Source organism: Saccopteryx leptura, chromosome 2, assembly GCF_036850995.1.
Source record: "Saccopteryx leptura isolate mSacLep1 chromosome 2, mSacLep1_pri_phased_curated, whole genome shotgun sequence".
NCBI classification, from domain to species: domain Eukaryota; kingdom Metazoa; phylum Chordata; class Mammalia; order Chiroptera; family Emballonuridae; genus Saccopteryx; species Saccopteryx leptura.
The window spans coordinates 277,759,589-277,831,201 of NC_089504.1; the positions used below are offsets into that span (position 1 = coordinate 277,759,589).

General features: G+C 46.2%; 1 protein-coding gene across 2 annotated transcripts; it reads left to right on the forward strand.

The window, feature by feature from the left end:
* Positions 1-17,110: 17,110 nt before the first annotated feature.
* Positions 17,111-46,518, forward strand: SLC26A9 (solute carrier family 26 member 9). Of its 2 annotated transcripts, XM_066361914.1 has the most exons (21): positions 17,111-17,179; positions 24,660-24,802; positions 27,958-28,097; positions 28,200-28,310; positions 28,955-29,130; positions 30,638-30,802; positions 31,362-31,514; positions 31,819-31,901; positions 32,628-32,775; positions 33,443-33,556; positions 33,754-33,831; positions 34,397-34,492; positions 36,102-36,208; positions 36,996-37,065; positions 37,190-37,282; positions 37,422-37,535; positions 38,156-38,437; positions 39,512-39,566; positions 40,756-40,901; positions 43,035-43,106; positions 44,275-46,518. In XM_066361914.1, exons 2-21 carry the CDS (start codon positions 24,678-24,680, stop codon positions 44,320-44,322), a joined length of 2,376 nt encoding a protein of 791 aa, XP_066218011.1. In that variant the 5' UTR covers positions 17,111-17,179; positions 24,660-24,677; the 3' UTR covers positions 44,323-46,518. The 2 variants fall into 2 exon arrangements, with proteins under 2 accessions (XP_066218011.1, XP_066218012.1); XM_066361915.1 differs by lacking the exons at positions 17,111-17,179; positions 34,397-34,492 and having other exon boundaries at positions 24,622-24,802.
* The last annotated feature ends 25,095 nt before the right edge of the window (positions 46,519-71,613 follow it).

Genomic DNA, 71,613 nt, shown 5'->3' on the forward strand with positions numbered 1-71,613 from the left:
GTTAATCTGGATGCACAAGAACAATGGACAGGTCTGGCTTTAAATTCTTCCACTGAAGAAGTAACTACCCACCATGACCTGCCCAGCTAGGAATTTATGATTGTATCACCCAGTGAGGCTTTCGGTAGAATCCCTTTTTCGTCTACAGTGTATATTACCAATATCCCTCCTCTCCTTGGGACTGAGGGGAGACTCTCCAAAAAAGAGAAGCCAGTTTTTATTTATTTATTTTGTCTTAGAAACAGACAGGAAGGGAGAGAGATGAGAAATATCAACTCATAGTTGCAGCACCTTAGTTGTTCATTGATTGCTTTCTCATATGTGCCTTGACTGGGGGCTACAGCAGAGCCAATGATCCCTTGCTCAAGCCAGCGACCTTGGGCTTCAAGCCAGTGACCTTAGTGTCATGTCTGTGATTCCACACTCAAACCAGTGACCCTGCACTCAAGCCGGTGTCCTCGTGGGTTTTGAACCTGGGTGCTCAGCATCCCAGGCCAATGCTCTGTTCACTGTGCCGCCACCTGGTCAGGTTGAGAAGCCAGTTGTTTAAAGGAAGAGCTTGATTTGGGGTTGAGACTAGAGTCCTCCCCTAAGGGCCAGTCCCCAGTTTGACCACTTCCTTTTTGGCTAGGACAGTATAAAGCTGCTCTCTCCCCAGTGCCCTCTACAGCCTCAGTAGATGAGGGGCAGCTTCAGGAGACAGGGGCGTGTCATATACAATGACACAGCTGATGACAAAGGATGATGATTTCAGCATCAGTTTGGAAATAGCACAGGAGACAAAGGGACACTTCAGAGACTGATTGGTTTAAAAGTGATGGTGTAAAAAATCATCCATTACCTATCAAAATCACATCATTTGTGCCAGAAAACAGAACACTTATTTCAGAAGTTAGAGAAAGAAGGCAGGATTTGGGGTAGGGCAGACTTCCCTTACCTAAACTATGTATTTGGATTATCTAAGGACCTTTTATAAAATACTTGTGACTAAGACCCACTTGAGACATAGTGAATCTGGTTATCTAGAGACAAGACCTAAGAATATGTACATTTATTTTTTAAATCCTCCAGGTAGTTCTAAAGTACAGTCAACCTGGAAAACTTAACTATGGTTAAGATGAGGATGGGGAGCTGGGGGAAAGGACCACTGGGTTAGAACAAGAAGCGGAAGAGAGTCCAGCTCTGAGAAGGTGTCAATGGAAGGAATGTCCAAACCTATAGAGAATTTTTGTAAGAGTTTATTTGAGCCAAACTGCCAACGTATGCTGGAGAGCAAGATTGTCAATGCTCTTGAGTGTAAGAGTCCTGCAGCTTGGTTCATGCACTTGAAATTAAGAAGGGAACATAAGGAAGATTACGTGGAGATGGGGGCAAGGAATAGATTACAGGTTAATTAAGATCATGTGCTCTTGAGCAGGTGATTGCACAGTGGATAGAGCATTGTACTGAGACACAGAGGACCCAGGTTCAAAATCTCGAGGTCACTGGTTTGAGTGTGGGCTCATTCGGCTTGAGCATGGGCTCGCCAGCTTGAGCCCAAAGGTAGCTGGCTTGAAGCCCAAGGTCGCTGGCTTGAGCCCAAAGGTCACTGGCTTGAGCAAGGCAGTGACACCCCCCTCCCCCAGTCAAGGCACATATGAGAAAGCAATCAATGAACAAAGCACCTCAGTGAAGAATTGATGCTTCTCATCTCTCTCTCTTCCTGTTTGTCTGTCCTTCTCTCTTGACCCTCTCGGTCAAAAAAAAAAAAAAATCATGTGCTGTTTTGAGGGTGGTTATAGCTTATTTCAAAGGTATATTACCCTAGATGCCCAGAAACAATGGACAGGGCTTGCTTAAGGCAAAAGTAAACCTTTTACTAAAGTTATACGCCAGGGACGTGACTACCCACCATGACCTGCCCAGTTAGAAATTAATGACCAGATCACCCTGTGAGGTTACTTTCCATAGAAGCCCTTTTATTCATCCAGAAAGGAAAAATCTGGAGGGGGGAGGCCAAGCAGAAGCGAGCTGGTCCCATTTGTGGTGGCCTCCTAACGCTGAGAAAGCCCATCGGGAAAGAAGCTGGACTTTCTGGTTCAGAAGCAAACTTCCCACAGCTCAGGAGCAGAGGCTCTGGGAGGAGTGGGGCTCACAGAGAGGAGGCTAGCCCACACAGCACCCGGACGTAGCACAGCCAACATCCTGATAAAGGGACCAACTTGGATTTTCCTCCAGGGCCAGCAGAATAGACTTGATTTTCTGGGTCCCTCAGACCCAACATACATTTCCCATTTCCTACCTGGATCTAAAATGCCTTTGCCAAAGGCTGTGACTCTCAACCCAGGGCATTCTTGGAGGGCAGGGGCAGTCAGACAGTCCCAAGCCCAGGGAAACACATAGCACATACCCTTTTATCCAGTGATTCGGCAGCATGTTAGGGGGGGGGAGGCTTTCATATCATAAATAAACCTGAGCATAGTGTGCAGTGGGAGGCCTCATTCACACACACTTTTGAGAAAATACACAATTTTCAATGACAAAACTGTCTTCATCTCCCCTCTCACTTTTCCTAACTTTTGTTGTGTTGGGTCTTCTGGCAATTGCCTTTGGGCTGTTCAGAAATGTTAAACCTTTATGCATTATGATTATTTTTTAGATGTCAGCTCCAGATAGTGACCATGGCCTCCCCATCCCCTACCCCCAAGGAAGGGCACAACTGGCACCACCATGCATCCCACCCTTCTCCCGTTCCTGTCAGCACAGCATTACTGAATATCATCACTGTTATAGAGCCTTCCGTGCTGGGGCTGGTTCTAAAAATCTGTATCTTTTTAAAGAAACGCCCTGCCCACTGAGCATTGTAGGGGTTCTGCTCTCGGGCCCTGTGGGGACAGGGCTCCCTATGTCCTTAGGGAGCCTGAGAGGAAGTCAGAGAGGCACTGCACCCGAGCCTATCGGCCTGGTCAGAGATAAAATCGGGAACAAGTCCGTCCCGTGGAGGCAGCACCTCCGTGGAAGGCGGTCCAGTTACAGTGTAACCGGACTATCAGTTATCTAGTGTAAATGGCTGGATATCAGATCCTCTAGTTTGGGCTGGGAGGTGGGGAAGGGTGTGAAGAAGGCGGAGCCCTAAGCCATGGAGGGGGAAGAGGATGTCAAGTGGGTGCTGGGGTCCCTGCAAGGGCAGTGAGCAGCAGCAAGAGAGAGCTGGGGCCAGGAGACCTGGCACCCTCTGGGCCCAGCCCCGTTACCTTCACTGGTCAAGGACAGACGGAATGGGCGTGCTGAGGTGTTGATCATGCCCTTGCAAACAGTTTCCCTGTGGTTAATGAAGATTATTAGATTTGGGGACATGTTTTTGGGTAGTTAAAAAAAATGTTTTAACTTTATAATAAACTCTTTCCCAAAGAATGTGAAATTATTATACCGAGGGACAGGAGCCTTCTCAAGAGTACATATTATATGACTTGTGCATAGAAATGAGCAGGCAAAGCTCATCTGTAATAAAAAAAAACAAATCAGGACACTTTTTGAGTGGTAACTTATTGGGAAGGGACATGAAGGAACTTTCTGGAGTCATCACTATGTTCTGTGTCTTGATGGGGGTTTGAATTTCACAGGTATAGACATTTATCAAGACTTATACATGGTATAGAGGAGATTCATGCAATTTGTTGTATGTAAAACTTATGTTAAAAGAAAGAAGTAACAAAAATATTGATCTCTTGTTAATGATAATATGATGCTGAAGTGTTGGCCTAGATGATACTGATGTCTACACCTTACTTTAAAATGCATCCAAAACTAGCCTGACCTGCGGCGGCACAGTGGATAGAGCGTCACCCTGGAATGCTGAGGCTGCTGGTTTGAAACCGTGGGCTTGCCCAGTCAAGGAACGTACAACAAGCAATCAATCAATCAACAGCTAAAGTGAAGTAACTATGAGTTGAAACTTCTCACTCCCTGTCCCTCCCTCTCCCCTATCTATAAAATCAATAAATAAAATCTGTTTAAAAAATGCATCCATGTGATAAAACACATATAACACATTAATGGTAGAATCTAGACAGTGGACACATGGTGCTCACAGTAGAAGTCTTGCAACTGTGCTGTATGTTTAACATTTTTTATAATAAAGTGTGGAAATGAAGACAATTAAATCATCAGAGAATCATCCACTCTACCTCCTTTCGGCCCTCTCAGCCCCTCGCACAGAGTGTTGCCATTTGACTAACAGTCTGGCTGAATGAGCAGAGGGGTGAGTAACCCTTCTCTCTTCCTCCTTAGCCTGGCTTCCCCTCTTGCTCTGTCCCTTGAGTCCACTTGCCCAAGTAGGCCTGCTGACCATTCCAGATGTCTCTGGCCCACTGGACACAGAGAAATACTGTATCTCACAGACTCCTCACCATTTCCCTGTTCTAAGGACCAAAGAATCCTTCTCCCTTGACGACTCACTACCCACCAGGTAAGTAGCCCCCTGGCTGCTGCATTCTAAACCCAGGATTCCCTCTTTTTTTCTCATTCTCAGACACAGAAATAAGATGTAGTTTCTACTACACCTCTTAATTTGTTTGATTATTGCTTTTCCTTCTGTCTGTGCTTCAGGCATTCACCAGTAGGGATTCCATGCCTTACTCCTACGGCTGCCTCCTGGCAAGTCCGATGCAAGGGTCTGCCCCACCCCCATCCTCATCCCCACAATTAGAGAGATAGCATTTCGTTCACATATATAGAGACTATCATACTTCCTTCAAAAGATTCCACACTGTCCAGTCTCTGATCTAATACCCTCACCCCAGGAAGTTGTGTCTAGCTTAAATACTGCATGCTGCTTTTCCATAAAAGTCAATAAGGCTGGGGTCTATGGCTCTTGAAACCCAATGTACTCATGTTGGGTGCACAGGGCTGTGTTTGTGCAATTGGGGGGACAGCAAAATCTAGAGTACTGGGGTCAAACCAGTGGTGGGATTCAGTCAGTCCACACCGGTTTGGCAGAACTGATACCTAATTTTTTGTTGACTTCAGTGAACCAAGTTGTTAAAATGGCCCTTGTAATCAGGGTTCTCTCTAAGGGCCAGGCAGCTGCCAAATGTGGAAATCACAAATTGACATTCCTTACTCTTTTTTAATGTTCATCTATGCAACAGCGTATTCTAAGCGCCCATAGTAATGTTCATCCCATCCATAGGTGAAGAAAATTGCAAGCGAGTATGTCAATCAGAAACAATACGGAAATATCTTAAATAATGGTTTTATTGGTTTTTGTCAGATATTATTGAATATTTTTTCATTAATATTTTAAAACTTTCTTATAACATAATTTAGTTTTATGTACCTCTTTATTGTTCTTATTTAAGTATTAAATGCATGAAATAATAAACTACCTTTTGATACATCATTTTTTATACTTAAAACGGTTGTTAGGTCAGAGAACCAGTTGTTAAATTGTTTGAATCCCACCACTGGGTCAAACCAACCTTCCTTCTCCACCTGGTGTGGTGGGGTCACTCGAGGTGAAAGTCCCCTGGGCTGAGGATTTCTCTCAGGGGCAGTTTAGTATGGTTCACCCCAGGAAGATCCATCTAGGTATCTCTTCCTTCCCAGATGCCAACTTCTTCAGACAAATCTAGGCCTGCAGACCAGTTTACCTCAAAGTCTTGCAGTAAGGGCAGGAATTGGATGGGACAAACTGTGTGGGAAGAACAACAAACCCTCCACTTGGCCCAGGAATGGGCAGGGATGTCTTTCCCCTTTACAGAAGAAGAATCTGAGGCCTGAGTTGGCTAAGTGCTTTGCCCAAAGTCAACAAAACACCCTCTTCTTTATGTCATCCTCAATGACTAGCACTTTCTGAGCATAAGTCAGAATACACCGTGTTTTCAGCCTGGCAGTATATAGAAATTACACAAGGCTAGAAGTCTGGAACTCTGAGGTCTGATGCAAAAGTGGGCATTTCCCTGGGTAGAGAACTCCTCCTCAGTTTCCACATATGAAGAATTGGAATGAAGGCTCCTGTACATGTCACAGGGCTGTGGCCAACAATTAGAAGAGATGACATATGTGAAAGCACTCTGCATACTGTAGGCGCTCTACAGATACAGGGAGTCTTTTTCTTCTTAACCTCAGTTAGTAGCACAGCTTCATCCATCACCTTCTTGCTGTTGTCACTCTGAGCCAAGCAGGAGGGCTGAGCCCTGATCCAGGAAGCTTGCTTTAACTGAGGGCATTGGTTCTGGAGATTCTGCTATTAGAGACACACAGGGCTGTCTGTCCCACCTGACCCTAAACTGACCTCCAGAGTCCGGGTGTGTCTGATGAGCTCTATAGACCTCTATTGACAAGAGGGGAAGAGTCTCCTTAGTCAAGTTTCTGAGACAGAGAAGGAGCCTCTATGGCCTCTTTGTAAGACAATCCCTGGGGATTGGTCCATCCCTCAGGAAGAGGGGGTGCAGGACCACAGTCAGAAGCCGAAGGGGTTGTGTTCTCACTGCACTCCAGTCCCATGTGTGCTAAAGACTCAACTCCAGGACAGTGGTAGCACACAGTGGCTTGCAGAACATCGGTGTTTTTCTCTCATACAACTGTCTCAAGGTGAGTTGTCCAGGCTGGTGGGACCCTGGCTCCATGATGTCATGCACGAGCTCAAATCTTTTGCTTTCTCATTTACCAGGCCATTGTTATCACCCGTGCAAGCTCGGTCACCAGCTTGACAGAAGGAGGCACATCCAACACCTTAAGGCTCAGACCTGGAAGTGGCTCAGCTCACTCTACATTCTGCGGGTAAGAGCTGAATCACACAGCCCCACCTCATTGTAAGGGGGGGAGATGGGAAATGAGGCCAGCTTGCCACCAAGTGCCCCACTATCATGCTGTCTTTGAGGCTAGACAGCTAGCAGTCTGCACCACAGTACTATCAAGGTTGAGGCAACACAATGTAACATCGATTGAAGAGAAGCCACCACCTATACTCTGGATGATGCATGGCCTGGCTACTGGTCATGATGTGCACTAAGACATTGGACCCTCAAAGCTTGGACCTCCAGGAGATAGCAGAGCAGAATTCTTAGCAGGGGCCCTCTCTCCATGGCAGTGGGCAATAAACGTTAAGAATGAGCTTGGAGCAAAAAAATCTACTCAGAGACGCACCTCCATCCCCGATATTCTCACACCTAATCACAAGAAACTGTAGCCAGGGATGGGATTCAGGCTCTGAGGTCAGAAGGAGGGGCACAAACCAGCAAAGTGTGGGTAAGTCACAATAATAGGAGCTCACCAGCTGGTGGGGTGTGGCTGCAACCAAAGCACCTCTTTGGGAACCTTTGCCCTCACAAATCATGGCTGCAACCTCAATAAATGATGGGCCTTCTGTCTGCCTTGGGCAGGACCCAGGATGGGCATGTTCAGTCAATAGTAAGCACTCATGTTAAAATGCTTAGTACAGTTTGGTCTGTGAAGAACAAACCAGATGCAAAACACCCAACTGTACTCTCCAGGAAGGTCACCTCCTGTAAACCATTAGAGCCAAATTCCTAACAGCGTGTGGTCAAGTGTCTACCAGTAGTTATCTCATGAGAAAACTACAGGCATTTAAATACAATCAGAGCAAACAGGTGGGCTTCATGGAGGAGGCATGGCATGAGCTGAATGATTTGGAGAACAGAGAAGGGAAGGGAGAACATTTTAAGCTGGATGGGGAGAGGGTGTAATAGAAAGGACAGTGCCGGTGGGGTAAGCCCTCTAGAAAGTACCAGACCCTGTGCTACTAAGTGCTTTTCATGTATTACTGTGTTTAATCTTCCCAACATCACTTGGAGACAGGAGGCATTTTGCAGAGGAGAAAGCTGAGAGATCAGAAGAGTTCGCTAACTTGTTCATAAACACACAGCTTTTTCCTGGAGCACCAGAACCACATCCAGATGCTCTGGTTACAGTGTCTGCTCTCAGTCAGCCTCCTCACCAGAGCCAGCAGTAGCATTGGAACTCCCCCGGAAGACTTGCCGCTGCCCTTGGCAAACAGCCCCATGGTAACATCAGTCGCATCCCAGGCTGATGAGCCCCTGGCTGCTTCTGAGCTCCCTGCTTGGTGGAGGAACCTGGGTCCTGCCCACAAGCCTGGCACCCTGCCCGCCCCCTAAGATGTTTTCAGTGGGAATCACAGCCAATGAATGTACTGGCAGGATGAGACAAACTGCTCAAGAGGCTCCCCGGGAACAATGCAGCTCTGTAAGCAGCCCCGGCCGGAGCACAGCCCAAGAGGGCCGACAGGAACCAGCCCCAGCCAACCCAGGCGTCCCGAGGACTCAGAACATGCTTGGGCTATGGAGCTGTTCTCTACACTCTGAGGGTTAGGACATGGAATTCTTGGACCCCAGCGCCACTTAGCCAGCCTCCATCATACCCCTCCCCCAGCCTGCTGTTCAGGGGGACCCAGAGAAGTGGCCAAAGCAGAGGTCCCTGGTTCCATCCTATACCCTCCCACAGGGACCACGTTCTTGGGAACTCCGTGCTTGTCTCACTCACATCCTTCCATCTCCCAGAGGGAGAAGAGGGGCCTGGCTGGCGAGGGCTGAAGGGCCTGAGGAGTCCTGAGTGTGCCCCAGGCGTGGTCCCAGTCTCCCACTCTGAGTGGCCGAGCCCATTCTTCGCTAGGGCTGAAAACTTATCCCTGACCAGGCTCCCGCCCCCAGCTTAGCCTTTTGTGAGTAGGCTGCTAGAAGGAGAGAAAGGGAAGAATCAGTGTTCTAAATGCACTGCCCTTGAAAGGTTAAAAAGAAAAGCAGAGATAGAAGGCTGACTTTGGGGAAGGACGCTGATAAATTCCTGGACTAGACCCCCAAATATAGCCCTTGGGGAAAAAACTCAGGAGAGACCCATTCCTCTCCACCCTCCCTTGAACTAAAGGCACTTCCAGCTGCAGAACTCTGCTCTTATAAGCTGCCATGCATCGCCTGACCTGTGGTGGCGCAGTGGATAAAGCGTCTACCTGGAAATGCTGAGGTCGCCAGTTCGAAACCCTGGGCTTGCCTGGTCAAGGCACATATGGGAGTTGATGCTTCCAGCTCCTCCCCCCCTTCTCTCTCTCTCTCTCTCTCTCTGTCTCTCCCTCTCCTCTCTAAAAAATGAATAAATAAATAAAAAATAAAAAGCTGCCATGCATCAACCAGAAGTATGGGGTGTGGCTGAAGGGCTGGAGGCAGTGGGTAGCAGAGAGATGATGGAGATAAGCAAATGGTTGTGCAGTACCAGCTCTGTCCTGAAGGAAAGGAAGTTGTCTTACAAAAGCATTTTCTCTTTGCCAGCTGTCCCGTCTACAGAAGGACAAATTAAGCCTCAAAGAGGTTACCGTACTTCCCCATGTATAAGATGCTCCCAAGTACAGTGTGTCCGTAAAGTCATGGTGCACTTTTGACTGGTCACAGGAAAGCAACAAAAGACGATAGAAATGTAAAATCTGCACCAAATAAAAGGAAAACCCTCCCAGTTTCTGTAGGATGATGTGGCAGCATGTGCGCATGCGCAGATGATGACGTAACACCGTGTATATAGCGGAGCAGCCCACGGCCATGCCAGTCGAGATGTAGACGGTACAGAAGAAAGTTCAGTGTGTTCTGTGGCTCACTAAATTCGAATCTGTGACCAAAGTGCAACGTGAATATCAGCACGTTTATAACGAAGCGCCACCACATAGGAATAACATTACTTGGTGGGATAAGCAGTTGAAGGAAACCGGCAGTTTGGTGGAGAAACCCCGTTCTGGTAGGCCATCAGTCAGTGACGAGTCTGTAGAGGCTATACGGGATAGCTACCTAAGGAGCCCTAAAAATCTGTGTGAGCCCGCATCGAACTGCACTGAATAGGTATGAAATTGGGAGAGTTTTCCTTTTATTTGGTGCAGATTTTACATTTCTATCATCTTTTGTTGCTTTCCTGTGACCGGTCAAAAGTGCACCATGACTTTACGTACACGCTGTATAAGACACACCTTAATTTCGGGGCCCAAAATTTGGAAGAAAATGTATTACATAAAGTTATTGCACTCAAGTTTTATTCATCATAAAATTCATACAACTCCTCATCACTGTCAAAACTCCCATCCATTATGTGGAAAACAGTATGGAGATTCCTCAAAAAATTGAAAATCGAACTGCCTTTGACCCAGCCATCCCACTTTTAGGAATATACCCCAAGGACACCATAGAACGGTTCCAGAAGGAGAAATGCACCCCCATGTTTATAGCAGCATTGTTCACAATAGCGAAGATCTGGAAACAGCCCAAGTGTCCGTCAGAGGACGAGTGGATTAAAAAGCTTTGGGACATATATACTATGGAATACTACTCAGCCATAAGAAATGATGACATCGGATCATTTACAATAACATGAATGGACCTTGATAACATTATACAGAGTGAAATAAGTAAATCAGAAAAAAACTAAGAACTATATGAACCAATGCATAGATGGGACATAAAAATGAGACTCAGAGACATGGACAAGAATGTGATGGTAACAGGGAGTGGGGTGGAGGGGTGGGGAAGGGGCAAGGAAGGAGAAGGAGGGAGTGGGGGAAGGGTAGGGGCACAAAGAAAACCAGATAGAAGGTGACGGAGGACGATTTGACTTTGAGTGAGGGGTATGCAGCATAATCAAAGGTCAAAATAATCTGGAGATGTTTTCTCGGAACATATGTACCCTGATTTATCAATGTCACTGCATTAAAATTAATAAAAATAAGATAAAAAAAAACTCCCATCCATTAGCTTGTCCTCATCTGTGTCTGATGACGAATCACTGTCTTCAACAATGAGCATAAAAACAAGCGTGAGCCCTGGCCGGTTGGCTCAGCGGTAGAGCAGAGCGTCGGCTTAGCGTGCGGAGGACCCGGGTTCAATTCCCGGCCAGGGCACACAGGAGAAGCGCCCATTTGCTTCTCCACCCCTCCGCCATGCTTTCCTCTCTGTCTCTCTCTTCCCCTCCCGCAGCCAAGGCTCCATTGGAGCAAAGATGGCCCGGGCGCTGGGGATGGCTCTGTGGCCTCTGCCTCAGGCGCTAGAGTGGCTCTGGTCACAACATGGCGACGCCCAGGATGGGCAGAGCATCACCCCCTGGTGGGCAGAGCGTCGCCCCTGGTGGGCGTGCCGGGTGGATCCCGGTCGGGCGCATGCGGGAGTCTGTCTGACTGTCTCTCCCTGTTTCCAGCTTCAGAAAAATGAAAAAATATATATATAAAAAAAATAAAAATAAATAAATAAATAAAAAAACAAGCATGAAAAAGCAGGAAATGCAAGTTAAAAAACTACAACCACTGATAAGACACACCCAGTTTTTAGACCCCAAGTTTTTCACAACAGGGTGTGTCTTATACATGGGGAATACAGTAATATTTTGCCTGAGGTCACATGACCAGCAAGTCCAGAGTCAGGATTTTGGAGAAAATTCTGTTTTTCCCACTATATCGTGATGTCTCTCAAGTACATGTACACAGTCCCTGACTTCAAGGAGCTATTTGGAAGACAAAACCTAGAAGATCCAGAACTCCTCGCCTCTGGCAGACAGTGGAGTACAGAGTGGCTGTCAGCACTCCGAGGAGAGAGGCCTGTGGGATGGAGTGACCCTGGACCGGGTGCTGGGTGATGGGCACCTTCCAGCTTTACTCCTTCCTTAGCAACTGTGGAATAGGAAAGGGCATCGTTTTCCTATGACTTTCTCAAGGTCACAAAACACCTGACTGAAATCCTGGCTACGCAAGCTGGACCCTGGAGGTAAGGTGAGGCCCTGGAACCCTGGATCATCAGTCCTATGTTTCTCCAATTATCTCAGTTGTCCCTGAATTGGGGATCTTGCAGCCAGGAGACTTGTGAGTCAACATTAATCACCTGGAACTCACCCCCTCCCCAGGTCCAGCCTCATTCTCAGTATTCCCGGGGCAGTGTGAACCGCCTGGAACACTCACTCACCCAGGCCACCAGTTTCTGGGTCTGAGCAGAACCTCTCTGAAAGCCTCCAGACCAGCCCACCTGAGAGCCACATTCTGCTGGGCTGCCAGCCCCTGACACTGCAGACCTGCTTCCCCACACCTTCCCCTGCGCAAAGCTGGCTGGCGCTCCATAGGCAGCATGTGCCACCTCACCAGAGTGTCATGTCTCTCGGAATGATCAGGTGACACCACCAAAGGGGAGTGGGAGAGGGCCCAAGCAACCTCCTGCCACCTTTGTGGAAGGAGAGCTTGGTTAGTGCCTCAGGGCCAGGCTGGAGGGATAGGCTGGGGGCCTGTGGTGAGCAGGAATTCGGGGCTCTGACATTGTCTCTCTGTCCCTCTTGCCTTCGAGGCCTCAGGGTCCCTATCTGTAAAAGGAAGTTAGTGACTCAGATGGACCCACAGGCCCCTCTTCTCCCCATGCTATGGTTCTGTGACACTCCCTTTCCTGGAACCTCACATGCTTGGGGGTCTTGGCCAGCTCAGATCTGACTCCAGGTGGGTCCTGTCCTCACTGTTCACACTTCAGAGTCCACCCTTATGTTCCTTTCAGCTACTGTCCCCTCACTCTGTCATCATCTGTAGTCTGGGAATCCTCCCTCAGCTCCTTTCACTGTCTGGACCTCCCAAAGACTGGCTCTCCTGGGTCTTGTTTTCCCGGCTCCTAGTACAGTGCTGGGCACATGGCAGGAGCTCAGGTTCCCTGAGTTGAAAGACCAGACACAGGTCGGCATCACCCTGCTCACCTCACCTCCTCTGTCTCCTGATCGATCTAAGATGCTTCCAACTGGGGCACTGAGCTCCTGCTTCCCTGAGGAGAGAGGTGAGAGTCTGCCTTTCCTAGAGTCTCTCCCAGCCCCACAGTCCCCAGACACACATGAAACTGGCAGCCAAGGGCCAGGTCAGAGCTGTCACGGCAGGGCTGGGCAGTGAAGACTTTTCTGCGTCCAGCCTTCAAGTGTTTGCTTAAGTCACTGGGCTGCTCTGACCAAAACATGATCCTGTCCACACCCTTGGCACAGGCCCCACACAGGACACACGTGCAAGAAGCCAGCAGATGCAGATAAGACCAGAGGCCCAAGGTGAGACAAAAGTGGAAGAATTAGTCTCCTTCTTGGGGGATTAGCCTCAGTTTGTTCATCAGAAAACTAGGTATTCTTTAGCTGGACCAGCTCAAAAGTGAAATGTGTCAGGAGGGTACTTTGTGGATATTTTGGCTTATCTGCACAGCTCAGTAAATCCCCAAAACCTGTCTGGTGTGAATGTGTGAGAGTGTGAGTGAAATGTGACATGTTGAAAAATAAGGTTGGAAGAGGATGATAAGCTCTGGGTCAGAGAGGAACACAGGACACAGAAATGGGCTTGAAAGGAGAGACTCTTGGATGGATTCAGAAGTCAGGGGGCTAGGGGACAAACTGGAAACTCTTTCATAGAGGAGTGCCTTTGGGGGCGGCCCTTACCTTCTCCTTCCTGCAGTGGCCACCTGGGGTTTAGAGCTCAGGGCCGCAGGCCCTGGCTGAGGAGGACCCTCTGTGACCCCTCCTGGGGGAAATCTTCCCTGACCTCCATCCAGCAGGGACCGAGGGCGGTGCCTCTCCTCTGCATTCCCATGGCACTCTGTGTTTCCATGTAACAGTGCTCTCTGCGAAGTCTGGTCTTTTCCACCATGGTGAGATCTTCTCAGAGCAGGGGTTGTGTCTTTCTTATCTCAGTATCCTCAGGAGAGGATCCTGGCACTGGTTTCCGTTTTTAAGTGGACGAATGAGTGAGTGAATGAATGAATGAATGGATAACAGCTTTCAACCCTAGGGGTGGGGGTGTGGCCAGTTGCTACAGAAGGAGACTCTATATGCTCCAGAGAGAGGTATAAGAAGGATGCTTACCTCCTTTCACTGTGAAAAACGGTGATTGAACAAAACTCAAGACAGGGCGTTGCTTTGGATGTTAATGTGTTCTTTGTTCCTCGCTTGTTGTTTCTAAGTCTCTTTTTCTCTGTGTTTCTATTAATGCCATCTGTCTCTCATTTCTTTTCTTTTTTTTTTTTAAGATTTTATTTATTGATTTTACAAGGGGAGGGTAGTGAGAAGTATCAACTCATAGTTGCTTCATTTTAGTTGTTCGTTGGTTGTTAGTCATATATGCCTTGACCTGGCAAGCCCAGGGTTTTGAACTAGCACCTTCTGCATTCCAGGTCAAGGCTTTATCCACTGTGGCACCATAGTCAGGCTTTTTTTTTTTTTTATTCATCTTATTTTGTTTACTGATTTTTAGAGAGAAGAGACAGAGGGAGGTAGGGGGAAGAGGGAGAAGGAACAATTCATAGTAGTGGCTTCTTGTATGTGCCTTGACCGGGCAAGCCCAGGGTTTTGAACTGGAGACCTTGGCATCCCAGGTCAAAGCCTTACCCACTGCACCACCACAGGTCAGGCTCTCATATCGTTGTTTTCCCTCCACCAGCCTTAACTCTGTTCCACTGTTTAATTCTATCCAAGATACCCCAGAAGGCCCTATTAGCCATCAGGGCCTCCCCTCCCCCTGCCTCTGCCTCTCCAGCCTCTGGTCTGGATTCCTCCTTGCCGGCTTCTCACTCACGAGGCTCCTATCCCTCCCCCATGGTGACTCTAGAGGTACCTCTAGGCTCATCTAATCTTCTTATCACTATTCTGCAATATCTACACACCCAGAATTAGCTAAGACAATAGGAGAAGGGTTAGGGAAGAGAGCCAACAAGTTCCAAACCCAGAATGTGTCCTGGAGTCCCAGCCACCTTCATCTGGAGAGATACACCAGAAGTGTCTAAAAGGCGGGGTCTTGTATCACCAGTAGCTTCGCAGGTTCAAAGATTAAAGTGATAACATGGACAAAGCATGGGATCTGAAGCCATAGCACCTAAGTTAGATTCCTGTCTCTTCCATCTAGTCTTTTGTGACCTTGGAGCAAGTTGTTTTGCTTCAGTCAACCTCAGTTTCCTCATCTGAAAAATGACAGCAACATGCCTAAACCACATGGTTGTTATGAGACTGAAACCAGATAACCTGTGTGAAAGCCAAGTGTTACTATGGAAACTCAGTTGGACTCAGGAAAGATTGACTCACATTGGCAAAACTCACACTAGACCAGCTGATAGGCCACAATGTTTAGGGGTCATTTAAAAGAGAGCAATGTACCTGCAGGCAGCCCGGGATGCTCCAGTCAGTGAGGCAATGCTTTCTCTGCTCTGAAGGAACCAAATTATAACAAAAAGTTTCCCTGACAGACATGGTATCCCAGCAAAGGGACTTGGTTGGCTGACCTCAATGGTCACTGTCACCTAGCTATAGGAAGAGCCTGATGACTCATCTGCTTTCTAAGAAGTGCCTGCCTAAAGTTTAGAATAGGTCAGGCTACCCATGCCACTGGACAGTGCTGGAGACATACGAACAAATTCTTGCCTTCCGGCTCTGTTTTGTTTAAAGACCCCATCATATAGTTATTTACCCATTCCACAAATCTACACTGAGCTCCCACAAATGCCAGGCACTGGGCTAGGCAGTAGATACAAAAGTGAGTGAAACAGACACTGCCCCACCCTCCCCATGGAGTTCACAGTCTTTAGAGAAAGACTGACAATTGAATGCATAATGACCATCCGTTATGAAAACAGAATATTGTTACCATGGTGAAGCAGGGGCAGTCGTGGGAACATGGCAGCTAAGCCAGTGCAGAGCCTGGGGAAGGGTTCCTGGAGGAAGTGTCCATGCACATATCCTTTCTTCAGCAGGTGACAGGGCATGCTTGGGTGGCTTGCATTCTAGCTTTCTTTAGTCGTGTTCGGGCACCTCACTACACCCTGACAACTTTGAGTGACCTTGGGTGTTACCCTAGTCCCCACAGCAATGCATCTGTAAGCTCTCCCTTGGGCTAGGCTTGCAGACAATTCATTCTTTTATTCACTCAACAAATATTTATTGAGTCCCTATTATGTGCTGAAGCTAGCTCATTTCACCTTCCCAGGGAGACTTTTGCCTTCCCAGGTGAGGCAGCACTTTATCGAAGCCCCCTGTACTCGTTCTAGCCCCCTGCAGAGCCTCTGTTTTCTTCTGGAGAAATGGGAGGGCGTTCAGGATTAAGGCAGCATTGCCCCAGATGTTGCAAAGGAAGGGGCTCCTGGCATCAGGTGGGGACTCTCCTTCCCAGGACATATATTAAGAAGTAGCAACTCTCTTATCCACTCTTTCTGAGGTTCTCCCGTAGGGCTCAGTGGGTCAGGGAGAAGCAGGCAAGCTCTAACGCGGACAGCAGGCATCAACCTGAGCAGAGCTGCGACCCAGGAAGACATGAATTCTTGGAAGTGACAGAGGCCTATGAGTTGGAGACTTGCTAGCCTTGAGGAACGCTTACCTATCTATCATCGTTGTGAGTCCACTGTCTTGAGCTCCTTCACCATATCCCCAACCCCCATGTTCCCTGTGCACCCTACCTGGGGAGTTAGGAAGGCAGGGAGTACTTTTCCCTTTGCACTGCTGGATAGACCAAGGCAAAGAGCTTACAAGCAACTTAAGGTTGGGGACAGAACAGGGACCAGGTCTCCACTGCAGCCCCAAAGCTCCCAAGGACTCTGAGGGCCTCCCAGACAGGGCTTGTCTCATGCCTCAGGGGTGTTCAGAGGTCTACTGTCTCCCCCACCATCCTCCCAGCTGTCCAACCTTCAAAGCAAACAGCCCTAGGACCCCCAACCCGCTGGTGGCCTCAATGGGTCCCATTGTCCAAGAGGCTATTTGGCCTGACCCCAGCCCCATCAGCAGCAGGGCAGCAAGCTTGGAGAGGGGTCTGCCTTATCCCCTCCTCAGCCTCAGCTGGCTGCCTTGGGGGAGCCCGTAGTGCAGGGGCCCTGCTGAATGTGACCTATTGTCTTCAGGGTGGATTTAGGAAGTGCCAAGCTCCCATCAAACAGCCCTGCTCCTCGGGTAAAACAAAAAAAGGGCTGTTCATTTGGGACCTTTTCTCCTTATCTCCTTTTCCTATCTCCTCAGGTTTTACATGGTGTAGAGTTTAAAACCACTTCCCCTCTGAGCCAATCAGAAGCCGGGGCTCACCTCGTGGCCCTGAGCTAAAGTTATTTATAAACGCCTCCCTGGATTATTTGAGCAGAACCCTTTCGAACACCTCTGGGACACCTTTCAGCCGCCTGCTCCCCAGACACACCTTCAGCCTTGCCCAGCCGGCTCCGCTCACCCACCGGTAAGCCCCACCCAGCCCACCTCACTAGGCACAGGCGTGCTGAGGAGGGATGCCAGGAACCTGCTGGCCGGGGGAGGGCTGCGCGCCACCCCACGCTTGAGTGGGAGGGATGCCCCGCCCTGGGTCTGAGAGCAGCCCCCAGCCTCGAACCTCTGAGGAGCCCTTTGGGCTCTCACCTCCATGTGAGGACCTGAGCCAGAAGTCAGGAGCCTAAAGGGAGCCTGTAGGACGGAGGCTCTGGTGGAGGAAGTCTGCCAGCCCCCGAGCACAGTGGAGCAAAGCACCAGCTCCTTTGCAAGAGCTCCTTTCCTTTGCAAAGGAAAGAACAAAAATATTGGACCCTCCTCGGGGCGCCAGGCTTTGAAGCTGCTGGCTGTACCTCTCCCTTTCTTTTCAGTCTTGGAAGCAAAAAGCTCTTAATGCCTGGCTCCCGGGCCTGCTCTGTGGGCTGTCTCCCCCTCCTTCTGCCCCCCAGATGTCCTCTTTCACTCATTCACTCCTCCACCAGCTCCGGGCACCTGCCTGGGCGGCTGGGCGGCGTGGAATCTGTTTGTCGCCATTAATCCTGAGAGGTTGGAAGAGGCGGAAAGAAAGGAAACCGAGGAGTGGGAGAGGGCTGTTGAGGACCCGGCTTTCGCAGGCAGGTGGGATCAGGACCCAGGGGACCTGACTCCCAGGTGACTCCTTTAACACAGGAGGGTTTAGGCCAGCCCAAGTGGTTCCCAGCCTCCTAAACGCAGCTCTAAGGGGTCTTAGGTCACCCTCAGGCATTGCCCCTGTTTCTCAAAATCAGCCCACAAGGTCCCAGCCTACATCAAACAAATCTTTCATCATTCTAGTGTAAACACCCCACTCACCCTTGGCCCCCCTGGGTCTGAGCACAGGGAGGAAAACTGGCTTTAACGATGTGCCCCTCTGAAAGGCATAGCCTCCCAGCTTGGGCATGAGCAGATCATGAAGCTTTCCCCCTGGATGGCTTCACTCACATAGACACCCCCTCCTTCAGAGCCCCAGGGTCCTCCTCACTCTCACCCCAGGGCCCTGGCATTCGGAACCTGGCAAGACCCCCCCCCCCCCCCTGAGCAGCATGGAGACCAGCACATACGCCTCCTCCACCGCCAGAATGGCCTCCCTGGGCACTTCCTAGAGCCCGGTCGACTGTACTGAATGCTCTCATCTGGACGGAACCCTGGACAAAGACACCCTCTTATCTCTTAATGTCGAGGGTCTCCTCAGGGATTGGCACAACTGAGTGCATGTGTGCTGCATTGACCCAAATAACCAGAGTCTGATCCAATGAGCTCCCTCAGGGAACAGGGCCAGCTCAGCAGTGACCAAGCTCTGGACTCCTTGGACTAGAGCAGCTGGCCCTGCACAGGCCTCCTTGTCCATTCACCTGCCTCCAAGTGAGCCTCGCCCTGACCTCACAGACCCCTGGGTGTCGAACCTGGAATGTCCATTTCAGGGCTCCCACGGCCTTGGTCAGGTCTCCCTGCTGGAAAGTGTTTCTCAAAGTCCAGCCTCAATCTGGTTGCTGGAGCTTATCTCTTCGGCCCTGCACCAGTCTCTGTCTCCAGCAAGGAAAGCAGATGGGGAGGGAAGCATGAGCTCAGAGATAAGGAGGGACGGGGGTAGCAGTAACTAACTCTAGGATGCCACTCCCTAGAACAGCCGGAGTGTGGGAGGCCAGCTCAGGGGCACCTCATTCCTCCCCTCACATTACTAATGGGGGAATTAGGCTGAGGTGAGGAGGGGATAGAAAATGTACCCAATAACATGGGGACAATAGGAATAAAAGGAGTATTGACAAATGCCTTGGTGACCCACAGGCTTGCACTCTCCCTTCTGCCAGGGACATGGTTCCCAGCTGAGAGCTCAGCCCTCCTATCCCATCCCCATCTCCCCCCACCCACCCACCCACCCCGCCACTCAGAGGCAGCTCTCACCCCGTGGCTCCCACCCTGGATGAGGCAGGAAGGAACCAGCAGCTAGAGCAACAGGGAAACCTCAAAGTGACCTTCCCTCTCCCCAGAACACAGCGACAGCCCCGGTAGAACCAGTGATAAGAACGCCAGGGTGGGTTGGCCAAGCCAGGACTGCTCCCGTGCCTGGTACATGTGCACATCAAAGATCAAAGAATCCCCCACCCCTTCCCCGCCCAAGCACAGCCAGGCTGGGCTAAGGAGAAGTCAGCCTGGCTCACAATGACGGAATCACCTCCAGACCTGCCCCAATCCCCACACACAGGTTCCTCGCCTCCTTATTCCCCAGATGCCCTGTCGTCTTCTAAAAAGATTTTCTGCTTTTCCTTTCACCAGTCCTGGGAGATTTTGGAGGGACAGGTCATGGGGAAAGGGAGAGAGAGGGATATAAGGGCAGATGTGAAAGGGAAGGTCAAGAAAGGCAGAGTGACCTGCCTAAGGTTGCAGAGCAAGGAAGAGAATCCGCAGCGTAATTGCAGTAACGAGAACAATAACCCAGCCGGAATCTGTCGCACGCTGACCATGGCCAGGCACTGTTCCAAGCCTTTCTATGCATTACCTTGGGCACTGTGCCCGGGCTCATCTCTGCTCACAGTATTCTGATGATGTAGCCAGACCTAGGCAGTGGGTGAAGATACCTGTGGGCTTTCTTTTATATAAGCTCTTTGTGGGGTAATTAGGGTCTGACGAGGGGTCCTGGAGAAGCCCAGAGGGGGGTCTGGTCTGGCCCATGCCCTCCCTACAAAATCCATTTCTCCTTTGCCCCCCCCCAAAGCTCCTCATCTCTGCAAGACCTGTGGATCCCCTTGTCCCCAGATGTGACCCCATTCCCTTGTCAAGCTTTGAGAATTGAATTGTCCATACACCCACCTCTCCAACCCTCTGCTCTTCCCTTCCTGCCTTCTGTTTCTCTGAAGTTCCACAGCACCCTTCCAGGTCTCTCCAGTAAATCAGGACTGGCCCCTCCTTCGCTCCACAGTGGGGAGGGGGTAGAGACACCCTTTTGTTCCTTAATATTGTCACATGGCACCTGCTATTTATCCCTGACCTGACGGGGGTTGGAAGTGCTGTTTGATGGGAGGCAAGGCTGGGTGAGACACACCTGGCAATGGAGCACTTAACTTTTTCCAGCGATGCTAACGTCGGTGCAGAGCTCTGTGCTTGTTTACCCAGGGATCAAGTCATCAGGTCTCCTATACCTCTCTCCCTTTCTTGCTCTCTCTTTCACCTTCCCACCTTTAGCCTGACATTTCAGGAGCCCTCTCTGGGGGTTCCTGGGAGCCCCTGGACTCTCTGAGAACTGTCTAGAAGAGGCAGTGCCTCCCGCCTGCCGGCTCACCCTCTCACCTGTCCCAACCCCCTTTCCTCCCTGGCCTGAAGTACTGGCTCAGGATGAAGTAACCTCCTGTCCTGAGCCCCACCCAACTCAACCCTTATTTTTGGAATTAGGAAGCACGACCAGGGCAGCTCCTGGGACTGCAGATTTGCCACTCTGGCTGTCATTTTCATGGGAACCCGGAGGCTAGGACTCGGAACCCCCAGCAGAGCCTTCTAGAAGAGAAAGACCCGGTAGTCCTGTCCTGTCAGCTGGGCTGGAAGGTCACCAGGGTGGCCCGAAGAGGGCACTCTCAATGCCACTCAGGGGACAGCCTCCAGGGCAGGATCAGGGTCCTCTCTGGGAGGGCTGGGCTTTTCCACAGGAGCACTTGAATTGGAGCTGAGGGCCTGGTTCAAATCCCCATACTGCCTCTCTCTCTCTCTCTCTCTCTCTCTCTCTAAGACTCAGGCTAGTCCTCAAGTTCCACTTTAGACAAAACTCTGTGAGTCCAGCTGGCAGCTGGGTTCTCCTTTTATTGTGATACAAACTCAGGATTGAGAAAGCACCCAGAGCCTTCTTCCCCTCAACACCCTCTTTCTGGGATGGAAAGGGCAGCGCCCGTGGGGGAAGGGACAGGTTTTGCGTTCTGGTGAAGCCAGGCAGCTTTTTTGCCTCTGTTAGCCGGTATGAGCGGCATCTGCCCAAGCATCTAGTCCCCATCTGTGGGAAGTGTGCCCACAGGGGCAGCAAACATCGAGTCTTCTACCTGAGCCCTCCAAAGGATCTCCAGCACCATTGCCCCCTCTCCGCCCTCCCTTCCCTGAAGTGACAGCCAGGAGCAGCCAAAGCCAACGCTGGTGTACAGGCTGGAGAGGTCCAAGTAAAGGAGACCTGAGGAGACAGAGATTCCAGGGCAGAGGGTCAAGAAAAGCTTCACAGCAGAAGGGGAAGAGCGCAGGAGGAAGGAGGAGAGGGATGAAGGGAGGAAGAGAAACCCAAGCAGGTCTTAGGATGGGCAGGTCTAGAAAAACAGAATGAGTCAGGGTACCTCAGGTAAGGAGGAAAATGCGGACAGAGCCCAGAAGTAAAACTGAGCCAAGCTTGTTTGGGGGTACAGGATGGTGCCATGGATCCCAGCCAATAACTTGACCAAGTCCACCAAAACAGGGCCTGATAGTAAAAGGACAAACATACTAAAAAGAAGGAGTTTAGGCTTTATTCTCCTGGAAATGAAGAAGCCAGGGTTCCTGAGCTGAGGATATAGGCTGGAGACAGGGAATCAGTTAGCAGGTGATTGCCATCACCCAGGTGTGAGAGAAGACCTGCGGGGGTGGGGGAGGGGAGAGACACTGGCAGGAAATAGCAATGGGCTTGATGAACACCGAACGTGTAGGCTGGGGGAAGGGCAGGGCAGGGACAGATGTGGGGGATAGGCCTGGCTGACAGAGAGAAAGGCACCACTGAAGAGATAGGGAAATGGGACCAGGGGAGTTGGATTAGTAGAGGTTCAGCAGGATCGGATGGCAACAACCCACTCCCCACAAATGCTACTAGAACTCAGAACCTTGAAAGCTGCTGGAGAAGCTCAGTGGGCTTCTGGGACCACTGCCTGCCACTTGGCATGAAATCAAGATCTCCCATCACCCCCTCTTCCAAGAGGCTCCCTTTGCTGGGTTGGCTCCCTTTTCTGGGTTAGCTCCCTTTGAAATTGTGGCGGTTCTTTTGCAACTGGTCTTCGGTGGCCTGGAATAATGCCCCCTAAACCATATGTCTTTCTCTGAAGCCAGGCGGGAGCTCTGGGCTCCTCCAGGGGGCCACGTTCCCCACTCACCGCCCCCATCAGGCCCTCTGGGCAAGCCATCCGGACAGCGAGACCCTTCCAGCCCCTGGAAAGAGTGGGGAGCAAGGCTACCCCGCCTTACTGGAGGGTGAAGTTCTGGAAGTCTTTGAATAGTCTCTCCTAAGAAGAAGAAAGCACCCTCCCATCTTTTTTTTTTTTTTTTTTGTATTTTTCTGAAGCTGGAAACGGGGAGAGACAGTCAGACAGACTCCCGCATGCGCCCGACCGGGATCCACCCGGCACGCCCACCAGGGGCGATGCTCTGCCCCTCCGGGGCGTCGCTCTGCCGCGACCAGAGCCACTCTAGCGCCTGGGGCAGAGGCCAAGGAGCCATCCCCAGCGCCCGGGCCATCTTTGCTCCAATGGAGCCTTGGCTGCGGAAGGGGAAGAGAGAGACAGAGAGGAGGGGGGGGGGGGGGGGTGGAGAAGCAAATGGGCACTTCTCCTATGTGCCCTGGCCGGGAATCGAACCCAGCTCCCCCGCACGCCAGGCCGACGCTCTACTGCTGAGCCAACCGGCCAGGGCCGCACCCTCCCATCTTAATCCTAGTCGCCATGGCTGTTACCGTTTGCTGGGTGCCTGGACGGCCAGCCACTTTACACACAACAATCTCCACGGCAACCGCCTGGGACTGTTATTATGCCCACTTACAGATAAAGAAACCGAGTCTCTGAACCCAGGTCATCTGGCTCTGAAACATGCTGTGTTCCTTATGCTACCCTGTCTCTCGCTTCTCCCACTGGAATGTCTCCATGCCATGACTCTTACTCAGTTCTGCCCATGTCTTCTCCAAAACACCATTCATTGATTCACTCAACAAGCATGTTGTGTACATCCTAAGCACAAGGCACAGGGCTGGGTGCAGGCACTGTGGGCAGGTTCAACCCCCACTTCCCTTCCACCTGGGCGCTGTCTGTGGGGCTTTGCTGGATTTCCAGCCTCTGCTATAGCTCCTGATGGGCCTGGGGGTCCCACAATCAAAGGAATGGAATGCATCAGCTCAACCTTTATCAATTTGGGCATAATTTTATTATAATAACAACTCACATTTGCAGCATTCTTTGCACTTTACACCACCTTCTCTTGTTCATTACCTCATTTGATCCTCACAACAACCCTGTGAGGTGGCTGTTACCCCATTTTACTGACAAGGGACCTGGGCTTCAGAGAGGTAACGCTGCCCCTTCGCCCTCGCCAGTAAAGCCAGACCAGGACTGGCTTCTAGAACCCTAGTTAACGCACTTTCCATCTCTCCCCCATGTTCTCTTCCACAAAAGGCATCAAACGCTTCCCTCTGAACACCTCCCCTGCACCCAGGATCCCCCCTAGGAAGGTAGGAGACATCCTAGCTCTGAGTGGTTTCTCTTTTCAACCCCATCTCAAATCTTTTGCCAAACTGGCCAAAGCTACCCCACACAGCCCACCTCCCAGAAGTTACCCTCCCTCTGAGCCTGCTCCATGGCTTTCCTCTGCCTTGTGCCTTCCCCAAGGTCCTCCAAGTGCTTCTCCCAGCTCTGGAGGGCAGGGGAAAGGAGGGGAGACCAGTGGTCAAAGGAGGGAAGAGGTCCCGTCTGGACCTCTAGGGCTCTGCGCTTAGCTCTGTCAGCTGGGCTCCTGGAACATCAGCAAGGTTGCGCAAAAATTGAAGAGAGGAACAGCAGTACACAGGGTGGGGGAAAGGTTAGGTACAGGAAGTGTGGGAGAGCCAGCCAGCACAGATAATCCTGATTTCCCCTAACATGCCATTGTCCCTCATCCCCGGGGAAACCTGTTGGTGAAGTCCTAGGCGTCTCCTTCAAGAAAGAGCCTGCTTAAAGTCACTTTAGCCATCCCCGTGCCTCCAGGCAGACTGTTTTCTCTATTTCTTCCAAGCTGACTGGCTGAATGGTACTAGCCTTTATGCCAGGGAAACTGAGGTATTGGAAGGGGAGGGGCTTGTAGAGACATCAGGGCCCTTGGGGGAGGCAAGGGGTAGAATCAATTTGCTGAATCTCTGCTGAGATTCCTGCCCTCGCAGTCCCACTGTTTTGTTTTGTTTTTTTTTCTGCCTGGTGTTCAGCGGGGGTGACAGTGATGTCACAGGTGCAGAGTGCCAGCCATGTGCTCGGCGCCAAGCAAAACAGCCAGGGCGAGTGTGTGCATCATCAGTGCCCGGGAAGGAAGGCCACCAAAAGAAGTGATTCTGGTGGAAGGACTTGAAAGCAAAAAGGGAGGCACCTTCTGGATGGGGGCGGGGAAGACCAGCATAAAACTGCTGCAGTGAGGACTAGAGAGAGAAGGCCCAAGCAGGCACCGGGGAAGGATGCCCCTCATCCTCCCCTTCTCTGCTTCTCCCAAAGCCTGTCAATGCCCCAGACATGAGCCAGCCCAGGCCCCGCTACGTTGTAGACAGAGACGCCTACTCTCTCACCCTCTTCGATGATGAGTTTGAGAAGAAGGAGCGGACGTACCCCCTGGGAGAGAAACTTGGCAGTGCCTTCAGGTAATGTGACCCAGAGCCCAGGCTCCTCTCCGCTGCTCCCCAGCAGAAGCCCTGCTGCCCCAGACACGGCTCTCGCACCAGCATCCCTAAGACAGAGCCTGGGAAAGCTTGGGAGGGGTCGTTTGGAACACTGAATCAAAGACCCTACAATTTCATCTGTCCTGAGACTCCCAGGGAAGATGGAAAGTAGGAGTAAGGACTATCCACAGCCGCAGCAGGACCATCCCCAACCCCCTGCATGAGGTCATGCCATATTCTCACTCCACTCAAGTTTCTCTTGGGTTCTTAAGGAGCTATAGATGGGCATACTACAGCACGGTTGGGGGAGGGGGGCATCAGAGCCCTTACTTCATGTCCTGTCCCCTCCTTCTTAAGAAAAACCTGAAGCAACCACCACCCCACGCTCTTTGTCCTCATTCTCTTGAACTGTTCCTTCCTTCTCCTGGTCCAGAGAATGCCCAAAGCGGGTCACTAAATTCCTGGGCTGTCCTAAAGGGAACCTACCAGGATGTGGTCCTGCCAGCCCCTGGGCTATTTCCGGTCTCAGGTCTTTGGCACTTTGGTGGTGGGTAGCCAAACCTCGTCTGGAAGGAAGGGCTCCAGAGGTGATCTAGACTCACTCCAGAAGCCTGAGGCTGTAAGCTTCACCTCCCCCTACCCAGACTCCTGGCAGACCTCAGGCAGGCTCGCTGTAGGCTGGCTCGTTCTTCCTCACTCCCTGGGGGAAACAGCTGATTCAGTTACCTGGATTGAGGTCACTGGCAATGGCTGAAGTGGAGATGCAGGTGGAACTGGTTCAGACCAGGGGAATCACCCATTTCAGTTTTCACCAAAAGCCCAGACCCAACCCTGCCTCTCCTGAGAGGCACCATCTCTACCCAATTCCAGCTACGGCCTTGGGTGGCCCGTGTCCAGGCACTGTACCCACAGCTGTGCCCCTCAGATCGTTGGGCTCTGCCAACCTTGGTGCCCAAAGAACTTAAGTTTGGGTTGTTTCTGCACTGGAGGGATAAGGGTACCTGCTGTTGTCCTAAAAAATTCAGATGATGAAAGCTATAAACAGATGAAGGGAACTAACCCATGAGGCTAGCATGAGAGCTTTGCACAGTGCCTAACACACAGAAGGTGCTGCAATAAATATTTGCTGAATGAATGAATGTCTAGAGAGCTTATCCCTCTGCCCACTTCTCTCTTGACTTCTGAAGCCTCCACAGAGGTGGCTGGCATCACTGTCCAGCTCTTCTCTCAGGCTCCAGGTTGTTTTTCTCAACATAGGGCAGGCTTGCAAGTGAGGCTGGGCAGGTACAAGCCTTCGAGTGGGTTGTTTTTCTTTCCCTAGCCAGCTGTGTATTCACAAGTCCAGTTTTCCCTGCCGCAAACAAACCTGAGATGGTTCCTGCAGGGCTGGTTCTCTCTCAGGACAAGGCTTTAGAGATGCTTTAAGCTATTTAACACCAGTCTAAGCCCGTCCCTGGGGTGGAGGGTGGGGGGAAGCACCCACCCTCCCCAGAGAAGACTACGGAGCCAAATGTATATGGTGATGATTTTCCACAGAGTGTTGGTGGGGACAGAAAATCTGCACAGACCATACAGGGTACAAAGCACTGCCTGTGTGGGTTTCAGTCTTGGGTGAAATCCAGGGGACCCAGTGGCAGGGAAACTATTGTTGAGCAACAGCAAAGAGCGAGAATCTGTGCTGGGCAGGGAAGGAGGCCTAATCAGAGTGGGCCAGTGAGTCATCAGGTGGGCCCTGGGTATTTGTGTTCCCTCAACTGCAGGAAGAAAAGCAAATGCCTCCCACCCTCTTCTAGTCATCAGTCCCCCAGCTGTCACCTTCAAGTTCCTAGGCCCTTGTTCTTGCCGCTCCCGAGTTTCTGTGAAAGGACCTGGAGGTGTTCAACAAACAGGGCAGGGATTGACTCTCCCCACCCTGCGCTGCCCAGTGAACGGCTCCCTGTTCTTCCCTGCCCGGATGAATTAACAGGGGAAAGAACTTGGTATTGGAGACAGCACACAAAAAGGATGGTGGGTCCTTAGAGGCGTACCCTGCGGGGACAACGGAGCCTTCCTTTTGGAGGAAGTTCTAAGAAAGATGCCAGCGGCCCCCACTCAGCCTGAGTTTCTTTCTATGTTTGTTTGTTTGTTTTTGTACTGGTTAGTTTTTACAGTGAGAACATAATCACTTTCTAAAAAGGGGAAGGTTTAGCAGCAGGCCTGTAGCCTATTCCTTTTTTTTACCAAAGATCCTTGGGGCAAAGGGGGGATCCCCACTCAGATTTCCTTGCAAACAGTCTAGTATCCAGAGGTTTTGGTAAGCAAATATATGACATTTACTAGTGGAAAATAATGGTGAGTCTATATCTATAAAATGCATTTAGCAATACAGGGTGGGGCTAAAGTAGGTTTACCCCTAATTGTGAGTACACGAAACACAAGAGTTTATTCTTGTATTATTATTTATTAATTAGGCTATTATTTTCCATGGGAACTACTTTTGCCGCACCTTGTATGTCATTGTTCTGCCTGGATCACTTATTACAAATACCCTCGGACAGGGTGAGTTTCAATACCAGCTCATCCTTTCACTAATTCATTACTCAACAAATATTTACTAAGCACCCTAACGTAATGCATAAGGTATACAGAAGTAAACAAGAGAGACATACTTCTCACTATAGTGAATTTGCTGGGAGAGAGAGACGAAAAGCAAGTCATTAAACACAGGGCGCACGCGGAGCTAAGGAGCCCAGGCAAGGGAGCCCAGACCCATGCTCAGTAAGACAGGAACCCAGAGAAGCCATTCCTGGAGAAAGACCAATAGAGATGGGGGGCCGGGGGGAGGCTGGACTTTACACCTCCGAAGGGGAAGCTGCCGTGAAATCCATGCCTTGAAGCCAAGTCCTGTAGACTTCCCAGGCAGGCAACAGCCAGCAGAAGACCTCCTGCTAATGCACAGGGCACGCTGATGGCTCTCATGAGCAAGCCCCTGCCTTTTCTCCTCAGTATCCCTTCACACTCCACAGTATAGGTACTCACCAAATTTTGAATGAATTTTGAAAGAATGGATGAGCAGCAACAGGCTATTGTAATCCCTCCCCAACTTGGGGCACCCAAGCCGGTACAGTGCTGATGGAAACCTGCCCTTTCCCCTCCAGATGTTCCTCAGCCAAGATCAAGACCGTGGTGTTTGGGCTGCTCCCCGTGCTCTCCTGGCTCCCCAAGTACAAAATCAAAGACTACCTCATCCCCGACCTGCTTGGCGGCCTCAGCGGTGGATCCATCCAGGTCCCACAAGGTGAGGGGACCCTTAGCTAGGCCTGTTCCTCTCCCACCCCCACCGTCTCTGGCCTCTACAACCCACCATGTTCCTGCACCTTCAATCTCTCGTCCTCTGCAGGAATGGCGTTTGCTCTTCTGGCCAACCTTCCTGCAGTCAACGGACTCTACTCCTCCTTCTTCCCCCTCCTGACGTACTTTTTCCTGGGGGGCATACACCAGATGGTGCCAGGTAAGACCTCTCCCCTCCCAGCTGGCAGGATGACCTGGGCCACAAGGACAGGCGGGGTGTGGAGAAGGGTCCGTGTGATTTTCCATCCACATGCTCTAGCCGGTGCCTGTTGGTTCTGGAGGGACCATCACTGTGCCAGTACCAGGTCCTCTGTGACCTACGAGAAGCCACTTAGCTTCTGTGAGCTCAGTTAGCCTTATGAGTTTTGCCTTCCTTTCTAGAATGTGGGGAAGATTTGGTGGAACAAGATAAACCATGTGCCATAAAATGTTAAACAGTTGTGAGAAGTTACTGTCTAACCCCCAGGCTGGTCCCAGAAGGCCACCGCAGGGGACATTTGGACTTCTCTGGTACTAAGTGAGATAGAGAAAAAAGACCTAGTCATGAGGCCTGTTTCTGGGCCGGGTCCTGCTTGTATTTATAAACTCAGCGCCTCCCTTGTCCAATGACACGACATGAATAGTTGAGAGGAACGCGCCATGAAAAGTGTAGACCACGGCTGGGTGTGTGGCGACATGCGGAGAGCAGCCTGGGAGACCTGGGCTCCGTCCCCTGGGGGTCGGGGAGCAGTCCTGGGCCCCTTGATCGTGTTCCTGGGTTGGGTCCAAACCTCTGACTTTTGCTGGCTGGGTGGGGCACCACAGGTACCTTTGCTGTTGTCAGTATCCTGGTGGGTAACATCTGTCTGCAGCTGGCCCCAGAGTCAAAGTTCCGGGTCTTCAACAATGTCACCAACGAGAGCTACGTGGACACAGCGGCCATGGAGGCCGAGAGGCTGCACGTGTCAGCAACACTGGCCTGCCTGACTGCCATCATCCAGGTGAGGGGGACGGCCAAATCCCTGCCGGGGCCCCAGCCCAGGAGGGCATCAGACTGCCCTGTCCCTGAGTCCTAGACCCAGCTTTGATGTTAAAGCTGATTCAGGACTCTACCTCCTCCATCTGCCCCATTCTTGGGGCCACCAAAGACCTTGGAAAGCCAGTTGTCTCCTCACCTCCCCCCAGCAGGTCCATGACCTGACAAAACTGTCCCGAGTCCACGACTGTCTCACAGACTCGCGGCCCCTCCTGCTCCCCTTGCAGAGCCCGCTTTCTGCCCACACAGTCCTCTCGGTCCCTAACACCTCTTATCCCCTAACCTCCTCTGCTCTGACACACAGCATCCCCCACACAGCATAAATTTCTTTTCCACCACATGCAAAAGACTCCGCTAGGTCTTGTGAGGGGGAGCACCACCTGTCAGAACGCCAGAGCCGGAAGCAACCTCAGACGGCACCTTTCATTCATTCCTTCATTTAGTTAATGTTTCTTAGTTGGTACACTGTGCCAGGAACTGGGCTAGGCCCTGGGGATCAAAGATAAGTAAGAAGGAGGCCCAGTTCTCCAGAAGCTCCCAGCTCTGCGGCTGAAGGAGCCATGTCAACAGATAAATGTGGAGGCAGTGAGATAAGCAGCATAATAGAGCTATGTACAAATAGTGTGGGAACACCAAAAGGAGTCAGGAGAGGCCTCTCCTCAGAGAGGAGGTGACATTCGACTCAAGTCTTAAAGGATGACTAGCAGTTGACCAGTAAGCAATTGAATAAGGTGTGGAAGGACGGCCCAGGCAGAGAAAACGTGCCCCAAAGCACTGAAGCCTCAGAGAGGGTGAACTGATCAGAATGGCAAGGCAAGGACTGTGGTGGGTCTGGGGGACAGGGGGCCTTTGAGGGTGGACCAGAGAGAGGCTAGAAAAGTAAGCATGGACCAGACAATGAGGTCTGTCCCCTAGGCAGTGGCTTTGGGTCCAATTGGCAGTTTAAGGATCATTCGGGCTACAGAAATGATGGGTGGGAGGTGGATTACTATTGGGAGACTACAGAGACTCAGGCAAGAGTACTGAGGGCCTAGACCAGTGGTGGCTGTGGAAGGGCTAAGGAGATGGGGGTGGACTTGAGGAACATTTTGCCAGGAGAGGGTGGTGGGAAGTGGCACAGTGTTTGTGAACAGGGTCTAGTGATAGATGGGACATGGGAGGTGACAGAGGGATGACTCCAAGGTATTGTTTAGCCAACTGGGTGGATGGCAGTCATCTACTGACAGAGAAAACACCAAGGGAGGGCCAGTTTCATTCATGGATGAGGAAACTAAACAAAGAGGCAGAGTGACAAAGAGGTCGGTGTCCTAAAGGGACCCAAGTTCTGCTGGCACAGTAAAAAGCAAGACAAGGTCATGAAGGACTGATTTCCCTAGAGCTGCTACTGCCCGGGGCTGCACAGGACTTCCAGCACTGGGTTTGGATCAGGCAGATACGGAAGATGCTGACCCTCTTGGTCATTCCCCCCTCAGATGGGCCTGGGCTTCATGCAGTTCGGCTTTGTGGCCATCTACCTCTCCGAGTCCTTCATCCGGGGCTTCATGACAGCTGCTGGCCTGCAGATCCTGATTTCAGTGCTCAAGTACATCTTTGGACTGACCGTCCCCTCCTACACAGGCCCAGGGTCCATCATCTTTGTGAGTCTAGGACCATGCCCTGCAAATGGGGAGCGGCTCAGGCTGACACCACAGCCAAGGTTGCTGTTTTACGCAGTTAAGAGCTTCTCATGATGAGATGCCGTCAAGCAAGGACTGGCTGACCGGTGTCAGGAGGGATGTTGAGGAGGTTCTCACGATGGGAGGGAGAGTCAAACACATGGCCTTGAAGGCTCGATGAGGTTCTCTGTGGTTAACACCTGCAGAAAAGGAGAGGTACACTTGTAATCGGTTCCCCATTCCACTGCCTGGGAAATCCTTCCTCATGTCTAGTCTCTATCCCTCCTCCATTAGCTTGGACTCTTTCTAGAGAAACAGGAAGGGAATCAGCATTCCTATCCCAGCATGAGCTCCAGACATGCCTTTTGGAAGAGGGTGGTGGAAAATGGCACAATGTTCATGACCAGGGTCTAGATCCTGCTTTGGTCTGCTGCTATGAGCACTGATGATATCCCTTCACGGGCTCAGACGCCCAAGGGTGGGGGTGGTATGGGAAGAAAGAAAGGGTGGGAGCCCATAGGCATGATGCTTTCTCCACCAGACATTCATTGACATTTGCAAAAACCTCCCCCACACCAACATCGCCTCGCTCATCTTCGCCCTCACTAGTGGCGCATTCCTCGTATTGGTGAAGGAGCTCAACGCTCACTACATGCACAGAATCCGCTTCCCCATCCCTACAGAGATGATTGTGGTAAGGACCTTGCCTGGGGCTGGGTACTGAGGGTCAGGTTAGAGGGGCCAAGAAAGATGAATCCAGCTCCAGCCAGGTCCAGGGAAGCCCTACCCACCGGCACCGCCCTCCACTGTCAGTCAGGGGGAATCCCTTCCATCCCCCCTGCATATGGCTCCCACTCTTCCTGCTCCTTGAGGTCTTCCCCCTCAAAAAGGCAGGCAAGTGGGATTTGGGTTCCCCAGAGGAAAGGGAGACTTGAGAGAGATATCTTCCCAGACCCCAACTTCAAACCAATCCCCATTCTCTGCTTTGGGGGTTGCAGGTGGTGGTGGCAACAGCTATCTCCGGGGGCTATAAGATGCCCAAAAAGTACCACATGCAGATAGTGGGAGAGATCCAGCATGGGTGAGTCCTGGGGGGAAAGCCTGGCACCACCACCCCCCACACTCCCTATCAAGGTCTAGGCTTAGAAGCTAAGTTGAGACAGACTCTGTGAAAGTGCATTATAAACTCTGTGACACTGACCAGCTGTGAATCACTACCACACTTATGGGAAGAGCCACACAAGGGCCAATGCTAGCTGTTTCATGAACAGTGAGTCTCCATTGCCGCACTCCCCCCAGAAGTCTCATTCCAATGGATGCTGTTAAAACAATGCCTCTCTGATCAGTCCTTATCTGGCCCTTTGCCCTGTTCTAATGCATTGGCTCTTTTTATCCACGTGGACAGGAAGCTATTAGGATGAACCAAATTCATTAAGCATCTTCTCTGGGCCCTCGGAGGAGTAGGGCAATGCTGTGCTGCAGAGTTGGAGTATGTGGGGGGAGGGGTGCTCACAACACTGAGGGCTGGTGAGTGTAAAGAGTCCAGAATCTGGACGTGAAGCTACGAGGCCCTGCCAAATACTGGCTCTGTGACCTTGGACCAGCTTGGTCTTCTGAGCCTCAGATTCCTACTTTGTCAATGGGAGTGATGACCCTACAGCATTGTCCTGAGGACTCAGATTGAAAGGGTAGCTCACATGAGACCCTAGCACCAGGGGGGCCCGCTGGGCACTGTGGTTCCTGCAGGACTCGGCGCCCTCCCTCTCCTCACACCCTGGGCCCTGCCTCCTCTCTGGCTCTTCGGCAGGTTCCCTACTCCTGTGCTGCCTGTGGTTTCACAGTGGAAGGACATGGTGGGCACAGCCTTCTCCTTGGCCATCGTAGGCTATGTCATCAACCTGGCTATGGGTCGGACATTGGCTAGCAAGCATGGCTATGATGTGGATTCTAACCAGGTACATCTGCTACCCCTGGAAGGACTGAGCAGGACAAGCCAGGGCCCACAGAGGCCTGGCAAAACATATCTAGGGGCTCTGGACTGAGGTGAAGAAGGCTGCTTGCCAGTGGGCAGAGGGTCTCTGACCCCAAAAGCTGACCTCTGCTTGATTGGGAATATATGGCTTTCGTTTGTGTGTGTGTGAGAGAGAGAGAAAAGAGAGAAAGGAAGAGAGGAGGAGAGAAATAAGAATCATCAACTCATAGTTGTATCACTTTAGTTGTTGACTGATTGCTTCTCATATGTGCCTTGACCATGGGGCTCAAGCAAGCCAGTGATCCCTTGCTTAACCTTGGGCTTCAAGCCAGTGACCTTTGGGCTCAAGCTGGCGACCATGGGACCATACTGATGATCACATGCTCAAGCCGGCAACCCCTCAGTCAAGCTTGTGAGCCCGCGCTCAAGCTGACAATCTCAGGGTTTCAAATCTGGGACCTCAGTGTCCCAGGTTGACACTCTATCCACTTTATCACCACCAGTCAAGCCTGATTGGGAGTATATGGCTTTTTAGCAGTCGGCCATGTCCTAGGTCCAGAGTCCAGCTTACATGGCCGACTGGGTTTGGTCTATACCCTGCAACCCTAGCCCTACACCCCCAACACCCAACCCTGCCTCTGACCCCACAGGAGATGATCGCCCTGGGCTGCAGCAACTTCTTTGGCTCTTTCTTTAAAATCCATGTCATTTGCTGTGCTCTCTCTGTCACCCTGGCTGTGGATGGAGCTGGAGGAAAATCCCAGGTAAGCACTATGCCAGAGGAGGGAGGGGTGTGGGAGGGGAACAGAAGATTTGTCCCAGAGAATCCCAGGAACCCACAAGCCAGGCCCGCAGCTCCTCCAACCTTCCTGTCTCTTCCCTAGTCCCCACTCCACCAGAGGCATCGACTGGAAGCGAATCCAGAGTAATACTCCCTCTTTCCAACTCTTTCTCTGGACAGGTGGCAAGCTTGTGTGTGTCTCTGGTGGTGATGATCACCATGCTGGTCCTGGGATCCTATCTGAACCCTCTCCCTAAGGTAAGAGCCCAGCAGGAGAATAGCAGCCAGCAAAAGACTCCAGTAAAAACAACCCCTTAGAGCTGGGCAGCACTTTACAGATTACAAAGTGCTGTCACGGTTGTACTTTGTCCTAATCATAACCTGTAGAGAAGACAACATGGATTTGCTCTCCCCATTTTACAGGTGAGGTATACTGAGGCTGAGAGAGTGTCTAAGTGATGTGCTCATGGTGGTACAGCTCACAAGTTCAGGGCTGGTCCCAGACTCCAGCCTCCAAACCTCAGGGTTGATTGCTCAGTCCGTTGACAAGTGCCTATGAGCGCAGGCATAGGAAGACTCTAGGCATGGGCCATTTGGGTATAAGAGAAGAGGGGAAGTGAGAGGATGGGGCCAGGATGGGCCCCATGACTCTAGCACATGTGCTCTCTACAAGCCTAAGCCTGAGTGCAGAGATATGGGGGTTGTGCTGGAGAAGCTATGGAACTCTAGTTCTGTCCTGCCAGGCTCCAGGGTCAGGTGTGTTTGTAAGAAGGGCAGGAAGAAGGGGACATCACAGTGACAGGAACAATGTTTGCTTCCCTAGTCTGTGCTAGGAGCCCTGATAGCTGTCAACCTCAAGAACTCCCTCAAACAACTTGCCGACCCCTACTACCTGTGGAGGAAAAACAAGCTGGACTGTGTAGGTATTGGGCGGCCTCTGGGTACCTGTCTGAGCTCTGCCCTCTTCCTCAACCTTACAGACCTGTCATTTGTCCTGTGAATGATCTCTCTAGCCAACAGCTCCTGAATTTGCATAACTAAGAGCTAAGAGCTCAGGTTTTAGAGTGAGATACCCTATGTAAGCTCTACAGTCAATACAGGTCCTTGAAGTTCTTTGAGTCTCAGCTTCCTCATCCATGAAATGGGTATTTTATCCTTTCTACCCCCTTAGGGGCAACCTCTTAGGGTTGCTTAAGAAGAAGAAATGAGATGACACAAGAAAGGAGTACTTTGCTGAATTGTATCTTGTACTCAATAAACTTAGCTATTATAGTTCCAAAAAAAGCAAAAAGAAATAGTTTTTAAAAATCAAAAAGAAAACTTTAGAACATAAAGCCAGTAGATCAGTGCCTTAAGTAAGTTATCAGACTTCTCTGGAGTTCTATTTTCTCATCACAGCTGCGTCACACACTGATTCTGAAGATTAAATGCGATCGTAATGGGAAAGCACTGTATTACCATAGAATACTCTGGAAACATGACTTAAGTTATCGTTAGCCACATTCCCACTACATCTTCCCCTGGACAATAGTAAGGAGGCTACTACATGTTGACAACATGTAAGCCCCATCAGAACCTACGAGAAAGGACTTACTAAGCTCCTTTGAGATGATGAAACCAAGGCTCAGAGAGGTTAAGTAACTTGTCAAAGGCCACAGAGGTAGTAAGTGGTAGAGTTGGGACTGAAACTTTAAGTCTTAGACCCAAACCTCTGGGCTGTACTATCTCCTAGGGGAGCCAGAGAAGTGAGTGGTCCGACCTGGAGTCGTCCAGTAGCTGAGTGAGTGAATGATGAAGAAAGGAGAAATAAAGTCCCAATTCCCAGCCCACGGGTGTGCTTTTACCCCATCCCAACAACCCCTGAACATGGCAATTAGTCCCGAATATTCACAGAGTGCTTTGGGTACCCATCTAATGCTTACAAAACTCTATAAGAATTGGGCAGATTTCTTTCCTTTAAAGAAATCTGGGGAACTCCAAAGGACCGTAGGGGGCCTTGCCCCCATCCACCAGACTCCAGGAAGCATCATCTAAGCCCGTGTTGGGCACACACAGCTTACTGGTAGATGGAGAAAGGAAACTCATGTTTATTGATCATCCATTGGTTGCCCATCACTAGGCTAGGACCTCTCTGTTTCTTAATTCATTAATCCTTTCATGAAGCAGGTATTATTATTACCCCTTTGTGGATTAGGCAACTAGGACTCACATAGCTTAAAAGAAAGAGAATGAAACTTGGAATTTAGGACTGACCTAACACTATTGCTCTTATCATTATGCCCTCCAAGACCTCTGTATGCTGGGCTTGTCTATTAAAAACTAGATAAAATCAAGGAGCCATACTCAATATAGGGAAAATAGATGAATGTAATCAAAGCATAAAAACATAAAACCGTGCAAAAATGGCATGAAAATGGAAGGTTGGATCTGTGTTGTGCTAACAGAGAATGGCCTTGGCTAATCCAGGAAGACTTCCTGAAAGAGGCAGTTTTCTTCCCAGGTCTGTTTTGACATCTCTCTCTTCACAGTGTGTCTGGGTGGTGAGCTTCCTTTCCTCCTTCTTCTTGAGCCTGCCTTATGGTGTGGCAGTGGGTGTCACCTTCTCCATCCTGGTTGTGGTCTTCCAGACCCAGTTGTAAGTAACAACCCATCTCCCAAGACACAATGAGGTAGGGGGTCACCTGGGCCAGCCTGCCAAGGACTCCCTTGCTGATGCCTACCTAACCCATCCCACCATACCCTGCCATCTTCTGGGTCTGGCACTGAAGGTGCTGCTAGGCCTGAGGAGAGACCAACCCAGCCAGGACTGTGGGCACAGTTTAAGTTGTCGGATTTCCCATATCCTGAAAATCCCAGATGAAGCCATCATGGTCTTGGAGGGCTGGGGGCGGGGGGAAGGGAGAGGTAAAGAAAGTCAGGGAACAGCAGGTGGGTAAGACTCAGTGTCCTTTCAAAGGCACTGCCAGACACCAAACCAAATGGGACCCCACCCCAGGGGAATATGAGGCCAGAGCACAGACACTGTGTCCTTCCTATAAAAAGATTAAATAGAACAGTTTAAGGGATCCAGGCCAGGGTAGGAAGGATGCTATATGTTAGGGAAGCCCTACCTTCTCTTCTTGAGAACTAAAGAGCAGAAAGCAGTGACTTAAGGGCCAATTAAGCTTGTCACCATATGTACCTCCACCCCATCTCCCTGCTGAGTCCCAATCTGGGAGCCATGTCAAGGGCCTCCCACCCTTCTGGTTATAGCTCAGCCACCATGCATGTGTCTTCAGTGAAGAAAGACAAACGCAACAAGGCCAGGGGTGAGGAAGGGACCCTCTCCCGCCCTGCCCCTGCCCCTCCCCCAGCGCCCACCCCAGCATCTTCATGCCCATTCGGTATCAGCATTCATTCACATTTTTTTCTCCTTCATCTAGTCGGAATGGCTATGCTTTGGTCCAAGTCATGGACACGGACATTTATGTGAATCCCAAGACCTACAATAGGGTGGGTAACCCAAACTGATGACCCTCCTTTTTTGCTCTTCCCCCCACCCCAAATAAAAGAGTGTTTAAAAAAAAAAAGTCAATAAAGACATTTCTGCTGCCTGAACTCAGTCTCCCTGTCACAGGCCCAGGAAATCCAGGGGATTAAGATCATCACTTACTGTTCTCCTCTCTACTTTGCCAACTCGGAGATCTTCAGGCAAAAGGTCATTGCCAAGGTAAGTGTCAGTCCTCTGGTGACCAGAAAGGCTGAACCAGAAAGAGGGGCCAGAAGATGGAAGAAAGGGGGCTGGGAGCCAAGGCGGGCCTCTTCCAAAAAGGGTGGAGTCAAGCCTGCTGTTGACTCTTTCCCTGCAGACAGGTGTGGACCCCCAGAAAGTATTGCTGGCCAAGCAAAGATACCTCAAGAAGCAGGAGAAGGAGAAGATGATGCCCACGCAACAGAGAAAGTCCCTGTTTATGAAAACCAAGGTGAACTGAGGCTAAGCACGGCCCATGCCCCCTCCCCAGCCCTCTCTCATCTTGCACCTCGATGCGCCTCTCCCAGCACCCTTTGAGGCAAAGACAAAAGTCTCTGCGGACATTGCTCAGTGGCCACTGACCATTCTTACTGTTGGGTGAGGGATGCCAGTTCCCATGTCCCCCCATTCTCTGTTAAGATTGAATATGACCCATTAACTTATGAACAACTCCAGACAGGGAAGAGCAGTGAATATCCTGGGGTACGCAGCCAGCCCAGAGCAGCATGGTGGCATTAGAGGGTAAGAGTTAGAGGGTAAAACGGGCAGGCATGGACAAATGCAAAAATGAGCTCGATTATTTCCAAAGAACTCCCTCCCAGAATAGAGTAGGCTGTGGCTTCAGGGCCCCTCTTGGAAGGGCCCTCCAACTTTGTCTGGGTGCTGAGAGACCACGCTGCAGGCCCTCCCTGAGGAAGGGGCTTTGGGAGATGTCTCTCCAAGGAGGACTTCAGGGCTGGCATTCACCATGATCAAGCTCAGTGGTTCTCCTTCACCTGCAGGCTCCTTGGCCCTGCTTGAGCCACAGCAAAGTCTGGTTCAGTTCGCTGATGCCCCACCCCCACCCTTCAGACTGTCTCCCTGCAGGAACTCCAGCAGGACTTTGAGAACCCCTCCCCAACGGACCCCAACAACAACCAGACGCCAGCCAATGGCACCGGCGTGTCCTACATCACCTTCAGCCCTGACAGCCCCCCAGCTTCCCACTGTGAGCCGCCGGCCCTTGCTGAGACCCCCCGTGAGCCCACTGATGTGCTGGCCAGCGTCCCACCCTTCGTCACCTTCCACACCCTCATCCTTGACATGAGTGGGGTCAGCTTTGTGGATCTGATGGGCATCAAAGCCTTGGCCAAGGTGAGGCCCTCGGGCAGAGGGAGCGCCGGTCACCCCCCATGCATACCCTCGCCCCCGCTCTCCCACAATCCCTTTTTTTGGAGCATTCATAGTGACAAGCTGAGAGAGTACGCACAGCAAGGAGACTCAAGGTCCCTAAGGATCCCTTTCTCCCAGACACAAGCAGGACAAGATGTTCTGTGCAGAGCAGGTCAAGATAGCCAAGACAATGAGCAGCGAGAGGGAGACGGAAGTCCAGGCCCTGCGGTCTCACCCTCCCCTAACACCCTTTCCTGGCAGAGCACCTTCCAAGTTCCCCCTCAGGCCACCCGGAACCCACCCCCAGGGTCTTTTGAGTAGAGCCCAGCTTGGCCCTGGTTCATAGTCTGCTGCTCCTTCCCACATCCACCCAGACACTCCAGCATCAGCCGGTTCCGGCCAGCCAAGAAGGGAAGAAATGGTATCAGTGACCCACATCCTTGGGCCAAACAGGCAGCCCATGAGACACCTTGGATAAATTTATTCATCAGACAACTTTTCAGTGACTACCTCCAAGGGCTGAGTCAACCAACCTCAGAGCTGGCTTAGATCGAGGAGAACGGAGGGGAACAAAGAGTATAAAGGCTGACATCACCATTGGCCGGGTGCACAGAAAGTTCCATTCCCAGCTAGGAGTTCAGCCTGCTTCCCCGGCCTGAACCTGAAGTCCAGGTGGGCCTAGGCTGGAGCTCTAGACTCTCTGGGACTTGGGCCTCCCTTGCAGCTTCTGACTGAAGCCACAATGTGGGGAAAGAGGTGGAATCTGGGAATCCAAGCTTCTGAAAGAAAAGATCTGGCCCCATCAGGAGAGGCCTCGGTGACTTTAAGAGCCCGCCTTCTTGGCAAAGCCCCACTTCCTCCCTGCCTTTCAGAGCAGCCGCCAGCCAGCACTCCAGTGAGAAGTGGTGTGCTCTGCTGCTATTTTCGTGTTCGGCTGCCAGGGCTCTCGGGGCTGCTTATTTGTCCGGCTTCCCCTCCAAAGTGAGTTTTGTGAATCACTTTTGAGACCCACTCAGAACATTCCTTTCCTTTTGTCTCCCTGCCCGACACTTCTAGTTGAGCTCCACCTATGGGAAGATTGGTGTGAAGGTCTTCTTGGTGAACATTCACGGTAAGAGAAGCAGGACACTCAGGAGACTGAGAGGCTGGCAAGGGGGTCAGGTGGGAACAGGTTGGAGGGATGCTGAACAATGAAGGGGATGGAAACGAGAGCACCCGTGCATCTCCCCCAAACAGCTGCCTGCTCCTAAGAGCTCCAAATACAGGTCAGAAGAGACTGGCCAGATTGTGTAAACATCCCAGGGGTCTCAACAGCACAGTGGGAGATCATGGAGTTAATAAAGGACAAGTAGGATTCTAAATTTGCCCGACCACTAATTTGCCGTAATCTTTGGCCAGGTGACTTTATCTGTCTAGGGATCAATCGTCACCAATGTAAAATAAGGTTGACTAGATGAATTTGGAGGTCTTCTGTAAATATGAAATCCACGAATAATAAAACACAAACATACCATTGCTGCTCCCCAGGGAAGGCAGATAGGCAGTTTTATATGCATGCAGTCCCCATGAGAGCACGTAAGTACAGCTGGAGGGCAGGTCCACAGAGCAGCGCACTTTCATCAGCAGCACACACTTAGCATTCAGGGACATGGGCACACAGCAAGCACACAGAAACACACAAGAGAATGTGAAGAGACACATACTCATATGCCCTGTTTGCCATGGAGGGTCAGCGCCTTTCCCTGGGGCCTGTCCGACTTTAGAACTGGCCTGAGCATGTCCCAGGCTTGACAGAGGCCTTGCTCTGGGAGAGGGAATCCGTGATGGTAATGATGTGCTGAGACATGCTCCAGAGTTAGAATCTGGAGGGTCCCCACCTCACTGACACTCCTTGGGAAATCAGCTCTCGGATTTGGTAGGAGTAAGAGGTCTGCCACACTGGAAGTTGCAGGTAAGTCCTGGGTAAGCAGGAAGAAGGATGGACTCTCAGAGGATAGAACTGGCCGCAGCCTCCTTCCTCATGAACGTTTTAGCCTTTTCCTCTTGAATGGCTACAAAGCATCAACTCCCAGAATCAAACTGCTTCCTTTTGCACTGGGTTGAAAGTTCAGCATCCTCAAGCTCGTGTTGCCCTCTGCTGCCCAGAGCTGATATTGCAAGGCCAATGCCACGGCCCTCAGAGGCCTTATGAGAGCAACCCGCCTGCCTTTCTAACATATCCTCTCACCAACTTCCCCCACCCCCATCTTCAGTCCGCAGTGGCCGTTTGCTTTCTGAAGATGGCCTTCTCCTCCTTCCAGCTCAGGTGTACAATGACATTAGCCATGGAGGCGTCTTTGAAGATGGATGTCTAGAGCGCAGCCACCTCTTTCCCAGCATACACGACGCAGTCCTCTTTGCTCGGGCAAATGCCAGAGAAGTGGCCCCAGGACATGACTTCCAAGGGGTAAGGTCCAGACACCTGGGGAATCTTAGGCCCCAAGGCACTGAAATACTAGGACCATGGGGCGTTAGAAAGAACACAGGAGAAGTTTGGTGTTCCAAAATCAATTCTGAACCACAGTTTCCTTACCTGTAGAATGGACCCCCTAAACTAACATTCCCTACCTCAAAAGGTTTTTCTTTTGTTTTTGTTTTAGGAATAACTGATAGTTATATCTTTTATCTCACTTGAAAGCATGTTGTATACTGTAAAATCTTTTATTAATATTCAGGCCCAGATAAGAACAAAAATAATAAAAAAGAAAAAAATGGAACAAAATGAATGTCTAGGTCACACAAATACTCAGAGTATTCAGCGATGCCCATTGCTGGCATGGCTCACTCCTCCTCCTTCCCTCTAGAAGAGGCTTGTGGGGGGAGGGGAGTAAGCCTGCCTGGTTTTTTTTCCTTCTTTTCCAAGTGAAAGGAGGGGAGACAGACAGACTCCTGCATGTGCCCCAACCTGATCCACCTGGCAGCCCTGGTCTGGGGCCAATGCTCTGCCCATCTGGGGCCATGCTCGCAACTGAATTAATTTAACGCCTGAGGCAAGGCCACAGAGCCATCCTCAGCACCTGGGGCCAACCTGCTCAAACAAATGCAGCCATGGCTACAGGAGAAGAAAGAGAGAGAAGGGAGAGGGGGAAGGGTGGACAAGCAGATGGCCACTTCTCCTGTGTGCCCTGACCAGAAATTGAACCTGGGACATCCTCATACTGGGCTGACGCTCTGCCACTGAGCCAACCAGTCACGACCTAAGCCTGCGTGTTTTAATTGAACAGACCTTGGAGATTTTAAGCTAGTGATCCAAGTTTTGTCTGTCTCTTGACATTTACCGTATTTCCCCATGTATAAGATGCTCCCATATGTAAGACACACCTTAATTTGGGGGCCCAAATTTGAAGAAAAAAATGTCTTACATAAAGTTATTGAACTCAAGTTAATTCATCATAAAATTCATACAACTTCTCATCACTGTCAAAACTGCCATCCATTAGCTTGTCCTCACCTGTGTCTGATGATGAATCACTGTCTTCAACACTGAGCGTAAAAACAAGCACAAAAATGTGGGAAATACAAGTAAAAAAAATCTACAACCACTGTATAAGACGCACCCAGTTTTAGGCCCTAAATTTTTTGAAAAAAAAAGTGCATCTTATACATGGGGAAATACAGTAATTCACTAGCTCAGTAAGTGACATGCAAATGAGCTACAAACAACACTGTTAGGACTCCCTGTAAAACTAGGGAAGCAGAAAAAGCTCACCTCACTGGGAGCCTTGCCCAGGCCTTCCCTGCAACCCCCCACCTCCCAGAATCTCCTCCAAGCTCAGCTCCTGCCCTTGGCCCCTCAAGACTCTGTGTCTTGGCCCTCGATTCAACCCTCCCCTGCTGTCTGTGGGTCATAGGAAAGCCTTTTCTGGCTCTAGAGCAACCATTTGCTCTTTGCTTTAAGAGGCTGATGAAGGTGAAGACATCTGCTCTCAGTACTGAAAGACTGCCCATGAATACACAGGACCTCGGCTCCTGCCATCGACACGTGGGGGGAAGCCACGCAGGAGGACGGTTAATAAACCTGTCCACATGTCAAGAAGAGGGAGGTTCTGGAAGAATCCTCCTTTGTTATTGTACAAATCATGTCCAGTTATTACAGGTTATATATTTAAAAGTAATTTATATTATATGCAATATATTTTCATGATATAGAATATATTCATATATCAATTACACCATGACCTTTTCAACAGCATGGCAAGTAGAAAGCCAGCAAAGTGAGTGTGATTATTCTACTTTTACAGATGAGGAAACAGGGAAATAGATAACCCGAGCTTAGGCAGCTGGCCGTTTGTCGTTGTAAGTTAGGCAAAGCCTCCTTGTCTGTACAATGCCCACAGAGGGCAGACCCTGATGCTCCCCTGAATGCTGTAGGGAAGACCAGAGCGGGGCTGCACTTTGTGAAGCAGATAAGAAAGGGGAGGGCAGGGGTAGGAGAGAAGCTATGCACCAGAAAACATGGTGCCCACCCAAAGCCTGCCGCTTGCACCAGCCTTGATCATTCAGTCGCTGAGTCCATTCTGTACTGGTTTTTCCTCTCTAGGCTCCAATGGATCCTGAGGTCTCCTTTTGTGATTCGGAGGAGGAGAGCCCCAGCTACTGGGACTTAGAGCAGGTAAGCTAAGGGGCAGGGGGCAGGGGGCAGGGATGAGAAGGAGAAGGAAGGAGACCCTCTTAGATCCAAGATGTTCAATGAGCTCTCTCACCTCCAGGCTAGAACAGTCACCTTGAAGTCGACAACGTTTTTTCCTCACTTTCTTTTAATAGCAGATCTTAATTCTTCTCACTCTCTGAAAGTCATGGGCTGGGAGGAGGGCACTGGACCTAGTCCTAGAGAATGAACATCTATTCTTAACTCTCTAACACACCAGTCACATGATCCTGGGCGAGCCACATAACCACACCAGGCCCCAATTTTTATCATTGCAGAATAAGGAAAATGTGGGTGATACCTGTCTCACCCACCTCACAAAATTAGCAGGGGATTCATTTGTTTTTTCCTTAATTCAACAAATATTTATGGAGTGCCAACTGTTTGCTTACACAGTTCCAGGATGGGCATATAGCCACGAACAAAACAAAGACCCGTGCCCTTAAAAAATTTAGAGTCTGGTAGAGTCAGATGAATTCTAAGATGCAAATTCTAGTGGGACAGATATTACGGCATGTGGACAAGCTTTATAAACTATGAACTATGCAGTATCCTCGCAAGGATTTGTGGTCCCAACAGGAAGAGTAGCGCTAAATTAAAGGAAATCAGATAGAAATAACATTTAACTTTATGCTTCTTCCTATTTTTTGTGGGCTTGAGTCCCACAGTCCTATGATCACACCTCTGGGAGCACTGATGGCATGCAGGAAACATTAAGAAATACAGCCAGAGCCTCAAAGACTTGGCAGGCTGATTGCTAAGCCACCCTGGAATGTCCAGCATGTTCCAAGACTCCTGGGCAGGACCAAAATAGTTTAGCAGAGCCAGAAAGGACTAGGGAGCTTGCCTGATCTCAAACCTCATTCTACCCAGGGAAGAAAGTGAAGCTACAAAAGGGGAGGGGAATGTGGAAGGTCACAGCACATTGGAGGACACTCCAAATTAGATGCCTGTCACCTTTGGAGCCAGTTCTCCCTCAGGCTGACCCTGCCTCTCCCCTGTTCTCTCTCACATCCACACACTCACACTCACTCACACTGCTGCTTTCTGGCCAGCTCACCCCTTGGTTGCAGCCACTCTGAACCCAACAGGTCTAACACAGCTCCTTCAACTCCCCCTTCCTGCCCTGCAGGAGCTGTTCGGGAGCATGTTCCACGTGGAGACTCTGACTGCCCTGTGAGGACCCGACAGTTCCCATGCTGCCTCCAGAGCGCATTGCACCTGGGGCTTCGTGAAGGATGCATCCGGGCGGATGGCGGGTAGAGGGAGCATCTCCACCGGGACTCGGCTCCTCTCTATTTTCCTCTGCCTCTCTGGTTCCCCCACCTCCCTCCTGGCATCTCTACAGCGAGCCGATCTCAGAAGCAGGTAGAGCAGTCTCTTCACCCTTCTGCTCACCCTCACGGCCCAGCCAGAAAGCGTCCTGTTTGCTCCCTGTGGCTGACGGAGACCCTGACTTCTGGGCGTAAAGCACGAGCCAAGAACAGAGGGGAAGTGCGGCTGCTGACCTAGAGTGTAAGCTTCGGGAGTGTCCTCGGGCCGGAATGCCTTGGTATCAAATGGTGTCAAGCTGTCACAAGGCACCGGGACAGACTTGCTTAAGACTCTGCCACTTGCCCCCTCCAGCTGCCCTCTGTTCCTGGTAGCTCTGCACCTCCGGGACCATGTGCTCCCACAACCCAGGAATCTCGGTCTTGGTGACGTGCCACTTCTTCCTCATCTCCAGGCTGCTGGGACCTCCAGGCTATTCAACACATAAGACTCAAGCCTGGGGAGCAGCCAGGGCCCTCGAGGCTGGCAGAGCTGCCTCCGCAGGGGCAGCCCACCAAGGTAGCCGCCCCATCTTTCTGAAACGGGACCACTGCCCCCGCCCTCAGGGGCTGCTCCCTTGCACTCGGGATGGTAGGGATTCAAATGGGAGAGGAGGGTCGCTGGCAGAATTCTCTGGCAACCTAGCAACAGGTACCAGTTATTCCGCACAAAAGCCTTTGAGATTCCCTCTTTGTACCAAAGAAGGGGGTGGGAGTGTTAGTGCCAACTTAAGACAAACTGGTGAGACCTGAGTGAGCCCTGACGGTTCCCCCACCCTCAGAGTCCGTCAGAAAAATGCATCCCCTGCTTGGGAGAGCTGCCTGTCTTTCTTCACTTGGCAAAGAGCCCATGAAGTTAACTCTTCCTTATCAGCTTGGGGCCTAAATACTTCAGCTAGGCAAGGGAGAATGCTCCCCAATGACCAGCTTCATCGCCCAACTAAGCATAGAAGATGGAGAAGGGCTGAGCCAGAATGAGTTTCCTTCCACAGGGATTCCGTAACAAACTCAGGACCTCAGGCCACCTCCCTCTAGGAAAGATGACAAGATGGGTTCAGTTCTCCATGGAGGTATGGAGGTAAATAGAAGAACCGCACTGTGACTTAAAAAAAAAACAAAAAACAACTAGATCCCATATGCAAGTGCTTGGGGAAACTTCCATGGATGTGCACAGAAAACCTCTGGGCCTCCCCCTTGGCTTCTCCCAAGCTCCTTCAACCTAATGACCCCTGCCCAACAGGTTGGGCTGGCCCAGCCTGGAAAAACATCCTAATTCCTAACTTCAGTCTGACCTGCATTGTGTGTCTGTGTGTTGAGTAAGCTGGTCAGCTAACAAGTCTTCTTAGAGTTAAAGAGCTGACAGGGTTTGGCCAAGCATTGCTTCTCCATGAATCATTACACTATGCCATCTGGCTGCCAGTGGAACTCAAAGCCTGGGAGGCGGAAGACAATGTTATCCGGGATTCACCATGTCCAGCACCCAAAGTGCCAAATTCCAGCAAGACAAGGCCTTAGCCAATGACAAATCACCCTCCCCTACTCCACCTCCTTCACAGTCTAGCTCAGGCCTCGGAGGTGGAAAAAGATCACAGAGTCTCAGGATATCCCCACTCAAGACCTTTGAACCAAGTGTTCCTAACTCTTGAGGATTTAATGAAGTCGCCATTAACCATGAGGCCAGCCCCAGGCTGAAAGAGGATTGCTGACTCACAATGGCCTGGACTTGGGGTTCAAGGAGAAATCCTACGATGGTATCAGCATTCCCAGGGCCCACAGTGGAGGTAGACTGGAATTGGAAACACATGGAAGTGGAGAAAGACATTAAAAAAAAACTTCACTTTTAGAGTACTTTGGAAAGAACACAGATTCACACAGACCATGCTCCGGAAATGATTGAAGCAGGATAGGACTGAAAGGTAGTGAAAGAATCCAGAATTTCAATACTTTTAAATGTTCTTAGTGACACTGACCTGTGATGATATCGTTCCCGGGAAAGGCCGGGACTCGAGATATTTGTGTAATTTATTTAATTTAAACGCATTCTCCTTTTGTTCATTTTGGTAATAAAGTGCTTTTGAAATATGAGCCATTGCATGTGTTTGGGTGGCTTTCTAGAGAGGCAAAATAAATCATCTCCAGGAAAATCTGGCCTTGCTTTGCACTGTCCTGGGGGTAAGGAAGCAACAAGAGCTGAGACTTAACCATGAAGAATGAATGAACTCCGCAATCCAGCTAAAGAGCAGAGACTGGGGTAAGGAGATAGGGGTAAGGGATTGCATGCTCAGGACAAGTTCCCAGAGCCCACTCTGTGATTCCTGTGGCTATCAGAGCAGTGGAAGACCCATCCTCTCCCTGTCTGTCCTTCATGTGATCATTCTTCAACATTCATGAGATGTCTGTTCAGGGCCAATCCTATCAATACTCAGCAAAGCTTTGAAAATCCTTAGTTGAAGGAGTACACAATCTAATCCCAGCTCCTCCCTCCCCCCAGTTTGTGAGGCAATGCAAGAAGCATAAAGCCTTAAGAATCAAGTGTCCAACAAACCAGGTTGACTCACAACATTGTTTACTAATAGTAGGAAGTGGAAGGAAATCAGAGGAATCAGAAAGACCAAAGGCATGAAGGAGATGGAAATATGATGAGGTGGAAAGAGAAGGACTAGAGATACGATAAAGAAAGAGGGAAGGGAGAGGAATGGTCAGCAGGATAGAGCTACATAGAACAAAGAGATCGGGTGAGCAAGAAAAAGGAGAAACAGGTAGGTAACCGCCATGCTTGCTTCCTCCCACAACCACATCAAAATTACAGCTAAACTACAGAAAAACCATCATTCAGAACACCCTGAAATTAGGTGATGGGAAGTCCTACAGGGAATTTAAGAAGCCACATTGAGACTGGTGGGAGGGGCAAAAACAGGGAACAGGCTGGCCCCACACTCACATGTAATAGATAAAAATTGGGAGGGACATCTTGGCTGCAGAGGAATCCCCAGAGGAGCAAGGGTTCCTAGTATTACACCAGGCCTCCATCCCAGGGTTCTGTGCCAGGAAGAGAAGTCTCCAAAACTTTGGCTGTAAAAACCATCAGGGATTGAGGCTGAGGGAGACCAAGGCTGCTGAAGTCCCAGACAGTTCATCTAAAAGGGCCCACACACAGACGTATTTGGACTCACTTCGTCTGAGCTCCAACACTGGGGCAGAAGCTTGGAAGACACCAGAGACACACAGGGAGGAACTGAACTGTCTGGCATCAGGTGAAAGCTGGGACAGGGCCGGCTTTTTTCCAGCCAGAAGCACTGGCAAAGGTACTTTTCTAAGCCCTCCCCGCACAGAGCTGGCAGGTGGGTGCCATATCTGAGGCTCTACCAACCTAACACCTTTGGTCCCATCCTGGTGATTCCTCGAGACCCCACCCAACTTTCAGGCCCACCCAAGCCATTTACAGTGGCTTTTCCATACAAACAGCCTGTTTTGCTCATGCTTCAGGTTTTCCTAAAACCTCTCAAACAAGTAGCATCTGGCCTCAGCATGTCCCATACCTCTCACTAAGTGGCCCCAGCCCCAGCACTAGCAGCAGCTGGCCTTGGTTCACAGCCTCACCTCACCCGGGCACCTCTAAGCCCAACACAAGTAGCAGCCATCTGTAGATCCTTTTGTAGCTCATGCCAGGTGGCCTCAAGCAGAACACAGGTGGCAGGTGACCTTGATCTGCACCTCCCATGAGGCCCCAAAGCCTGCACACTCTGTGACAGCTTCAGACCATGTCAAAGCATCACCACCCAACCACCTCCATGAGCAACACCCTCAAGGGGCAGACTCATCAGGCACCAGAGCCCACTGAAGTAAGTCCTACTCTGTGGGTTGGGCCCCTACACAGCTGATCCTCCGTGGTGGTTGGAGGTCTGTGGTCAGTGGTCGCAGCCAGTCCTTACAGCTGTTTGGTGTGGGGGCAAATCTCTCCCACAGATGTGTCAATAGCAATCAGGGCTCAGCTACAACAGGAGAAAGTACACAGCCCACACAAGGGATGCACCTCAAGTGCCCAGTTAAAGTAATCTGAGAGGCTGTGCCACTGGACCTTACAGAACACCTACTGCATTAGGCCACTCTGCCAAGCCTGGGAGAAGGAGCAGCTCTAGACAGTAATACATAGAAACAAACACAGGAAGGTTGCCCAAATGAGGAGACAAAGAAACATGTCCCAAATGAAAGAATGAAACAAAACTCCAGAAAAAGAACTAGACAAAATGGAGACAAGCAATCTACTAGATGCAGAGTTCAAAATACTAGTTATAAGGCTGCTCAATGAACCTCAACAGCATAAAAAAGGGCTGCGAAGAACACACTAACTGAAATGAAGAATAATTTACAGAAATCAAGAATACACTAACTGAAATGAAGAATAATTTACAGTGAATCAACAGGAGGTTAGATGAAGCCGGGCATCAAATCAGCAATTTGTAATATAAGGAAGTAAAAAACACCCCATCAGAACAGCAAAAAAGAAAAAAGAATCCAAAAATGTAAGGCTAGGGTAAGGAGCCTCTGGGACAACTCAAGTGTATCAACATTCGCATCATGGGGGTGCCAGAAGGAGAGCGAGAGCAAGAAATCGAAAACCTGTTTGAAAAAATGACAGAAAACTTCTCTAACTTGGTGAAGGAAGTAGACATACAAGTCCAGGATGTGCAAAGGGTCCCCAACAAAATGAACCTAAGGAAGCCCACAACAAGACACAGCATAATTAAAATGCAAAAGATTAAAGACAAAGACAGAATCTTAAAAGCAGCATGAGAAAAGCAGTTAGTTATCTACAAGGGTGCTCCCATAAGACTGTCAGCTGATTTCTCAACAGAAACTTTGCAGGCCAGAAGGGAGTGGCAAGAAATACTCAAATTGATGAAAAGCAAGGAACTACAACCAAAATTACCCAGCAAAGCTATCATTTAGAATTGAAGGACAGATAAAGAGCTAAGGAGTTCATCTCCACCAAACCAGCATTACATGAAATGGTAAAAGGTCTTCTGTAAGAAGCAAAAAAAAAAACAAGATAAAAAAATAAACAAGAAAATGGCAAAAAATGCATATCTATTGACAATTGAATCTCAAAAGCAAAATAAATAAGCAAACAGAACAGAAATAGATTCAGAGAACATTTTGACAATTACCAGGTGGGAGGGTGGTTGAGGGGAAGGTTGAAATGGTAAAGGGATTAAGAAAGACAAATTGGTTGTTACAAAATAGTCACGAGGATCAGCATGGGGAGTATATTCAATATACTCATAAGTCTATATGGTGTCAAACGAGTGCAAAGTTTATTGGGATAATCACTTAGTAAGTTCAATAATGTCTAATCACTGGAGTGTAAACCTAAAACTAATCATGTATGTCAAATGTAATTGAAAGGCCCTGGCCGGTTGGCTCAGTGGTAGAGCGTCGGCCTGGCGTGCGGGGGACCCAGGTTCGATTCCCGGCCCGGGCACATAGGAGAGGCGCCCATTTGCTTCTCCACCCCCCCCCTCCTTCCTCTCTGTCTCTCTCTTCCCCTCCCGCAGCCAGGGCTCCATTGGAGCAAGGATGGCCCGGGCGCTGGGGATGGCTCCTTGGCCGCTGCCCCAGGCACTGGAGTGGCTCTGGTCGCGCAGAGTGACGCCCCAGAGGGGCAGAGCATCGCCCCCTGGTGGACAGAGCGTCGCCCCTGGTGGGCGTGCCAGGTGGATCCCGGTCGGGCGCATGCAGGAGTCTGTCGGACTGTCTCTCCCCGTTTCCAGCTTCAGAAAAAAAAAAAAAATGTAATTGAAAAATAAAAATGATTTAAAAATGAAAAAAGCTAATAAAATTAAGAAGCTCTCTTAGAAAGATTACAATACAAAGAAAATTCTAAAGCAATTGACAAATTGGGAAAACTGTATGACAAAGTGTTATCATCCTATATTTATAAAGACTTTTTACAAATCTTGAAAAAAAAAAGTGGAGAGAATTAAGTGAAAGAAGATATGTTACATAGGCAGAGAACAGTGTGTTGTAAAGTAATATTTATGTAAAATAACTTAATCTTACTTTATCCTACTATTCAGCTGCCCTGCAAGATCTGAGTATATTAGTAAGTAGCATTCTTCCCATTTCAATATTATATATATGTGACCCTTGGCTGAATCCTTCTGAAAATGGAATAAGACAAAATGTTGTGTAGAGGTGTTTGGGAAATGATCTCAGGGAGCAGGAGTAAAAAGCAAGAGGACTGAAATGGAGGGAGGGAAAGCAAACACAAGAGTGAGTTACTGAGGTGGCCACTGAACAGGGCAACTGAGGCTGCACCTCAGTGGACCTCCCCAGGAGACCTGTGAAATATACCGTATTTCCCCATATATAAGACACACCTTTTTTCGATAAATTTGGGGTCTAAAAACTTGGTACATCTTATACAGTAGTTGTAGATTTTTTTACTTTCATTTCCCGCTTTTTCACGCTTGTTTTTGCATTCATGGAAGACAGTGATTCATCATCAGACACAGATGAGGACAAGTTAATGGAGAGGAGTTTTGACAGTGATGAGGAGTTGTATGAATTTTATGATGAATAAAATTTGAGTTCATTAATTTTATGTAATACATTTTTTTTTTCAAATTTTGGGCCCCAAAATTTAGGTGCGTCTTATACATGGGAGCGTCTTATACACAGGGAAATACGGTACCTCCAAACTGTCCTGTAGAAACATTTAACCGTTATTCCTATATTCTGTTGATCAAAGTGACCCCTTGGGTATTAACTCTCCCACAATTACAGGTTTCATGGATATGAGTGCAGAGCAGATCCCAAGGTGTCCCATGCTGTGGCCTTAGGGAGCCAGCAGGGCAGGAAGGAAGAAGGATGTACAGCTCCAGAGGGGCCTGGCAGTTAAGACCACTTAGAACTGCTACTCAACAGGCTCTTAGTAAGAGAGTTTTGAGTGGCACATAAGCAGCATCTAAATCAGATACATTTTTTTAACTTCTCATCTTTAAAACCTGTTGGTTTACCTTTTGTAAAACTATATATTATTTTAGCCAGTTTTTGGAATGTTGTCGAAACATCTATAAGATGACCATCTCACCATTCTAAATCAGAATGGGCTCTCTAAACATAGTCTCTAATACCACGCCTTACTTTAAAGAACTGGGGTCCTCAGTAAAATGGCTGATTCCAAGGCCAGGGCAGAGTAGGTACAAAAGGAGTCTAGAACAACTTTTAATGCCAGAAAGCAAGGACTTGCTAAAAAGAAACAATGGAGGCATGCCCCATGGTTGCAGGAACCAGACTAAAGCAGCTTCTAGCCAAAAGTGGGAGAATCTGAGCACCATAATAATTAAATACAACGTCTAATCCTCCTTTTGATAATCTAAGCAGTGTTTCGTCATATAGATCTTGCACATTTTTCTAGTTTATTCCTATTTATATTCTACCTTTTTATTGCCATTATAAATGAAATCTTTTATTGTATTTTATAACTGGTTGTTGTTTGCATATATAAAGCTATTGATTTCCATATGTTAATGTATACCCAAATACTAAATAATAGTTTTATAGTAGTTTTCCAGTTTATTATTTCAAGTTGGCCAGATATACATTTATATCTGCAAATAATTAAAATTTTACCTCCTTTTCAAATTTCATACCTCAAATCTCTTATCTAATCACCCTGATTAATACTAGCAAAACAATGCTAAATAATAATGATAATAGACATCCTTTTCTTATTCCTGACTTTATTTTTTCTCATTAAATACAGTTCTGAGTTTAACATCGGAAAAATATATTTTATTATTTTAAGACTTTTATCAAGACTAGATATAGAGAAATCAATGTCTGGAATGACCAGCTTCCCAATGAAACTGATGATTTTTTTTTTTTAATTTAAGACTTTAGAAATGGTCCTAAGGGCAAAGAGCAAATGAAGAAACGTCTATTCAAGAAAATCTGTGAAAAATTAGTTTTAAAATATTTACGATATCTGAACCCAAACCACTCCCTCTCTCCCCCTTCCCAACTCAGCAAGCCAAAGGCTTTGCTCCAGGCTGCTGCATCCCAGAACACAGGGCTCCATTTCCAGCCCCTGCTCTCAGTTCCAAACCAGAGGGCATTCTTCCAAGAAGAATAGGACTTCAACATTTTTTATCCTGCCAGATAACTACCTTGTGTTGAGGCTAAGTCTCTAGAGAGTGAGGACTCCCTTCTTCTCCATTACGAACTTGTGTAATGGAGGTTCTATCTTGGGTGAAGCAGTGTGCTGAGAATCCTGAGGTCCAACCACCCTTACTTCAGTGTGTGAGGCAGTGGTTTCCCATTAAAACAAGCAAGCCAAAAGGACCTTAGGTTGCTGACCTCAACTCCATGACACCAAGTGCTGAGCCCCTGGAACAGCAGCATCACTCAGAGAAAAGCTTGCCATTGTTCCTTCTCCCATGTACAAAGCTCTAGCTCAGAGATTTTAGCTGAGAGAAGAAGCAGGCCATAAAATAAGTAAAAGATAGTTCCTAAATTTTCCTAAAGGAACTGATTTCATTTGTAATAAAGCATGAAGAAACTGAAAACTAAGGGTGCTTGCAAAAACAGTGGAGGTTGTGGTAAAAGTCAATTAAAAGGAGATTTGAAGAACTGTGGACTTAACAATGATAAAACCCAGCCTGACCAGGAAGTGGCACTGTGGATAGAGCATTGGACTGGGATGCGGAGGACACAGGGTCAAAACCCCAAGGTTGCCAGTTTGAGTGCAGGCTCATCCAGCTTGAGCACAGGGGTGCTGGCTTGAGTGGGGGAACATAGACATGACCCCATGGTCATTGGCTTGAAACCCAAGGTTGCTGGCTTAAGCAAGGGGTCACTAGGTCTGCTGTAGCCCCCAGGTCAAGGCACGTATAAGAAAGCAATCAATGAACAACTAAGGAGCCACAACAAAGAATGGATGCTTCTCATCTCTCTCCCTTCTGTCTGTCCCTACCTGACCCTCTCTCCGACTCTCTCTGTCTGTGTCAGAATAACAAACAAATAAAAATTTTATTAAAATGTGCATAACATATTGCTGGGTTTATAACATATAAATGTAACTTATCTGTAATATATTTGTCAATAACAGCACAAAGGAGATGGGGGAGAACAAAGCTGTATTTAGCCAGGGAAATTATTACACATAGTAAAATAATAATTACAACAAGTATTTGATAAAACCTAACATCCTTTTGTAATAAAATTACTCAAAAAACTAAAAACAGAAACTTTCTCAACCTCCTAAAATACATCAACAAAAAATCTATAGCTAACATCAAAGAACAATCTGAAAATAAAACTAACAGAATAATTCCATTTACAATAGCATCAAAAGAAATAAAACACTTAAGAATGATTCTATCAAAAGAATATAAACTTTATACACTAAAATCTACAAAATGTTTTTTTTGTTTTTTTTTTGAGAGAGTTTTTTTAATTTTTATTTATTTATTCATTTAGAGAGGAGAGGGAGAGAGAGAGAGAGAGAGAGACAGAGAGAGAGAGAGGAGAGACAGAGAGAGAGAAGGGGGGAGGAGCTGGAAGCATCAACTCCCATATGTGCCTTGACCAGGCAAGCCCAGGGTTTCGAACCGGTGACCTCAGCATTTCCAGATCGACGCTTTATCCACTGCGCCACCACAGGTCAGGCCTCTACAAAATGTTTTTAAAAGAAATTGAAGATCGAAATAAACATCTTTATGGGAAAACATCCCATATTCACTTTTAACATAGTTAAAATGACAGTACTTCCCAAATTGATCTACAGATTCAACATAATTTCTTATAGAATCCAATTTTGTAAAAATTGACAAGCTGATTGAAAATTCACTGGAATTTTAAGAGATGCAGAATATTCAAAACAATCTTGAAAAAGAGGAACAAAGTAGAAGGACCCACGCTTGCTGATTTTAAAACTTACTAGAAAGCAACCTAACCAAGACAGTATGGTATTGATGCAAGGACAGACATATAACTAAATGGAATAGAATAAAAAGTTCAGAATTAAACCCATACATCTATAATTAACTGATTTTTAACAAGGGTGCCAAGACTATATGAGGAAAAAATAGTTTTTTTAAACAAATAGTGTTGTGACAACTAGGTAACCATGAGCAAGAGAATGGAGCTGTACCTTTACCTCATGCCATATACCAAGTTAATTCAAAATGAATCAAAGACCTAAATGTGAAACTCCTAGAAGAAAATATAGAGGTAAATCTTCAGGACCTTGAATTTGACAAAGAATTCTTAGATATGACACTAAAAGCATGAGCAACACATAAAAAATTAAACTTAACTCATCACAGTTAAAAACTTTTGTGCTTCAAAGAACACCATCAAGAAAGCAAAAAGAGAATTTCCATAATAGCATAAAATATTTGCAAATTATATAATCTGATAAGGAACTTGTATCCAGAATATTTAAAAGCACAACTCAATAACAACAACAACAAAAAAAGCCTGACCAGGTGGTGGTGCAGTGGATAGAGCGGCAAACTGGGATGCAGAGGACCCAGGTTCAAGACCCCGAGGTCGCCAGCTTGAGCACAGGCTCATCTGGTTTGAACAAAGCTCACCAGCTTGGACCCAAGGTCGCTGGCTTGAGCAAGGGGTTACTCAGTCTGCTGAAGGCCCACGGTCAAGGCACATATGAGAAAGCAATCAATGAACAACTAAGGTGTCGCAATGAAAAATTGATGATTGATGCTTCTCATCTCTCTCTGTTTCTGTCTGTCTGTCCTTATCTCTCTCTCTCTCTGACTCTCTCTCTGTCTCTGTAAAAAAAACAAAACAAAAAAAAACCTAGAGCATGCACCAAAATACAGATTTCAGATTTGGAATCAGTAATGCAGAAATATATAGAAACAGCTCTAAAAAAAAGAAAAAAAATAACAAAAAAGACAAATAACCCAATTTAAAAATGGAAAAAAATCTGAAAAGAAGGAAGAGAAACACAGTTGCCTACAAGAGAGCTCCCATAAGACTTTCACCTGATTTCTCAACAGAAACATTTTAGGTCAGAAAAGATTGGCACAAAATATTAAAAGTGATAAAAAGCAAGAATCTACAACCAAGGCTATGCTACCCAGCAATGTTATCATTTACAATTGTAGGAGAAATACAAAGCTTCCCAGACAAAAAATAGCTAAAAGAGTTTATTACCACCAAACCAGTATATACAAGAGATTTTAAAGGGACTTCTTTAAGAAGAAGAAGGAAAAATAAAAGAGAGAGAGGAACATAATGATAAAGAATAACATGCCAGTAAATACATACCTATCAATAATCACTTTAAATGTAAATGGCTTAAATGTTCCAATCAAAAGACATAAGGCATCTGAATGGATGAGAAAACAAGATCCATATATATACTGTCTACAAGAGACCAACCTCAAAACAAAAGATACACAGAAACTGAAAGTAAAGGGATTAAAAGATATATATTTTATGAAAATGGAAACAAAAACAAAAAAGCTTCGGTAGCAATATTTATAACAAAATATACTTTAAAACAAAGGCTATAATAAAAGACAAAGAAGAACATTGCATAATAATAAAGGAATCCATTCAACAACATAGCAGCATAGCATCATTTAAATATATAAAGCAAATCTTTAGGGACATAAAGTAATACAGTCATAATAGAAGATCTTAACACTCATTGACATCAATATACATCTTTGAGACAGAAAATCAATAAGAAAACAGCAGCCTTAAATGACACACTAGACCAGATATATTTAATTGATATTTTCAGAGAATTTCACCCCAAAGCAGCAGAATATACATTCTTTCAAGTGCACATAGAACATTTTCTAGGATAAATCACATGTTAGGACACAAAACAAGTCTCAATAAATTTAAGATTGAAATTATATCAAGCATCTTCTCTGACTGACCACAATGGCATAAAATTAGAAGTCAATTATAGGGGGAAAAAAAACTAAAAAACACAAAAAGGCTAAATAACCTGTTACTAAACACTGAACAGGTTAATGATGAGACCAAGAAACAAATAAAAAAGATACCTTGAGACAAACAAAAATGAATACATAACAACCCAAAATCTATGAAACATAGCAAAAGCAGCCCTGAGAGAGAAATTCAGAGCATTAGAGCCCTACTCAAGAAACAAGAAAAATCTCAAATAAACAACCTAAACTTACACCTAAAGAAACTAAATAAAGAAAAACAAACAAAGCCCAAAATGCATAGGTGAAAGGAAATTATAAAGATTAGAGTGGAAAAAAATGAAATAAAGTCTAAAAATAAATACAAAAGAGCAATAAAACCAATAGCTTGTTCTTTGAAAAGATAAGTAAAATTAATAAACCTTTAACCAGGCATATCAAGAAAAAAAGAAGAGAGAGCCAAAATAAATAAAATAAAAAATGAAAGAAGAGAAGTAACAACTGACACACTGAAATACAAAGGATTATAAGAAAATATGCCAACAAATTGAACAATCTGGAAGAAATGAATAAATTCTTAAAAACATACAATTGCCCTGGCCGGTTGGCTCAGCGGTAGAGCGTCGGCCTGGCATGCAGGAGTCCCAGGTTCGATTCCCGGCCAGGGCACACAGGAGAAGCGCCCATCTGCTTCTCCACCCCTTCCCCTTTCCTTCCTCTCTGTCTCTCTCTTCCCCCCCGCAGCCGAGGCTCCATTGGAGCAAAGATGGCCCGGGCGCTGGGGATGGCTCTGTGGCCTCTGCCTCAGGTGCTAGAATGGCTCTGGATGCAACAGAGCGACGCCCCAGAAGGGCAGAACATCGCCCCCTGGTGGGCATGCCGGGTGGATCCCGGTCGGGTGCATGTGGGAGTCTGTCTGACTGCCTCCCCGTTTCCAGCTTCGGAAAAATGGAAAAAAAAAAACAAAACATACAATTTTCCAGAACTAAATCAAAAAGAAAAAGAAAATATGAACACACCAATTACAACTAATAAAAACAAAGCAATAGGCCCTGGCCGGTTGGCTCAGCGGTAGAGCGTCGGCCTGGCGTGCAGGGGACCTGGGTTCGATTCCTGGCCAGGGCGCACAGGAGAAGCGCCCATTTGCTTCTCCACCCCCCTCCTTCCTCTCTGTCTCTCTCTTCCCCTCCTGCAGCCAAGGCTCCATTGGAGCAAAGATGGCCCAGGCGCTGGGGATGGCTCCTTGGCCTCTGCCCCAGGCGCTAGAGTGGCTCTGGTCGCGGCAGAGCGACGCCCCGGAGGGGCAGAGCATCGCCCCCTGGTGGGCAGAGCGTTGCCCCTGGTGGGCATGCCGGGTGGATCCCGGTCGGGCGCATGCAGGAGTCTGTCTGACTGTCTCTCCCCGTTTCCAGCTTCAGAAAAATACAAAAAAAAAAAAAAAAAAACCAACAAAGCAATAATAAAATAATTGTCAACAAACAGAAGTCTGGGACCAATAGCTTCACGGGTGAATTTTATCAAACATCCAAAGAGCTAACACCTATCTTTCTCAAACTATTCCAAAAAAGTCAAAAGGAGAGAAGACTCACAACCTCATTGTACAAAACAATGAATTCAAATTCCAAAATCAAAGACATTGCAAAGAAAGAAAATTATAAGCCAATACAGGGTGTCCTCAGTTTACAACAGTCTCAACATATGACATTTCAAGTTTACAACATTCATTCCTATAAAAACTTTAAAAATTTGAGACGTGAGTATTTCAGCTTATGTCGTTAGCATCGTACTTATGGACTATGTGGGAGAACTAATTTGGAAGTCTTCTGACATTTACTATGCTGTACAAAACATTGCTTTTGCCTGGGATGAAGTGAAGCGAACAAACTTAAATGGTGTGTGGAAAAAACTGTGTCCCCAGTTTGTGTATGACTTCCATGGCTTTGAAGAGTCAATGGAGGCTGTAATAGCGAAGGTTGTTACCATGGTAAACAGCTTAATTTGGAGGTGGAGGCTGAGGATGTCCCAGAGTTACTGGCATCCCAGGGAGAAGAGCTGTCTGCTGAGGACCTCATTCAGCTGAAGAAGCAGCTGATTGAAAAGGAAGAGATAGAACCCCAGAACCCAAGAGATTTACTACCAAGGATTTGGCAGAAGGTTTTTCTATGGTAGAGGATGGGTTGGCAAAATTTCAGGCTGAGGACCCCAGCGATGACAGATTCAGGAAGGTCTACAGAGCTGTTATGGATGCCTTGCAATGCTATAGGCAGATTTTGGAAGAGAAATCATCAACCTTCCAGACTAGCCTGGAACAATTTTTTTTTTTAAAAGTAACGAGGCCTGCAACAGATTCTGTATCCTCTACATCAGCTGCTTCTCAAGATGAAACACGTGTAGTACAGGTAGAATCATCTCCAGCATCTGCTGCATGTTCCTTAGGCAATCCTAACTCACCTGACCCAGTATCTCCAGCACCTTCTGCAAGTTCTCCTGCCTCTCCAGCTTCCTCTTCTCAATAAATCACTCTCTCTCACTATGAAACACTCCTTCCAATGTGCAAGCCATCCACAGAAATAAAGTTAAGAAATATTTTTACACTCATTGTCATTTTTTCTGTTACTACAGTACAGTGTACAGTAAATATATTTATGTCCTTTTCCTTTTTCCGTGGCTTAGTTGTGTTTTTATGTTTTAGATTATGATTTTACAACTGTGTTAGGATAGGTAAGTGACTTGGGCTAGGGTGTGTTTCGACTTACACCAAAATTCAAATTATGTCACTGTTGTAGGAATGGAACTGTGTCATAACCCAAGGACCCCCTGTATCCCTGATGACCAGAGTAGCAAAAATCTCCAACAAAATATTAGCAAACCAAATTCAGCAATACATTAAAAGGTCATACACCATGATTAAGAGCGATTTATTCCTGAGATGCATGCTTGATATAATATGTGCAAGTCAAATAATGTGATAGATCACATAAACAAAATGAAGGATAAAAATTACATGATCTTATCAATAAGCACAGGAAAAACATTTGATAAAATCCAGCACTCATTTATGATAAAAATGTTCAGCAAACTGAGAACAGAAGAAACATACCTCAACATAATAAAAACAGTATATGACAAACCCATAGCTTACATTTTACTCATCAAGAGAAAACTAAAAGTGTCACCCTAAAATCAGGAACAAGACAGGGATGTCCTAACCACAGCAATCAGATAAGAGGAAGAAATAAAAGGCATCCAAGTTGGAAAGAAAGAAGTAAAACTGTCATTATTTGCAGATGACATCATACTGTATGAAAAGGACCCTAAGGCCTCCACCAAAAAACTACTAGAAATTATAAATGAATTCAGTAAAGTAGCAGGATACAAAATTAATATTCAGAAATAAATTGCATTTTTATATATCAATAATAAACTATCAGAAAGGGAAACAAAAAACAATCCCATTTACAATTGCACCAAAAATAAAATAAAATATCTAGGAATAAACTTAACCAAGTAGATAAAATACCTGTACTTAGAAAAGTATAAGGCACTGAAAAAAAAAATTGAAGAAAATACAAATAAATGGAAGCATATACCATGTTTATGGATAGGAAAACATAACATTGTTAAAATGTCCATACCCCAAAGCTATAATAGATTCAACACAATCTCTGTCAAAATACTGGTGGTGTATTTTGCATAACTATAACAAATATCCAAAAATTTATATGGAACCACACACACACAAAACAAATAGCCCCAGCAATTTTGAGAGAGAAGGACAAAGTGGGGGATATCATGCTACCTAAAATCAAACTACTACAAATCCATAGTAATTGAAACAGCCTGGTACTAGCATAAAAACAGACATACAGATTAATGAAACATAATAGAGAGCCCAGAAATAAACCCACATCTATGTGGTCTATTAATATTTGACAAAGGAGGCAAGAACATACAGTGGGGTAAAGATAGTCTATTCAATAAATGGTGTTGGGAAAATTGGAAATAAAAACATAAAAATAAAAAATAAAACTAGACCACTTTCTTATACCATAGACAAGAATAAACTCAAAAGGAATTAACCTTTGAGTAGTACAAATGTTCATGTATGTCCTCGTGCCTTCTGACCATTCAGAGTATGATCAATTTATTTTAAAAATGTATAAGGCAACATTTAAAAAAGGCAAATGTAGGTTCTTCTTGTTTTCATAAATTGGTTATGAAACAAACATGATTTTAAGTTAAAAATAATACTGGAACTAATTTCATTTTTTGAAAAAAAAAAATCACTCCCAGGGGTCAGCAAGCATGAAAATAACTCACTACTCAAAGGGCTAAAGACTTAAATGTAAGACTCAAAAACTACAAAAGTACTATATGAAAACATAGGCAGTAAAACCTTTGACATTTCTGCTAGCAATATTTTTCCTGGTCTATCTCCTCAGGCAAGGGAAATAAAAGAAACAATAAACAAATGGGATTATATCAAACTAAAAAGTTTTTGCACAACAAAGGAAATCATAAAAAAAAAACACAAAAAACAGAGACAACCTACTAAATGGGAAAACATATTTGACAATGATACCCCTGATAAGGGGCTAATATCCAAAATTTAAGACCTAAATAGACACTTCTCCAAATAGTACATACAGAAAGCCATACACATATGAAAAGATGGTCAATGTCCCTAATTGACAGAGAAATGCAAATTAAAACCCCAATGAGATACCACCTCACACCTGTCAGAATGACTATAATCAGTAAATCCACAAATGACAAGTATTGGCAAGAATGTGGAAACAAGGGAACCCTCGTGCACTGTTGGTGGGAACGCAGATTGGTAAAGCCACTATGAAAAACAGTATAGAGCAGTGGTCCTCAACCTTTTTGGGGCCACGGACTGGTTTAATGTCAGAAAATATTTTAACGGACCGGCCTTTAGGGTGGGATGGATAAATGTATCACGTGACCGAGACCAGCGTCAAGAGTGAGTCTTAGATGGATGTAACAGAGGGAATCGGGTCATTTTTTAAAATAAAACATCGTTCAGACTTAAATATAAATAAAACAAAAATAATGTAAGCTATTTATTCTTTCTCCGCGGACCGGTACCAAATGGCCCACAGACCGGTACTGGTCCGTGGCCCAGGGGTTGGGGACCACTGGTATAGAGTTTCCTCAAAAAATTAAAAATAGATCTGTCTCATGACCCAGTAATTCTACTTCTGAGAATTTATCCTAAGAAACTCAAAACGCTAATTTGAAAGAACATATACATACACCCCCTGTTCATTACAGCATTATTTAATAGCCAAGCTATGGAAGCAACTCAAGGCTTATCAGTAGATGAGAGGATAAAAATGCAGTGATACATAAATATACAGTGAAATATTACTCAGCCATGAGAAAGAATGAAATCTTACCATTTGCGACAGCATGGATAGAACTATAATATATTACGCTCAGTGAAATAAGCCAGTCAGAGAAAGACAAATACCATACGATTTCACTTAAATGTGGAATCTAAAGAACAAAATAAACAAAACTGAAATAAACTCATCCATACAGAGAGAGAAATGGTGGTTGCTGGATGGGAGCGTTGGTTGGGGGACTGGGTGAAATAGGTGGCAGGACTAAGAAGCACAAATTGGTAGTGACAGAACAGTCACAGAGAAGTAAGTAAAGCATAGGAAATATAGTCAGTAATATTGCAATAAGTATGTATGGTGCCAGTTGGGGAAATATCAGGGGGAACACTATGTAAAGTATATGATTGTCTAACCATTAAGCTTTACACCTGAAACAAGTACAAAATAAGTATTTTTTTAAAAACTAAAATAATGGACAAGAATAGCATATGGAAAGAAGATTATCAGAATTCAAGTGTTCAAAGTCTTCATATTTTTATGGAAAATGGCTTAGAATATTAACTTCATATTTTTTCTTACTGTTGAATTGACCTATTTTAAGATCTTTATTTTTTTATTTTTTAGATTTTATTTATTGATTTTGGGGGGGAGGAGCAGGAAGCATCAACTCGTAGTAGTTGCTTCTTATATGTGCCCATACCGGGCAACCTGGGGTTTTGAACCTGTGACCTCAGTATTCCAAGTTGAGGCTTTATCCACTGCACCACCACAGGTCTAACTTTAAATTTGTTAAATATTCATACTAAATTTTTAATGACAAATCATATAAAGATAAAAAATATAATTTCCAAACCAGTGAGGCAGAGGAAAATAGAATAAGAAAACAAATTACAATAATAAATATTTAATTTTAAAGGCAATAAATGAGGGCAAAGAAGCATAGAAAAAGGTAGAGCTAACACAAAGATGATGAAAATAAGCCCAAATACTAAGAAATCACAATAAATGTGAACAGGCTAATTTAATTAGAAAAACATAAAAATTGTCTAGTTAGACTAAAAATTAAATCCAGAGATCCTTTTAAAATATAAGAACAACAAAACATAAAAAATATATACACAAGCTAAATATTCACCAAAAGACTAAGGAATTAATAGAAATTTGCTTTAAGACAAAGTGATTATTAAGCATAAAGAAGACCACTACATCATGATAAAAATTTCAGCTCAAGATGAAGTATGACAGTTATAAACTTGAATGCACCAAATAAAGTAGTCTCAAAAATATAAAGAAAAACTGATTTTTTTTTTAAACTAAGAAGATGACAAACCCACCACAACAATGAAATGTTGCAATATACCTCTCTCATTGGTAGGCCATAAAGATTTTTAAAAAGTAAGGTGTAGAAGAGTTAAACAATAAAATAAACAAACTTGATTCAATGAACACATATGGCTCTGCACTCACAATTAAAATTTGGACTTCCTTTAAGTACATACAAAATATTTACAAAAACTGATCGTATGTTAGGGCCTTTGAAATTCTCAACAAATGGCAAACAAGTATCATTCCACATTTTCTGACCACAATGCATTAAAGTTAAACTCAATCACAAAAAGATAACTATAACTTACAACAAATTATAAATATGCATTTATAACTTTAAAAACAACTTCTAAATAACTTATAGTCAAAGAAAAAAAAATATGGAAAGTAGCCACAACTATGAGTTGATGCTTCTCATCTTTCTCTCTCTCTCTCTCTCTCTCTCTCTCTTGCTAAAAAAGAAATCATATGGAAAGATAAAAACACTTAGGACCTAAACAATGATAAAATCCTACATATCAAAACTGTGGCCTGTGCCTGACCAGGCAGTGGTGTAGTGGATAGGGTGAAGGTGAAGGCATGAGAAGCAGAGGACACGGGTACAAAACCCCAAGATCGTCACCTTGAGCATGGGATCATTAACATGACCCCATGGTCCCTAGCTTGAGCCCAAAGGTCATTGGTTTGAAGCCCAAGGTTGCTGGCCTAAGCTCAAGGTCGCTGGCTTGAGCAAGGAGTCCCTGGCTCGGCTGGAGCCCCCACCCCCACCCCGGGTAAAGGCAAATATGAGAAAGCAATCAATGAACAGCTAAGATGCTGCAATGAAGAATTGATGCTTCTCATCTCTCTCTCTTCCTATCTGTCTGTCCCTCTCTTTGCCTCTGCCTCTCTCTCTCTCTCTCTCTCTCATTTAAATAAAAAAACAAAAAACTTGTGGCATGCCAGGAAGCAGTGTTTCAAAGGAAATTTATACCTTTAAATGCCTTTATTAGAAAAATTTAAAACATAAAAATGAATGAGCCCAATGTTGAACTATAGCAGTTGAAAAAGGAAAATAAACTCAAAGAAAGGAAAGGCAAGGAGCGAGTAATGATAATATAGCTAACGTTTATTGAATGATTGCTATAGCTATATATTAACTCATTTAATCTTCCAAACAACCCTAAAGTATATACTTTTATTATCCACATTTTAAAGAGGAGAAAATTGCCTGACCAGGCAGTGGCGCAGAGGATAGACTCAGCGTCGGATTGGGATGCCGAGGACCCAGGTTTGAGACCCCGAGGTCGCCAGCTTGAGCGCGGGCTCATCTGGTTTGAGCAAAGCTCACCAGCTTAGACCCAAGGTTGCTGGCTTAAGCAAGGGGTCACTCTGTCTGCTGAAGGCCCGCGGTCAAGGCACATATGAGAAAGCAGTCAATGAACAACTAAGGTGTCGCAATGCGCAACAAGAAACTAATGATTGATGCTTCTCGTCTCTCTGTTCCTGTCTGTCTGTCCCTGTCTATCCCTCTCTCTGACTCTCTCTCTGTCTCTGTAAAAATAAAAAAATTTAAAAAATTTTTAAAAATTAAAAGAGGAGAAAATTGAGGCTCAGAAAGGTGATGTAATTTTGTTAAGGTCACTCAGCATAACTTCATGAATGTGGAGGGGCTAGTATTTTAACCTAGGCAATCTGGCTCCAGAGTTTAAGCTCTTAACCACAGAGAGTTAGATATATGAATAAATTTGCTAATAAAATGTAATTTACAAAAATGAAATCATGTAACCATTAAGCAAAATTGGTAACTTAAAAATCTTCCCACAGCCTGGCCAGGTGGTAGCACAGTAGATAGAGCGTAAGACTGGGATGCAGAGGACCCAAGTTCAAAACCCTGACGTCACCAGATTGAGTGCAGACTCATGGGCTTAAGCTCCACCTCACCATCTTGAGCATGGAGTCGCTGGCTTAAGTGTGAGATCACAGATATGACCCCATGTTCACTGGTTTGAAGCCCAAGGTTGATGGCTTGAACAAGGGGTCATTCACTCTGCTGTAGCCCCCCAGACAAGGCACATATGAGAAAGCAATCAGTGAACAACTAAGGTGATGTAATGAAGAATTGATGCTTCTCATCTCTCTCCCTTCCTGTCTGTCCCTCTCCCTGTCTCTCTGTGTCCCTGTCACAAACAAACAAAAAATAACTTATTAATGTAACTCATCACATTAACAGATTGAAGAAGAAATATGTTCTACCTATATTGAGATATATGGTAAAGCTATAGCTTAGAAATAAACAAAGCAACCAATGGAAAAAAATAGAGAGCCCAATAATAAGCCCATGTATATATGAAATCTTAGTAAATGACAGAGTTGGCACTGTAGATCACTGATGAAAAGAAAAACTCTTTAATGAATGGTAATAAAGAAATTGATTATCTAGTTGGAAAAACAAAATAAAATTGAACCTGACCTTATACCATTTATAAAAAATCAATTTCAAATGAATTAAAAATTTCAATATAAAAGACAAAAGCTTAAAAATTTTAAGATAGTGTATTAAAATATATCTATGACCTTAAAATAAAGACTTCTTAACTAAGTAAACAAAAAAACTGCACTTAAAAATAAAGATTGAGCCTGACCAGGCAGTGGCACAGTGGATAGAGCGTCGGACTGGGATGCAGAGGACCCAGGTTCGAAACCCCGACGTCACCAGATTGAGTGCGGGCTCATGGGCTCGGTCTGCTGAAGGCCCGCGGTCAAGGCACATATGAGAAAGCAATCAATGAACAACTAAGGTGTTGCAACGCGCAATGAAAAACTAATGATTGATGCTTCTCATCTCTCTCCGTTCCTGTCTGTCTGTCCCTATCTATCCCTCTCTCTGACTCACTCTCTGTCTCTAAAAAATATAAATAAATAAATAAATAAATAAATAAATAATTTTTAAAAATAGATAAAGATTGAAAAAAATCAACTACATTAAAATTAAGACTTCAATTCATCAAAAGATTATAAAGTAAAAATACATGACAAGAAAGGAAATATTTGAAACATAAATATAACTGACAAAATATGAGCATCAATAATATATAGAAACTCCTAAAAGTCAATAAGACCAACAACTCAAAATAAAAATAGGCAAAAAATATGAGCAGTCATTTCACTGGGCAAACAAGAATGGCAAATAAGTATATAAAAAGATGCTTAAATTCTGTGATAAACTGGAAAGTACAAATTAATTTCACAATTAGATATTATTTTCCAGAAACTAATGGGAAAAATTAAGACATCTGAAAGATCAAGGTTTGGTGAAAAAGTGAAACTCATATCATATGCCATGCACAGCTTGCTGATTGGAGTATAAACTAGATAAAGTGGTTCAATTGGTTTGGAAAATGATTCAGCATTATTTTATCAAGCTCAACATATATAGTATAGCCTAACATCTCTACTACTTAGATATAGAGGCCCCAGGCACTCTCTTTCACCTGTGGCCTAGGAGTCATGTATAATAAATGTTTATATATTTGCATAATTAAACATCATGCTTAGTGAATGTGAATAGATTACAGCTAGTTATAGCAGTATGAAAAAATCCGACAAGCACAACCTTAAATGAAAAAAGCAAATTGAGGCCCTGGCCAGTTGGCTCAGCAGTAGAGCTTCCACCCGACGTGTGGAAGTCCCGGGTTTGATTCCCTGCCAGGGCACACAAGAGAAGCGCCATCTGCTTCTCCACCCTTCCCCCTCTCCTTCCTCTCTATCTCTCTCTTCCCCTCCCGCAGCCAGGGCTCCATTGGAGCAAAGTTGGCCCAGGTGCTGAAGATGGCTCCATGGCTTCTGCCTCAGGCACCTACAATGGCTCTGGCCACAACAGAGCAACGCCCCAGATGGTCAGAGCATCGCCTCCTGGTGGGCATGCCAGGTGGATCCTGGTAGGGTGGATGCGGGAGTTTGTCTGCCTGCCTCCCTGCTTCTAACTTTGGAAAAATAGAAAAAAAAAAAAAAAGCAAACTGCATAAAACTACATACAACATGCTATCATTTTTATAAAAACATACACAACTGAACTCTCTCTCTTTATATCATTATACATAAGTGGTAGAGTGATTTTAAACACATACATAGAATCCCAGACAAGAAACCAATATTACAAGAAATCTTAAAGGGATTTCTTTAAGAAGAAGAAGCAAAAAGAGAAAAAACATGTATGAGTAACAAAATGACAATAACTACACACCCATCAATAATTATTTATTTTAAATGTAAATTGATTGAATGTTCTAATCTAAAGACATAGGAGGGAGGGCTGAATGGAGAAGAAAATAAGACCCATATATGCTACCTAGAAGAGACGCTCCTTAATTCGAAAGACACACATAGTATAAAAGTAAAGAGATGGAAAAAGATATTTCATGCAAATGGAAATTTTTTAAAAAGCTGGAAAAGCAATACTTATATCTGATAAAAAAAAAGACTTTAAGACAAAGGCTATACCAAGAGATAAAAAAAAACATCTCATATACAATAGCCAAATGTGGACGCAACCTAAGTATCCATCAATAGACAATTGAATAAAGATGTGGCGCATATATGCAATAGAATATTACTCGGCCATAATAAAGAATGAAATTGTACCATTTGCAACAAAACAGATAGATCTAGAGGCTATTATACTAAATCAGGTAAGTCAGACAGAGAAAGACAAATACTACCACATGATTTCACTTAGTGTGGAATCTGAAAACAAAATAAACAAACAAACCAATCAGAAACAAACTCATAGGTACAGAGAACAAACTGATGTTTGCCAAACAGAAGGGGTTTGAGGAGCTGGATAAAAAAACAGTGAAGGAATTGAGAAATACAAATTCGCCATTACAAAATAGTCAGGAATATAAAAAGTACAGGATAGGAAATATAGTCAATACTATTATAATAAATATGTACCAGGTGGGTACTAGACTTCTCAGGGGGATCACTTTGTAAGTCATATAAATGGAAGTTATATAAATACCATACACCTAATATAATATTGATTGCAACTGTATTGAAAAAAATTTTAATTAGAACACATACAGAAACACACACAATTTCAGATAGTAGTTCCCTTGAACAGGGAATTGAGGAATAGGTGGACTATGACACACATACACTTTCAACATTATTGATCATTCTGGGGAGAATCACAGGTGTTCATGTTATTATTTGCTTTGCATACTCTTTAAGTATCAAATGTTACAAGTTAAGAGAATTTAAAAAATATTTAAGGATAGGAAAATGTTTATGATCTAATGTTAAAGAAAAGAAGCAGTGACCTATGATGTTTTTTGATCAAATGTTTTAAAGCATTTTGGTATTTTTGACAAGTTTTCTAAAAATCAATTCAAAATGAAATCTTATTGACCTTGAACTGGCATTAGGGTTTTTCAGAGAGTCTCTGGCATATCCTAAAGCTTTCTATGCTCTTATAAAAGAGAAATGCTTAATTGATAGACTTATTTGATATGTTAAATTATATGAGAAGTATTGTCAAATAAAAAGTAAGGGTAAGTAATGCAGAACAAGAGCCTATAACCAAGATTTCTTTATCCAGCAAGGCTATTATTTAAAATTGAAGAAGAAATAAAAAGCTTCCCAGACCAAAAAAAAAAAAAAAACTCAAGAAATTCATTACAACCAAACCAATGCTGCAAAAAATGTAAAGGGGCCTGTTGGAAACAGTACAAAGAGGAAAAAAATCTAGTAAAAGAGGAATATAGATTTAAAGAATAAAATGGCAATAAACAACTATACATCAATAATAACCTTAAATATAAATGGATTAACTGCTCCAATCAAAAGACATAGGGTTGCTGCGTTGATAAGAAAACAGGACCCGTACATATGCTGTCTACAAGAGACCCACCTCAAAACAAAGGATATACATAGACTAAAAGTAAAAGGATGAAAAAAAAATATTTCATGCAAATGGAAATGAAAAAAGAACTGAGGTACAATTTGACTTTGGGTGAGGGGTATGCAACATAATCAAATGTCAAAATAATCTGGAGATGTTTTCTCTGAACATATGTACCCTGATTTATCAATGTCACTGCATTAAAATTAATAATAAAAAAAATAAAAAAAAAGGCTGAGGTAGCAATACTTATATGTGACAAAATAGACTTTAAAACAAAGGCTATATTAAGAAATAAAGAAGGTCACTACATAACAATAAAAGGAGCAATCCAACAGGAAGATATAACCATTATAAATATCAATGCACCTAATATAGGAGCACCTAAATATATAAAGCAAATGAACATAGAGGGAGAGATCAAAAGCAATACTATAATAGTAGGGGATTTCAGTACCCCACTAACATCACTGGATAGATCCTCAAGAAAGAAAATTAACAAAGAAACAGCAGACTTAAAAGTCACATTAGATCGACTGGATTTAATAGATACCTTCAGAACTTTTCACCCTAAAGCAGCAGAATATACATTTTTTTCAAGTGCTCATGGTACATTCTCTAGGATAGACCACATGTTAGGGCAAAAAATGAGTCTCAATAAATTTAAGAACATTAAAATTATATCAAGTATTTTCTCTGATCACAATGGCATGAAACTAGAAATCAACTACAATAGGAAAACTGAAAAACATTCAAACACTTGGAAACTAAATAGTATGTTATTAAATAACAAATGGGTTAACAATGAGATCAAGGAAGAAATCAAAAATTTCCTTGAAAGAAATCAAAATGAGCATACAACAACTCAAAATTTATGGGATACAGCAAAAGCAGTCCTGAGAGGGAAGTTCATAGCATTACAGGCATAACTTAAGAAGCTAGAAAAAGCTCAAATAAACAACCTAACCATGCATCTAAAAGAACTAGAAAATGAACAGCAAGTAAAGCCCAGAGGAAGTAGAAGGAAGGAAATAATAAAGATCAGAGTGGAAATAAATGACATAGAGGCTAAAAGAACAATACAGAGGATCAAAGAAATCAAGAGCTGGTTCTTTGAAAAGGTAAACAAGATTGATGAACCTTTAACCAGACTCAACAAGAAAAAAAGAGAGAGGATTTAAATAAATAAATTTGGAAATGAGAGTGGAGAAGTAACAACTGACACGGCAGAAATACAAAGGATTGTAAGAAAATACTGTAAAGAATTGTATGCCAAAAAATTAGACAACCTAGGTGAAACGGACAAATTCCTTGAAACATATCATCTTTCAAAAATCAATCTGGAAGAATCAGAAAACCTAAACAGACTGATTACAACAAATGAGATTGAAACAGTTATCAAAAAACTCCCAACAAACAAAAGCCCTGGGCCAGATGGCTTCACAGGCGAATTCTACCAAATATTTAAAGAAAAACTAACATCTATTCTTCTCAAGCTATTTCAAAAAATTCAAAAGGAAGGAAGACTTCTAAGCTCCTTTTATGAGACAAGCATAATCCTCATTCCAAAATCAGACAAAGACAATACAAAGAAAGAAAACTATAGGCCAATATTCCTGGTGAATTTAGATGCTAAATTTCTCAACAAAATATTAGCAAACCGGATCCAGCAATACTTGAAAAAAATCACACATCATGATCAAGTGGGATTTATTCTGGGGAAGCAAGGCTGGTACAATATTCGCAAATCAATCAATGTGATTCATCATATAAACAAAAGAAAGGAGAAAAATCACATGATAATTTCAATAGATGCAGAAAAAGCATTTGATGAAATCCAGCACCGATTTATGATCAAAACTCTCAGCAGGCCCTGGCCCGTTGGCTCAGTGGTAGAGCGTCAGCCTGGCGTGCAGAAGTCCCGGGTTCGATTCCCAGCCAGGGCACACAGGAGAAGTGCCCATCTGTTTCTCCACCCCTCCCCCTCTCCTTCCTCTCTTTCTCTCTCTTCCCCTCCCGCAGCAGAGGCTCCATTGGAACAAAGATGGCCCGGGCGCTGGGGATGGCTCCTTGGCCTCGGCCCCAGGTGCTAGAGTGGCTCTGGTCACGGCAGAGCGACGCCCCAGAGGGGCAGAGCATCGCCCCCTGGTGGGCAGAGTGTCGCCCCCTGGTGGGCGTGCCGGGTGGATCCCGGTCGGGCACATGTGGGAGTCTGTCTGACTGTCTCTCCCCGTTTCCAGCTTTGGAAAAGTACAAAAAAAAAAAAAAAACTCTCAGCAAAGTGGGAATACAGGGAACATACCTCAACATGATAAAGGACATCTATGACAAACCCACAGCCAACATCATACTCAATGGGAAAAAATTAAAAGCAATCCCCTTAATATCAGGAACAAGACAGGGCTGCCCCCTTTCACCACTCTTATTCAACATAGTTCTGGAAGTCCTAGCCACAGCAGTCAGACAAGAAGAAGAAATAAAAGGCATCCAAATTGGAAAAGAAGTAAAACAATCATTATTTGCTGATGATATGATACTATACATAGAAAACCCTAAAGTCTCAGTCAAAAAACTACTGGACCTAATAAATGAATTCAGCAAGGTGGCAGGATATAAAATTAATATTCAGAAATCAGAGGCATTTTTATA

What these genes read in the sequence shown, in the direction of transcription:
- SLC26A9 (XM_066361914.1), top strand. Translation starts at nt 24,678, where the DNA reads ATGAGCCAGCCCAGGCCCCGCTACGTTGTAGACAGAGACGCCTACTCT. An exon ending in TCCCTACAGAGATGATTGTG is followed by an intron (nt 31,515 to 31,818) that starts GTAAGGACCTTG and finishes TGGGGGTTGCAG; the next exon opens with GTGGTGGTGGCAACAGCTAT. An exon ending in GTGGGAGAGATCCAGCATGG is followed by an intron (nt 31,902 to 32,627) that starts GTGAGTCCTGGG and finishes GCTCTTCGGCAG; the next exon opens with GTTCCCTACTCCTGTGCTGC.